General features: G+C 41.8%; 1 protein-coding gene across 1 annotated transcript; it reads right to left on the reverse strand.

Moving 5' to 3' along the window:
• Positions 1 to 6,425: 6,425 nt before the first annotated feature.
• LOC133773755 (dynein axonemal heavy chain 14-like) lies at positions 6,426 to 45,661 on the reverse strand. The gene is made up of 10 exons (XM_062211341.1): positions 45,572 to 45,661; positions 44,283 to 44,420; positions 39,693 to 39,844; positions 35,508 to 35,638; positions 30,968 to 31,054; positions 29,047 to 29,162; positions 26,226 to 26,288; positions 15,322 to 15,463; positions 11,007 to 11,138; positions 6,426 to 6,680 (listed from the first exon to the last, which is right to left on the reverse strand). Exons 1-10 carry the CDS (start codon positions 45,646 to 45,648, stop codon positions 6,426 to 6,428), a joined length of 1,293 nt encoding a protein of 430 aa, XP_062067325.1. The 5' UTR covers positions 45,649 to 45,661.
• Positions 45,662 to 72,089: the final 26,428 nt, after the last annotated feature.

Genomic DNA, 72,089 nt, shown 5'->3' on the forward strand with positions numbered 1-72,089 from the left:
TCCAAACTTTAATGTACATGTACTATATAGATATCTCTGCCAAAAAATAACAATGTTGTTGTTCTAAAGCTCTGTCTGGGCATGGGTTCTTCATCCCTCAGATTCCATAATCTGTTATGATTGAGGCATCTATTGCATAATTACCAGTATGTGTTTCTCAGGTGGTCATCTGAATTATCTGCTGGAACCCCCAACCCTTAGTTCCAATCATCAAGTATAAATGAACTCCGCCAGTGTACCACAAAACTGCTAGGGAAAGAGCATGAATGGATACTGAAATGCTCGACCAAACTAATAATAAGGCAGATAAAATGAAAACTGCAGTAGGATACCCTTTCACTTCTGTCTGATTAGTAGGGACATTAAGTGTTGGTGAGAATTTAGTTCTAAAGATAATTTTAATTGGTACCGAAATTTTGATATAACAATTTCACATTATTCAGCACATTTTAAATAAATGCACCATTTTTTTACCTAGAATTTTTCTCCTTAGGAATATTTAAATAAACAGCAACACCTGTTCATGCACACCAAAGCAGACACATACAAGAATGTGCATGGCAGAACTCTATGTAACAGTAAAACAAAAGCTGAAAAGACAGCATGAATAATTATTTCATCAAGAAGGGATAAACAGAGGACATTAAAGACTTCTAAGCAGAGTGAAGCCTGCACAGGTGTTAATGTTTGCAGGTATGATGTATTCATTGAAGACTATAAATACAATAAATATGTATCAGATAAATTCAGATTAGATTGAAAGGTATATGTAAGTAAATAAAAATAACCAAGAACCCTATGATCCAGTTAACAACAGTGAGAACAGAAGGGGGCGGCCACTGCTGTAGATGGGATGGCTTCCCTGACATTCCCGTGTGAATGAGCACTCACTGTCACTCTGGGTTTCCTAGCTTCCTTTTTCGGCTCCCCAGAGTACTCATTTATTTTTCTCCTGTCGTTGATAGAAGCTCCAAGAGGTCAATGGATTTGTTCTGCCTGTTGCTGTATTGCAAAGTCTACATCAATGCCTGGCACACGATAAGTATTTAATAACTATATATTGAGTGAATGAACTAATGAATCAAATTAAATAGGTGCTATTATAGCTTTTTACAACAGGAGCAGCTGTGTGTGTGTATGTGAATATGTGTGTGAATATGTGTTGGAGAATACATATGAATATTAATCATAAATCACATTTAACTATAAAACATTCATCTTATAAAAATATCTGTCTATAGTATTTTTTTTTCTGGTTAGGTTGTCTATAGTTTTTAAAGAGCATTTTACCTGGCTAATATCAGTGTCTGTTTTTGCTTCTGATTTCTGAACCACAATAACATCTGAGGTTGAGGCAGTAACACATTCTTCACTATCATTTCTATTTTCAGTGGACAAACAGCTGTCCTTAAATGTTCTAGATTAAGAAAATGGGAAGGAAAAAAATCATGTAAAAGTCACATAAAATCTCTAATCTAAAAATGTATAGAGAACTTCAACTCAACAACAAGAACAAAAACAACCCAATTAAAATAATAGGCAAAGGTCTTGGCTAGACCTTTTTCTTAAGGAATTATACAAATGAACGATAAGCACAGGAAAAAATGGTTTTAACGTAACTAATTATTAGGGAAACACAAATCAAAACCATCATATCATCTCACATCCATTAGAATGGCTAATATAAAAAATAAGAAATGAGCTCTCACCCATTACGGGTGGAAATTAAAATGATACAGCCACTGAGGAACACAGTAAGAAGTTTCTTCAGAAAGTTAAATGTGGCAGTCTATGACCCAGCAATTGTGTTTCTAGCTCTGTACCAAAGAATTGAAAGCGAGGACACAACAAGATATTTGTATACCTTCAAGGTTTATAGCAGCATTATTCACTATGTTAAAAGGTGAAATTAACCCAAATTTCTATAAATAGATGACTATATAAATATGATCCCTGTAATGGAATATTCAAACTGAAATGAAAATCTAATGCTTGCTACCATGTGGACAAGCATTGCAAATATGCTAAATGAGGTAAGTTATACGAAAAAGGACAAATGTCACCTGATTTCACTTACGTGAGGTTCCTAGAAATAGGGGAAGTTCATAGGATAGGCAGTGGAGTACAGTTTATTAAGGCTGGAAAAACAGGGAGGATTATGGTTCATGGGTAACTCGTGGAGCTTCAGGATGGTGAAAAAGTTCTGGAAATGGATGATGGCAATGTACAACACTGTGAACATATTTACTGTCACTCAACTGCCGCTTAAAATGGTTACAATGATCAATTTTGTATTAGTTGCATGTTACCACAATCATCAAAATCATGTCTCATTTCATCAGGAAGAGAAAAACTAAGAAGTACAAATATTCTACAAATCTTAACTGGGTGAAAGAATAGAAAAATAAGACATTTTATAGAAAAGGAAAATAAATGAATAGAAAAATAGAATTTTAATTATGAATATTAGGAAGATGGAGAAGTAAAAAAAAAACCAAAAGATAATTTAAAAAAATTTTTTTAAACTTTGAAAATTTTTATTTGAGAGGCAGAGAGAGAGAGAGAGAGAAAGCCAGCCAGCCAGCCAGAGCTCTTATTCACTGGTTCACTCCCCAGATGCCTGCAAAAGCTAGGATTGGACTGAGGCAGGAGCTAGAGACCTAATCCAGATCTCTGACTGGGTGAGCAGGACCCAATTACTTGAGCCATCACCTGCTGCCTCCCACAGTGCACATTCAAAGGAAGCTGGAGTGGAATCAAACCCAAGTAGTCTGGTGTGTGATGTAGGCATAGTAACCAGCAGCTTAACCACTAGGCCAAACACCTGCTTCTGAAATGGATAAAGAAGCCTAAAGCATGGGGTTATATGGGAGGTGTTATAAGGAAGATGCAGATTAGCACACAGGCAAATAGGGAAAAATAAAGAAAAAAATAAGTCAAGTCTATGTAAATAAAATAAATGGGATAAAAATCAAAGCATATCAATCAACTAAATGTGAAAGGCTTGATTTCCCCATCAAAATATGGAAATGATCAGGTTGGGTTAAAAACCAAAGTCAAATTATAATGGCATTCATGAAATAGCTATCTAAAGGAAGGTGAACAAGCTTGAGAATACAGGTATTAGGAGTTTCTGGCAGCAAGAGCATGACAACATTCCATCACTGTAACAAAATACCCGAGGCAGAGTTACTTTATAAAGCACAGAGGTGTATTTTGGTTCACAATTCTGGAGACTCACAGCCCTGGATCCAGCAGGCCTGGACCGTCTGTCCTCTGGTGATACTGTCCTTGCTGGGAGAGCCCAGGGTGGCACAGAGCAACACATGGCCAGAGACAGACCACCCAAGTGTCTATGTGATCTCTTACAAAGCCAGCAGAAGACAATCAGGGGCTCCATTCTGATGGCTAATCCAAACCAAGAACTAGGATCCCACCTTGGAACACTGTGACCAGGTTAAGTTCCCACCCTCTTATACCATTAACATAGGACTTTGGGTTCCAAACCCCTGAGTTCAGATGGGCAGCCACAGCATAATATGATTTTGTTTCTGAATCTTTCTAAATCTCTGCATAGAATTCAAACAGAGGAATCAGGACTGCCAAAGAGAAAACTCCATTGTTTAATCTTCAACCCCCCAAACTGACCAGAAGCTCCCACGAGCAGCAGGACTTGTAAGACACCAGAAATTGCCAACAAATAAGAAAAGGAGAACGTTCCCTTGTGAGTGTAGGCCAAGGCAAGTGAGTTCGCAGACACCAGTGAGACTGATTAGGGCTCTAGCTTGCTCAGAATTTCTGGTTAGCACAGAGGGTTCATAGGGAATTGGGAAAGGGCGGGAAGTCTTCCAAGTGCAGAAGGTCTAAGATATGTATCCAACAAACACTGGCTTACAGGAACATGGACTCAAACTGATGAAAATAGAGGATAGGCTCTAAATTGTGCTGGGCAGGGACCCTGGGGAATCCAGACTCAGATATTGGGTAGGGAGATGAAGAGCCAGAAACAGATCCCGCAGAGAACTTTAATATTTAAGGGCCACAGAAGTCTAGGTAGCACAGCACAGAAGCAGGAAGCCTTCCCAAAATTTAGGCAAGAGATCGAAAATTAATGGTTCCGCAAAAAATGCACCTTGTTGAGTATTTCACAGCAATAGCAGAGGAGGGCACCCTTGAGCCGTGGATTCCTTTTCATCAAACGCTTAATGGTGCAGTATAATCTACCTCCAAATGACTGTGATTGAATTCCGTACAAAGATGTAGAAAGGGGAAAAAAAAAAAAACCCTAGGCAAACTGAAAAATCTTTCAAAAGAATCTCATATCTCATTATCTGGAACTCCATAGCCAGTGAAAAAATAGGTTTTTAGACAACTACAAATGAAGGCAACACTTTCCCAACAGGCCTGCACTAAGCAAAAATACCAAAAGGAGTTTTTTAGGAAGGGGGGAAATGATTCTACATGAAAATGAGAACAAGCACAGAAAAAGAACACAAGAAATTATCATTATATTGGGAAATACGAATGGATATTGGTGATTCAAAGCAATACTTTTAATGTCTTCTAGAGTCAGTACATGAACTAAAAATGCATTTAAAATACATATGAGTGGCTGGTGCTGTGGTATAGCAGGTAAAGTAGCCACCTGCAGAGCCGGCATCCCATATGGGTGCCAGTTCGAGTCCCGGCTGCTGTACTTCTGAGCCTCGCTCTCTGCTATGGTCTGGGAAAGCAGAAGATGGCCCAAGGGCTTGGGCCCCTGCACCCACGTGGGAGACCCAGAGGGGGCTCCTGGCTTTGGATGGGCGCAGCTCCAGCCATTGCAGCCATCTGGGGAGTGAGCCAGCGGATGAAAAACCTCTCTCTCCCTGCCTCTGCTCTCTGTAACTCTGCCTTTCAAATAAATAAATAAATCTTAAAAATTAAAAATACACATGAAATAACACTGTAAAAGGCAAGAGGAGAAGAAAATGAGCTAAAATGCTTTGAAGTTTTAGTAGTATCATGGAGGTGATAAAAGTGATGATAATCAGTTGTATTAGCCTATAAGGATACCTACTTTGAAATTAATAATGTTCTTTATTCTTTCACTACTTTTCCTTCTATTCTCTTGTTACATGGCATCCTTTCACTGTCTTTTTGTGGTTAAGCCACTGCTGGGTGTGAGTTCTGCCTCCACTTCCTATCAGCTTCTGTGCAATGCAGACCATCTGAGAGACAGCAGATGACGATTCAAGTGCCAGCGTCCCTGGCACCCATGTTGGAAACCCAGATGGAGTTCTGGGCTCCTGGCTTTGGCCTCCCCCAACTCTGGCTGTTGCAGGCATTTGGGGAATGAACAAGTCGATGGAAGCGGGCACTCTCTCACTCTCTCTTACCTTCCCCTTTCAAATAAAGTGCATGAACATTTTTAAAAAGAGGTCAGTGGAAACAGATTCAGTAATGATAACTACAACTTACCAGACATTTATCCTATGTTTATGCTCAAACACCATTAGCCTCCTAAGCCACAGTTCTGGCCCCAAAATATTCTATTATTTCAATTAATATTCCATGTCTCACAAGTTACAGGATGGATCCAGTATTTTAACAGAATATAAAATTTTTTTTATAAAGATTTCATTTATTTGAAGGGCAGAGTTACAGAGAGAAGAGAGGGACAGGGAAAGAGAGAGAGAGAGAGACAAAGGTCTTCCATCTGCTGGTTTACTCCCCCAGTGACTGCAAAGGCTGGGTTTGGGGCTGGGCCAGGCCCAAGCCAAGAGCCAGGAGCTGTATCCAGGTCTCCCACGTAGGTGCAGGGGCCAAGCACTTGTGCCATCTTTTGCTGCTTTCCCAGGCACATTAGCAGGGAGTTGGATTGGAAGTAGAGTAGCTAGGACTTGAACCGGCACTCATACGGGATGCTGGCACTTCAGGCAGCTGCTTAATCCCTTAAGCCACAACACTGTACCCAATAAAAACATTTTTCAAGGCCTGTCATTATTGGTGAAATATTAAACAGGTATTTTTTGGAACTGACTCAAATTCCAGTTGAATCTTGTGGCTCTTCCAGAATCATTCTCACTTATCTTTAAGAACTAGCTCTGGGGGTCGGCACTGTGGTACAGCCAGTAAAGCTGTCGCTAAAGCTGTCGCCTGCAGTGCCAGCATCCCACGTGGGCACCAGTTCGAGTACTGGCTGCTCCATTTCCAATCCAGACATACGCAGAACTTTAGGGGAAAATATTGGGAAATATTTTTCAGCTTTATGGACAGTATTAAGCAGAATATTATCAAATTATAAGTTCAGATAATTGCAAAAGTAAGAACACACACTGCTACAAGGAGAATTTTCTAATTCTCGCTTAAATTGTTGGATATGCATTCTCTAAGTGGCATTTGAAGATCAGAAATTCCTCCGGTTAAGTAAAAAAAAGTATAACTTACCTGATGAGATTTTCATTCTTTTTTTCCTTTGAAAACGACATTTTAGCAGAACCATCAAATAATTCCAGAAGCAGAGTGACTGCAGTGTTCATAAGCTGGCGGATGAGTTCCTGAAACACGCAGTCCACCAGCACCAGAAACCTGCGAATGGTTTCCAGCAGGCGCCGGTACTTAGGCATCTTGGAGTACGTCGCACCACTCTTCGAGTGTCTAGGCTCAAAACACTCTCTGATTTTTTCCTTTTCTGCTACCTACAATTTAACAAGCAATTGCAAGGAACAAGTCACGATTTCATATGTTCATGTTATTAGTCTGTTATTAGCCTGACAAACACATTGGAACTAAACTTTGATCAACAGTTTTCATTAAAACTTGACTTCATACTGACATGGTTTCTTCCCAGAGAAACCTTTTATTTAAAGAATACAAGCTTCATGCATTCCCTAAGTACAGCTTCAGGAATACAATGACTCTTCTCATCATATCAGCTCTCCTGCCCACACTCCCACTCCTGCATCTCCTCCCTCTCCCATTTCCAGTACCATTCTCAACTAAGATCCATTTTCAATTAACTTTATACACAGAAGACTAACTCTATACTAAGTAAAGAGCTCAACCATTTGCACAAAAAAACTGTTCAACACTCGAGACAGGAATGTTCAAAGTCAGTGCATCTCAAAGTTAATTTCACTTTTTTTTTTTTTTAGAAACTTGAAGCACCCACAAATGACACATCTTTTGTGAGCACTTAGACATAACTATGAGACATAGGAATATCCTCCATTTAATACATTAAAAGAAAGTAAGTCCTCGAGAACAAGTTTTATGATTAATTAAGGAAGCACCCAAGAACAAGCAATGGAATTGGACACTTAAGCATAACTAACACTTATGAGATATAAGACTATCCTCCACTTAATACACTAAAATGAAATAAATCTTTGAGAACCAGTTTTACTGTTAACTCTCATAATACAACTCTTTGAGGACAGAAGTCCTGCATGGGAAGTTAGTGCACAGTGACTTCTGTTGTTAATCTAATAATTGACACTCTTATGTATGACGTCAGTGATCACCTGAGGCTCTTGACATGAGCTGCTAAGGCTATGGAAGGCTTCTGAGTCCACAGTCTCCCTCAGTATTTAGACAAGGCCATAAGCAAAATGGAAGTTCTCTCCTCTCTTTGGAGAAAAGGAAATCCTTCTTTGATGGCCCCTTCTTTCCTCTGGGGTTTCACTCACAGAGATCCTTCATGTAGGACAATTTTTGCCATAGTGTCTTGGCTTTCCATGCCTGAAAATGCTCTCCCGGGCTTTTCAGCCAGACCAGAATGCCTTAAGGGCTTACATGGTATTTAAATAGCAGGCAAAAAGAAAATAATTTATGTGTTTCAAAGCCTATGAAGTTTGCTGCCTCACTTAAAAGTAAAAGTAACTATGCTTTTTTTTTTTTTTTTGGACAGGCAGAGTTAGTGAGAGAGAGAGAGACAGAAAGGTCTTCCTTTTCCGTTGGTTCACCCCCCAAGTGGCCGCTATGGCTGGCGTGCTGCACTGATTGGAAGCCAGGAGCCAGGTACTTCTTGGTCTCCCATGCAGGTGCAGGGCCCAAGGACATGGGCCATCCTCCACTGCACTCCTAGGCCACAGCAGAGAGCTGGACTGGAAGAGGAGCATCTGGGACAGAATCCGGTGCCTCAACGGGGACTAGAACCCGGGGTGCTGGCGTTGCAGGTGGAGGATTAGCCTATTGAGCCGCGGTGCCAGCCAGTAACTATGGTTTTTGTTTTTTGTTTTTGTTTTTGGCAGGCAGAGTGGACAGTGAGAGAGAGAGAGAGACAGACAGAAAGGTTTTCCTTTACTGTTGGTTCACCCTCCAATGGCCACTGTGGCCGGCGCACCGCGCTGATCCGAAGCCAGGAGCAGGTGCTTCCTCTTGGTCTCCCATGTGGGTGCTGGACCCAAGGACTTGGGCCATCCTCCACTGCACTCCTGGGCCATATCAGAGAGCTGGAAGATGGGCAACTGGGACAGAATCCAGTGCCCTAACCGGGACTAGAACCCGGTATGCCGGTGCCACAGGCAGATGATTAGCCTATTGAGCTGCGGCGCTGGCCTCTATGTTTTCTATGTTAAGGGACTGTCCTCAAACACAGTGAGTATTAGCAGTAAGCCAGAGCCCATCCAGGGCTGCCTCCCCTATGCCAGGCTGTAGCAACTGGACTTTTGAAACATATATTCTACATAATGTTGAATTAAGAGAAACTCTTATAATCCAATGCTAGAGCATTATTTTTAAATAATTTCATATATTTTAAGATAATTAAGATGATTGAAAAATGACATTTTGATGAAAATTGTAGGATTAGTATTACTAGATTCACCTAACATTTCTTTTTCTTTTCTTTTTTTTATTTTTGACAGGCAGAGTGGACAGTGAGAGAGAGAGAGAGACAGAGAGAAAGGTCTTCCTTTTGCAGTTGATTCACCCTCCAATGGCCACCGCGGCCGGCGCACCACACTGATCCGAAGGCAGGAGCCAGGTGCTTCTCCTGGTCTCCCATGGGGTGCAGGGCCCAAGGACTTGGGCCATCCTCCACTGTACTCCCGGGCCATAGCAGAGAGCTGGCTTGGAAGAGGGGCAACCGGGACAGAATCTGGCGCCCCGACCGGGACTAGAACCCGGTGTGCCGGTGCCGCTAGGTGGAGGATTAGCCTGTTGAGCCACGGCGCCGGCCCACCTAACATTTCTAAGCTGTGCTCCTGAAAGTAACGCAGAGTTACTTAAAATGGCTCATTATACACACAAAAGTATTTTTATTTGATAGTCCTTTAGCATTCTAAAAATACTTTCAATCTTCATTTTTTTTATTTCTTCATGCTGTTTTAAAATTCCGCTGATACTTCAGTAGTCATACTTTTAAGCTTATATTCTACTGTTTTAAAAAAGTAATTCTGTTAGTGATTTTTAAAAACTTTAGGAAGGGGAATATGGTTATTTTCCTAGAATTTTACCTATGAAATATATGCAAATCTGCTCTTTATAATAGCAGAAATTTTTTAAAATATTTAAACTGGAGTTTATTTGCTATGGAGCAGGGTTTGGTGAAAAGGTATCTGAGAGAGGGAAGCAGAGGAAGTTGAGTTATAAGCACAGAACTCAAAATTTCTGAGACCGATAGCAAACCTTATGCCCAACAATCCCACAGAGATCATGGCAAATCCTTGCACCTACAATGTGCTGTGATAGTTAACTTTATGCTAACTTGGCTAGAGGTGGCAGCACTGGATGGATTTGAAAACTTATGTTAAGTAATACCCAACGTGTTGGAGGATAGTGCTTCCGTGTGGAAACATATAGACGTTCTTTAGCATATACTTTCTTGTTTGACTTTTACAACTTATCTGCTTATGAGCTAATTTTATGTTAACTTGACTCAGTTTTCAGTCAAATACCATAGTAATTTAGTAAAACTGAATGCTCTACTGATCATTTTTTGCATATGTTCTCAGTTTTATAGTCATATTTATTAATTCTACATATTTCCATGAAGTGAGCAACTTTGGTAGATTCCATTATCAGGATTAGTAATGGCTCTAAAATGTTCTCATATGCAATTGACTTGAACGGAAATTTCTTAACAAATATTTATGATCAGATAGCAGTAGCACTGAGTGGGTAGAGTGACTGAGTGAAACGTATTTCTATTTCAATGACCTGAGTTATATTTTGTAAATCATTTATCTATACTGTCCTTGGCCAAACTATCTCAGAGTCTGCCTGCGTATGTCCGGGCTTCTGGAAGTTGGAGGACTATGAAGATTAAGAAGCAATGGGAGGCTTTCAGATTCTACTTCAAACAGCTGCACTTCATCTTATCAACATGTCAAGTCTCGAAGGCATGGTTACCCAGAATTTATCCAAGTTCAATTCAGAGAAATAACTTTTGAACACTCTCTGAGGGAGGCTCAGTGCACCCAGTCCTCTAGAGAGCTCATGTGTCTACCTGCATAGCAGGTCCATAACTAGATGATATTGCATCAGTCCCTTATCCAACTGCTTTGGTCAATTATTCTTTCATGCGTCATCATTCCTGCATGTGGGGACTGCATAAAACAGCCCTACGAAACTAGCAACTGCACAGAGGCCAAGAAGATCATGAGGATACTGCTCATCGTGTTACTGAGTCTTCTTTAGGAAATCCTTAGCTATGTCAGATTCCATCTAGGTGTGTTTGTCCTGAGCTTTCTTCATGGACACTGTGAAGTTTCTCACCAATCACATTTCCCTTTACCTACCAGTTCAAGTTAGATGTTAAGAATCCTGAAGTTGTTCATGCGACACACACACACACACACACACGCATTATACGTATCTTCACTAGTTCCTTTTCTTGCATTTCCACATTGTACCTGGCAAAGCTCTTGTACATGGTAAACATGTAGCACCAGTTGGTTAATTAACTACCTTTTCCCTTCTATTTTCCATTTTGGACACCTTTTCCAGTGATCCAGCTTAGAGTAATGGCTTTAATCAATACATAGCAACCATAAGCAGAGAGAATGTCATTCAAGAATTACCTTTAAGAATGTACTTTTTAACTCCAAAATTGCTTTATCCCTGACATCTTCAAGTTTATTCAGTGCTTGGCTAGCTTGCTGTAATTGTTCTTCACAAAATTCATCTAGAGTGTATGTTCGAGATGGATCCAGCTAATTAAATGACAGTAAATGTCGAGTGTTAGAAAGTCAAAATTCATTCATACAAAATGAGATGAAATATTTGTCTTTTTTCATGCCATGAGGAGTATATTTTATACTTCCTTCTTTATATGCTTTATGTTCTTCAAATTTAAACACCAATTGTTAAGTCTTGATAAAAAAAAAACAAAAAAATATTACTTTAAATTATAACTAAGATTAGCCAAAGTAAGAAAAATTCAAGACTTCAGGTATTTCTGAAGTTATCCATGAACCCAGGGGATCCACCAACCACAGGAATTGTTTTCACTTCTGAAGTCCTAATTATTTATCAAACTTAAAAACATGAACATGAAATACAGGATAAGAAGGTTAAAATTAAGTAACCCAGATAAGGCAGACTTTTCAGAATTTATTCAGAATCCAGCAAAGAGGAGTCTGCACACCCCGACCCTAACCTTGCTTCCTGGTCTTTACTACCTCATTGTCCACCTGCACTGGGGTCTCCTCCTCCTTGTTCTATTACACAAGTGTCACCTTCTGATTCCTGAGCCCAGCTCAGTTCTCCTGGCTATGGATCTCTGCTCTTCCTTGTAGCCTGGCGTCTCACAGTCTTGGTAACTCCCATTCTTGCAGACCATCCTCCCTATGACTCCTACTGGGAGAGCCTCTGCCTCTGCCCCATGCGGAGTTTTGTAGCCTATATCTCCTTATTCTTCATTGGCCTGACATTCATACAAAGCCTATTTTCACAACAAACATGTCCTGAATGCATTACATTTATTCCAAAGATTGCTTTTTAATTGCAACACCCCCACTCCTCAGGTTATGCTAGTCGAGTACTGGCTAGTTCATAATAAGAAACATACTCTAACTTTAAATCATGCTAATCTGTATTTCCTCTGACTTTTCTGTAACATGGCTGTTTTACAAGTTTTTTTTTTTTTGGAGGGGGGGCATGGTATAGGAAATGTTCTTTGTCTTGCATGTTGCTAACTGGTTAGCTAGAATAATTACCAAAGCAAAGGGACCACCTCTATAGTTATTTTTAGACACAAAGAATTGTCTCTTCCAATAAACTATAAGCAGCACAGCTTTGCTTTTGTACTTTGTATTCATATCCTTTGCATGGCACTTTGTTTTTTGTTTTTTTTTTTAATTTTTGACAGGCAGAGTGGACAGTGAGAGAGAGAGACAGAGAAAGGTCTTCCTTTGCTGTTGGTTCACCCTCCAATGGCCACTGCGGCTGGCGCGCTGCAGCCGGCGCTCCACACTGATCCCAAGGCAGTAGCCAGGTGCTTCTCCTGGTCTCCCATGTGGGTGCAGGGCCCAAGCACTTGGGCCATCCTCCGCTGCACTCCCAGGCCACAGCAGAGAGCTGGCCTGGAAGGGGCAACCGGGACAGAATCCGGCGCCCCGACCGGGACTAGAACCCGGTGTGCCGGTGCCGCTAGGTGGAGGATTAGCCTGTTGAGCCACGGCACCGGCTTGCATGGCACTTTGAAAATAGTAAATAACAAATACTTAGCTTATTTTCTTGAAAAGTTTATTCTTTCTCTTGATACTCTGGGGGAAAAGCTGACCCGGCCTAAGTGCTCCAGGAAGGAGCCCCAGTGTTCCTTCTATGCCATCATTAGCATTGCCACTCATTAGCATCTTACTGTCTTTTTGCATCCAAAGTCTCCTCTGCTTCCCACTGTTCATTAAGTTCACCGATAAGTTCTTTTACTCATTCAATTTGTTTCCTTCTACATGAGAGCCACCACAAAAATACTCGTCTGGGGGTGGGCACTTAGCCTAGCAGTTAAGATGCTGGTTAAGACATTTGTGTACAACATCAGAGTACCTTGATTATTCAACTTTTTGCTTTGGCTCCTGATTCCAGCTTCCTACTAATGGAGACTCTGGAAAGCAGCAGTAATGGATCAAGTAATTGGGTTACTGTCACCCAGATAGGAGACTGAGATTGAGTTCTCAGCGTCCAGTATTGGTCCAGCCCATCCCTGGCCATCACAGGGATTTGGGGAGTGAACCAGAAAATGACAGCATGCTCTCCTTCTCTCAAATACATGAGTGGTACATGAAAAAGTAATCTTCTGTTAGATATCTTCTACTTAAACCGTTTTTTAAATTTTAACTTAAATTGAATTTAATCCTTTTGAAACATTAATATCCTCAATATAACTACACAAAATATATTCCAGCTATAGTGATTGATATTTGATTAATTTTATTTACTCATCCAATCAAAGGAAATTTATTGAGTACCAACAAATAACTAAGTCTAAAAATAAGGTGTTATGTCAGTGTGTTGCTGTTCAGATTTTTCCAGATGATGATTCTTCTTGACTTCATACTATTCAAGAGAGTGGTAAAGCAATAGTCAAAAGCCAACACCAAGTATATTCTCTGACTGCTTCAATTTCATTAATGCCAACTCTCATTGGTGCTTTTGCAGGGATGATTCCAAGTAACTTAATTTGACAGGGACTATAATCTGTTCATTGATAATGAGCTGTAGTTTTTCTTTCTAACAAAGAATTGCAAGTTCTTGTCTTTTTAGTTTGAAGATGGAAAAATGGAGACTCATGGCAGCTACCTGTTATTACTTAAGTAATCTCATGCTCAAATTGTTTAGGACATCTCTGAACTAGAGCAAAAACTAGTTTTTTTTTTTAAGGTGTTGGTTTATACATACAGATCTTATTATACGTATACAATCAGTATGATAAATTTTTGAGCAATATGTCAAATTTATAATGTGGCCAAGCCCTGGTACTATTCCTCTTTCCAAGGCTGGATGACTGTTCATTTTACTCTGCATCATCCCCCTCAGAGACTGTAAGTGGAGCAAAATCAGTTGGAATCCTGTTCAGCTACACAATTAACACTTAAAGAAAATTATAATTCTACGTATTTAATCTCTTTAAAAGACCTACCATATATAAATTAAACAAATTATCTCACTAAGAAGCGTATCCTCTCCAGAATATTGATATGGAAATCATAAATTCATTCAAAACCTCTGACTTGCAAAGTATGATAATTTCCCTTTTTTTTTTTTTTTTTTTTTTTTTGACAGGCAGAGTGGACAGTGAGAGAGAGAGACAGGTCTTCCTTTTGCCATTGGTTCACCCTCCAATGGCCGGCACGGCCAGGGCGCTGCGGCCGGCGCACCACGCTGATCCCAAGGCAGGAGCCAAGGGCTTCTCCTGGTCTCCCATGCGGGTACAGGGCCCAAGAACCTGGGCCATCCTCCACTGCATTCCCGGGCCACAGCAGAGAGCTGGCCTGGAAGAGGGGCAACCGGGACAGAATTCGGTGCCCTGACCGGGACTAGAACCTGGTGTGCCGGCGCTGCAGGCAGAGGATTAGCCTATTGAGCCATGGCGCCGGCCATGACAATTTCTTGATATGCTGCATTGAATGACGGATACTTGGTAACTATTAATTATGTACTAGAGATAATTATTTATAAATAATACTGCATAGCCAGAGACATACTTGAAAACGAGGGGTTTCATTGATATAAGTATAAGTACACAATTCTTTATAAGGAATACTGTTAATTAACTATTAAAAATGACTACCAAAGAAATCCATTTTTATACATCAGTCATCCATCGAGATGGCTTATTTATACATCTAGAAATCTCTTTTCCTTTTATTCAGAACTCTATTTGTTCTTCCTTATTTCATATATTAATATTAGCTTATAGTATTACATTTTTAACATTCTTTAAAAATATTTTGAGAGGGAGAGAACCCTTCCACCTGCTGGTTCACTTCCTAAATGCCCACACTGCTCGGGGCTGGGCCTGGCCAAAGCAGAAAACCAGGAACGTCTCCTATGTAAGTGGCTGGAATCTGGTTACTTCAATCATCATGACCGCTACCTTCCAGGGTCTGCATTAACTGGAAGCTGGAGTCTGGAGCCAGAGCTGCAAATTGAACCCAGATACTCTGAAATTAATTCTGAGCATTTAACTACTAGGCTAAATGTTCCCCCAAATATCGTGAACATCGGTAATCTGAAAATCCAGAATAAAAAGTGCTCCAAAATCCATTTTTGATTTTCAGATTAGAGATGCTAAACTGTTAAAGTCTAAGCAAATTTTCTAAAATCTCAAAAAACACACAAAATATCTCTGAAACTCAAAACACCTCTTGCTTACCCCCATATAGTTCTACTCACCTTTACAAGACATATGGCAGATGGATTTTCTTCATGCTTATTATCTTTGAGATTAATCACATCCTCACAAATTCCTCTTATATGAAGTAAACAGGCTTGAAATAATTCATCAGCCCAAAAAAGATGATGGTTCAAAAACAACCTGAATGTTTAAAGAGTTCCTCAGATTTACCTCTCATTTAGAATTAAATGAATTCATAGTTTATTATTATCATTCAGTTCATATGCCTGGAGTTAAAGGTATCACATCTGCATTTTAAGTGATAATGATTAGTAGGCATTAGGAGTTGCATTTGGCTGAAAATATTTTAGTCAAGATTTTGGGGACTAAGTGTGTTAGGAAGGGGAAATAAGATACTCTTTGGCCACTTACTAATAGATTTGAATTATCAAATAGATTTACATACACAGAACTATATATCTTTATCTTACTAAACTTATTAAGTCTAAATAAATTCCCTCAATTTATTTTTATCCTAATTACAGGGGAAAAAATTAACTGGATTGGGGACCATTTGGAGAAAGGTCACATTTTCAAACTACCCATATCCTAAAAGTAGAGAAGATGATGGGTTGTTTTTCCTGTCCTTTTCCACTGGTTTTATTGTCACAAAGGTAGATCGATCACCTCTATCAACACTGAAAATAGGACAGAGCTGAAGGGGAAAAAGCCAGGTGGAAGAGATGAGACTCCTTAAAACTGGGTCAAGGAGCCTTTCCTGTGAAACACACTTAAGAGAACAGGTGGCCTCTGCCCTTTGTGATGCTTGTTGGCTGGCTGGGTTCTAACCAGAGGATGACGGGCCAAGCACTTGGGCCCCTGCCACTCACGTGGGAGACCCAGGAGACACTCCTGGCTTCAGACTAGCCCAGCTCTGTCTGTGGGGTTATCTGGGGAGTGAACAAGCAGATGGAAGGCCTCGCTCTCTCTGTAACACTACCTTTCAAATAGATAAGTAAATCTTTAAAAAATATCATAAACTATCTCTCCCCTATCCTTCCATTTTACAGATGAAAGATTTATATATCATGAAGCTAGTGAAGCTTAAATTTCCGACATTTCCATATATAGGGTTCAAACTGCATTCATCTCAGCCTTAAAGCACACCCAAGTCCCCACGCGGACAGGAAGCAAACCTTACCTATGCATGCTTACTGAGCACAGCATCTAGACTCATCCATCCTCAGCTGCGAGTCCACCTAGCCTTGAACTACCTCTTCCAACCCTGCCTAACCACAGAACTCAAATAGTGGTACCATCTGGTGAAGAAACACACCCTGTAGCATGGCTTGATCAGAGGGGATTGTTGTGTTTGGTCATCAGCCCTGCCTGACTGCAAAGCCCGGCCAAATGCTCCACCCTAGCTCAGAATAAAAGTGACTATGTTCCATCTAGAGAACTCAAACTCTGCTTGACAGAGTCATTACCAGCTGGCCCATCCAGAATCACAGGCTAAACTCAATAAAGCAGGTCTATCCCTTCAAAAGAACTCCTGTAAAAGCCAGAAAAATTGGCTGTCTCTTCAAAGCCATAGACTCCAGTGCAAGGACACAGATTACAGAAACTCAGAAAATCACTACACTTCTAAAGCAAACTAACAAACCTCCAACATGGCCCGTAAATTACTGGAGACCTGTGAAATGCCTGACAAAAATTTCAGAATAATCTAAGGAGTTCAGTGAACTAAAAGAATACATGGATAAAAAGCTGAACAGAATTTGGACATACATGAACAAAATGAGAAGTTTGATAAAGAAACATTTTAGGAATAAAATAGTTGTTCCTCAACAGTCTAGACAAGGGCTGATCATGTCATTGTCTCTCATAGTGTCCATTTCACTTCAATGGGTATCATTTTAGATGCTCATTTAGTTGCCTTCGACCAGGGAGAACATATGATATTTGTCCCTTTTGGACTGGCTTATTTCACTCAGCATGATATTTTCCAGCTTCCTCCATTTTGTTGTAAATGCTCAGATTTCATTGTTTTTTTTTACTGCTGTATAGTATTTGTTGTTGTTGTTGTTGTTGCTGTTTGTTCTACTTAATACCACTGGTTGAACTCTGTAATCAATACGCAATCATTCTTAGGCATTTAAAATTAACAGAAAAGTGATCTCTGTTAAACATAGGAGTGGGAATAAGAGAGGGAGGAGATATATAGGGCGGAACATGCTCACTCGGACTTACCTCCAATGGTGGAGCTAGAAATGTGCCAGGGGATTTCAACTCAATCTTATCAAGGCGGCATGTACCAATGCCAGCGCATTTGGTAAAGTGATAAGTACACAACCGATCAAAAAGATAGGGTAAGTGTTGAAGAGATTTTACAAAGAAGACCAGTGTAAGCAAATAATGAAGGATAGAATTAAAAGGGACAGTATGATCCTGCAGGGGAAGCAGGACACACAGCAGACTCATAGAATGGCAAACGCCCAAAACAGCACTTCGGCCTCAGAATCAACCCTTGGGGCATTCGGATCTGGCTAAAAGGCCCATGAAAGTCTCACAGGCATGGAAAGCCATGACATGGTGGCAAAAACAATCTAAATGAAAGATCTTGGTGAACAAGACCCTAGCGGAAGGAACAGGCCATCAAGGCAGGAGGTGCCTTTCTCTGAAGGGAGGAAGGAACCTCCACTGTGACACGGCCTTGACTAAACAAGTTCAGAGTCAGTGAACTCAAGGGGCTTCCATAGCCTAGACAGCTCATGGCAAGAGCCACAGGGGATTGCTGACATGATAAATAAGAGTGCCAGTTGTTAAATCAACAACGGGAGTCACTGGGTACATGCTCCCCACATAGGATCTCTGTCCTTAATGTGTTTTACTATGAAACTTAAAAACAACACTACTAGTCAAACAATACCCTATACCTTGTGCAGTTGTGTGAGTGCAGCCTGTTGAAATCCTTGCTTAGTATATACTAAGTTGATCTTCAGTATATGAAGGTAATTGAAAATGAAACTCGATGAAGGGCGGGATGGCAGAGAGAGTGGGAGAGGGGAGAGTCGTGGGAGGGAGGGAGGTTGGGGGGGGGAAGCCACAACAATACAAAAGTTGCACTTTGTAAATTCACATTTATTAAATAATAAAAAAGGAAAAAAAACATTTTAAAAACCCAAAGAGAAATCCTAGAGATGAAAAATACAATGACTAATATGAATAATTTAATAGAAAATTTCAATGGAAGGTTTTCTATCAAGCTGAAGAAACAGGTCAAAGACTAAACATCTGAAATTAACCAGAGAAACAACACTACCTGTTATCTTAAATGAAAACAATCAATCCCAAAGACTGTATTTTCTATGATTCCTCTTATATAGAACATCTTTTTTTGGAAAACCACTTCATTATGATCTTAGTGGCATACAAAAATATATAAATATTTATTATATACCACCTGATGCATCTGGAGGTAAGTACATATATCTCAATCTCCATAACCTATGCTATGCAAATATCTATCACCTCCAAAAATATCCTCTAATTCTCATTATTATTTATGATACCACTCTTGAAAAGACAAAATTATAGAAAGGGGAAGATACTAGTGATTGCCACAGGTTAAGGAGAGAGTAGGAGTAGGAAGGAGCCAGTGGGGATACAGCAATCAAAAGATAACATGAGGGATCCTGTGATGACAGACATGCTCTGTATCTTGATTCTATCAAGGTTAATGTCCTAGTTACTGTAATATTTTTATTTTTTGCAAGATATTACCATCTTGGGGGAAAACAGGCAAAAGGTTCATGGGAGCTTTCTGTATGATTTCTTACAACTGCATCTCGAGCCACAATAATCTCAGTATAAAAAGTTTAGTAAAAAACAGCAACAAAAAAAGACACTTGACTGCTAGAGATCCTATGAAACAGGACTGACTGTCATAGAAGGCTTAATCTTTCCTCTTCTTAGAAGCAAAAACAAAAACTAGATAAAGTGACCAAGAGTGTTCACCGAAGTTCTTCATAGCTCTGTGGTCACAGAAGTATACGAGGAACTATAGCAAGTGCTTAACTGTCTTTCAGAATTGAGGTGGGTTAGATTTACTCATAGAGGCAGTGCAGTATGATTTTCTAATCACTGGTTGAAAACTACATTGTATATACTTTCATTCTATACTTTTAAAATACTGTTTTGAAATTTTTATAAATATGTTGCATATTAAGACTTACTTGCTGGGAGGGCTCCAAGATGGTGGAATAGGGAGGGAGTTCACTGATAGTCCAGGAAAAGATAGTCTAATAAAAGTGGATATAGTGAAGTCTCAGGGAAGAGTTAGGGAAAAAACTGCAGAGGGAACTCTTCTGGAAGTAGAGGGACATGGTGGATCCATGTGGAGGACACGGGCACCCATAGTTCGGGAGCCCAGCTGCCAAGAATCTTCTCCCCCACACCAGCGCTGGAAACAGAGGTGAGGTTAAACCACAGTAGCCCAAGACACTGGTGGAAAAGTGGCAAGAAGAGCCTAGAGGGAATGAGGCTTGAAGCTCTGTGGGGGAAAGTACACCAGCATAACTAGAGAAAAGAAAAAAATGGGACTGTAAGGACATGATTCTCTCCCTCCACTCACCTTACAAAGGGGAGTGAGACAATAGAGCAGGTGCTATTTTGGACATATGTAACAGCTGCGCCAGCTCGGGGCTGTGCCCGCTCTCAACCAAACAGAAAAACTTGACTCTGGTTGGGAGTAATAACAGGAGACTAAGACCTAGTGAATGTGTGGAGCTTATGAACTGGGACTGTGATAAAAAAAAAAATTAATGGTGTGTGGGAGAACTCACAGTGTGGCTGAGACGTGAGTAGTCTTGGTGGGAGACGCCACAAAGTCGGTAGCCTTGGCTACCTGGGGAGAGACATTGCAATGGAATCTGAGCTTATGCTGAGGACTGCACAGACCCTTTGTGTGGTCCCTGGGACAGAGCAGACAAATACTATACCCACTGGGGCTAGCACTCAGGCACTGATTGCCATCAAGGAGAAGAGATCAGCTGAGCAGAATTACTTCTCTTCTGAATAAAAAAAAAAAGAGAGAGAGAGAGAAAGATTTACCACGCCAAAGCTGAGTGTGTCACCTTTGGCACACTCTTGACCCTGAAGAACTGAGCAGAGCTCTCTGGCCATACCCACCACAAGCCTCTAGAGATTCACCAAAAGCAGACAGTCCACTTAATCTAGAGTTACAGTATAAAAAGAAAAGCCACCACAGAAAAAAAATAAAATAAAATAAAAAGAATATCTCCACAATGGCAAACAACAAACACAAAAACTGATGAAACAAGAACAAAGAAGACATCATGACAACCAAAATGAATGTGACACTCCAATACAAGATTATGAAGATGCTGAGATAGAAGAAATGCAAGATACAGATTTCAAAAAATTTATGATAAGAACATTCAGAATTTATCAAAAACAAATGATGAACTACAGAAATCCATACAGGACAGGACAGAAAAATCTCTCTCATGAAAATGAAATCCTAAGGAGGAATCAAAATGAAATGAGGAATTTCATAGAACATGAAATTGAGATATTAAAGAGAAATCAAAATGAAATGCAGAATTCAATAGAACAAATGAAAAACACATTTTAGAGCCTTAAAAACAGAATGAGCAAGGTAGAAGAGAGAATATCAGACTTAGAAGACAGAGCACAGGAAATATATAGTCAGATCAAAGAAAAGAGGAAATTAGAAATCTAAAAAATATTGTTGGAAATCTACAGGATACTATTTAAAAAACCAACATTTGGGTTCTAGAAGTCCTGAAGGCATGGAGAGAGAGAAAGATTTAGAAGGCCTTTTTAGTGAGATACTAGCAGAAAACACTCCGGGTTTGGAGAAGGAAACAGACATCCAAGTACAGGAAGCACATAGAACCCGTAATAAACATGACCAAAAGACATCCTCACCACGACACATTGTAATCAAACTCAACACAGTGAAACATAAAGAAAAGATCCTAAAATGTGCAAGAGAGAAACGTCAGATTACTCTCAGAGGATCTCCAATTAGACTCACAGCAGACTTCTCATCAGAAACCCTACTGGCTAGGAGGGAATGGCGAGATATAGCCCAATTACTAAGAGAAAAACTGCCAGCCCAGAATATTATATCCTGCAAAGCTCTCATTTGTGAATGAATATGAAATAAAGACCTTTCATAGCAAACAGAAATTGAAAGAATTTGTCACCACTTGTCCAGCCCTGCAAAAGATGCTTAAAGATGTGTTACACCCAGAAACACAGAAACACGGCCATCAATACAAAAGAAGGTAAAGAAAGAAAATCTCCCAGTAAAAGATCACAGGAAGTTCAAGGCATATATTGGAAATATCTTTGGAAAAATGACAAAGTCACTACTTATCAATAGTCACATTGAATGTAAATGGCCTCAACTCTCCAGTTAAAAGAAAGAGACTGACTGAATGGATTAAAAAACAAAACCTATCTATTTGCTGCTTATAAGAACACATCTTTCCAACAAAGATGCATGCAGACTGAAAGTAAAAGGTTGGAAAAAGATATTACATGCCAACAGAAACCAAAAAAGAGCTGGCATAGCCATCTTAATATCAGACAAAATAAACTTTAACAGAAACCTGTTAAGAGAGACAAAGAGGGGCACTATATAATGATTAAGGGACCAATTCAACAGGAAGATCTAACTATTATAAATGTATATGCACCTAATTACAGGGCACCGGTTTATTTAAAAGATATGTTAAGGAATTTAAAGGGAGACTTAGACTCCAAGACAACAGTATGGGGGGACTTCAATACTCTACTCTCAGAGATAGACAGATCAACAGGACAGAAGATCAATAAGGAAACAGCAGATTTAATCGACACTATAGCCCAAATGGATCTAACAGATATCTACAGAACTTTTCATTCTACATCTAAAGACTTTACATTCTTCTCAGCAGTACATGGAACCTTCTCTAGGATTGACCACATACTAGGCCATAAAGCAAGTCTCAGCAAATTCATAAGAATCGAAAGAAATCATATGAAGCATCTTCTCAGACCACCATGGAATAAAGCTGGAAATTAGCAACCCAGGAATCCCTAGAGCATATGCAAACACATGGAGACTGAACAACTTGCTCCTGAATGAATAGTGGGTCATAGAAGACATCAAAAACTTTCTGGAAGTAAATGAGGATAACAACACAACATATTAAAACTTATGGGATACAGCAAAAGCAGTGTTGAGAGGAAAGTTTATAGCAATAGGTGCCTACATCAATAAATTGGAAGGGCACCAAATAAATGAGCTATCAATGCAGCTCAAGGATCTAGAAAAACTGCAGCAACCCAGACCCAAAGCAGTAGAAGAGAAATAATTAAAATTAGAGAAGAAATCAACAGAATTAAATCGAAAAAAAAATTACAAAAGATCAACAAAACGAAGAGCTGGTTTTTTGAAAAAATAAACAAAATTGACACACCATTGGCCCAACTAACTAAAAAAAGACCCAAATCAATATATTAAGAGATGAAAAAGGGAATGTAACAGACACCACAGAAATAAAAAGAATCATCAGAAATTACTACAAAGAGTTGTATGCCAGCAAACAGGGAAATCTATCAGAAATGGATAGATTCCTGGACATATACAACCTACCTAATTGAACCATGAAGACATAGAAAACCTAACAGACCCATAACTGAGACAGAAATTGAATCAGCAATAAAGTCCCTCCCAACAAAGAAAAGCCCAGGACCAGATGGATTCACTGCTGAATTCTACCAGACATTTAAAGAACTACTAACTCCAATTCTTCTCAAACTATTCAGAACAACTGAAAAAGAGGGAATCCTCCTAAATTCTTTCTATGAAGATGCAACAGAGAAAGAGAATTACAGACCAATTTCCCTGATGAACATAGATGCAAAAATCCTCAATGAAATTCTGGCCAATAGAATGCAACAACACATCAGAAAGATCATCCATCCAGACTATGTGGGATTTATCCCTGGTATGCAGGGATGGTTCAATGTGTGCAAATCAATCAATGTGATACACCACATTAACAGACTGTAGAAGAAAAACCATGTGATTATCTCAATAGACGCAGAGAAAGCATTTGATAAAATACAACACCCTTTCATGATGAAAACCCTAAGCAAACTGGGTATAGAAGGAACATTTCCCAACACAATCAAAGCAATTTATGAAAAACTCACGGCCAGCATCCTATTGAATGGGGAAAAGTTGGAAGGATTTCCACTGAGATCTGGTACCAGACAGGGATGCCCACTCTCACCACTGCTATTCAATATAGTTCTGGAAGTTTTAGCCAGAGCTATTAGGCAAGAAAAACAAATTAAAGGGATACAATACAAATTGGGAAGGAAGAACCAAACTATCCCTCTTTGCAGATGATATGATTCTTTATTTAGGAGATCCAAAGAACTCTACTAAGAGACTATTGGAACTTATAGAAGAGTTTGGCAAAGTAGCAGGATATAAAATCAATGCACAAAAATCAACAGCTTTTGTATACACAGGCAATGCCACGGCTGAGGAAGAACGTCTAAGATCAATCCCATTCACAATAGCTGCAAAAACAATCAAATACCTTGGAATAAACTTAACCAAGGACGTTAAAGACCTCTATGATGAAAATTACAAAACCTTAGAGAAAAAAATAGAAGAGGATACTAAAAAATGGAAAAATCTTCCATGCTCATGGATTGGAAGAATCAATATCATCAAAATGTCCATTCGCCCAAAAGCAATTTATAAATTCAATGCAATACCAATCAAAATACCAAAGACATTCTTCTGAGATATGGAAAAAATGATGCTAAAATTTATATGGAGACACAGGAGACCTCAAATAGCTAAAGCAATCTTGTACAACAAAAACAAAGCTGGAAGCTTCACAATACCAGATTTCAGGACATACTACGGGGCAGTTGTTATCAAAACAGCATGGTACTGGTACAGAAACAAATGGATAGACCAATGGTACAGAATAGAAACACCAGAAATCAATCCAAACACCTACAGCCAACTTATATTTGATCAAGGATCCAAAACCAATCCCTGGAGTAAGGACAGTCTATTCAATAAATGGTGCTGGGAAAATTGGATTTCCACGTGCAGAATCATGAAGCAAGACCCCCTACCTTTCACCTTACACAAAAATTCACTCAACATGGATTAAAGACTTAAATCTATGACCCGACACCATCAAATTATTAGAGAACATGAGAGAAACCCTGCAAGATACAGGTACCGGCAAAGACTTCTTGGAAAAGACCCCGGAAGCACAGGCAGTCAAAGCAAAAATTAACATTTGGGATTGCATCAAATTGAGAAGTTTCTGTACTTCAAAAGAAACAGTCAGGAAAGTGAAGAGGCAACCAATAGAATGGGAAAAAATATTTGCAAACTATGCAACAGATAAAGGGTTGATAACCAGAATCTACAAAGAAATCAAGAAACTCCACAACATCAAAACAAACAACCCACTTAAGAGATGGGCCAAGGACCTCAATAGACATTTTTCGAAAGAGGAAATCCAAATGGCCAACAGACACATGAAAAAATGTTCAAGTTCACTAGCCATCAGGGAAATGCAAATCAAAACCACAATGAGGTTTCACCTCACCCTGGTTAGAATGGCTAACATACAGGGACAAATATCATATGTTCGCCCTGATCGGTGAAAGCTAACTGAGCACCTAAAAGGAAACCTGTTGAAGTGAAATGGACACTATGAGAAACAATGACTTGATCAGCTCTTGTCCTGACTGTTGAGGAACAACTTACTATTTTATTCCTTTCAGTGTTTTTTTGTTCTACTTAATAGCATTGGTTGAACTCTTTAATTAACACACAATTATTCTTAGTCGTTTAAATTTAACTGAAAAGTGATCCCTGTTAAATATAAGAGTGGGACTAAGAGAAGGAGGAGATGTTAAGTTCGGCACATGCTCAATCGGACTTACCCCTAATGATAGAGTTAGAAAAGTGCCAGGGGATTCCAATTCAATCCCATCAAGGTGGCATGTACCAATGCCATCTCATTAGTCAAAGTGATTAGTTTCAGTTCATAACTGATCATAATGATAGGATTAAGCATTAAAAGGTTCACATCAACAAGACTAATGTCTGCTAATACTAACTGATAGAATTAAAAAGCAGAGAACACTCCAACATGGGATGCAGATTACAGAACAGACTCAGAGAATGGCAGATGTCCTAAACTGCACTCTGGCCTCAGAATCAGCCCTTAAGGCATTCGGGTCTGGCTAAAAAGCCCACAAGAGTATTTCAGGCATGGAAAGCCAAGACACTGTGGAAAAAAAAAGACCTAAATGAAAGATGTCTGTGAGTGAGATCCCAGTGGAAAGAATGGGCCATCAAAGAGGGAGGTATCTTTCTCTGAAGGGAGGAGAGAACTTCCATTTTGACTATGGCCATGTCTAAATAAGATCGGAATTGGCAAACTCAAGAAGCTTCCATAGCCTTGGCAGCTCATGACAAGAGCCTCGGGTGATTCTTAACATCGTAAATAAGAGTGTCAATTGTTAAATCAACAACAGGAGTCGCTGTGCACTTACTCCCCATGTAGGATCTCTGTCCTTAATGTGTTGTACTATGTGAATTAATGGTATAACTAGTACTCAAACAGTACTTTATACTTTTGTTTTTCTGTGTGGGTGCAAACTGTTGAAATCTTTACTTAGTATATACTAAATTGATCTTCTGTATATAAAGATAATTGAAAATGAATCTTGATGAAGAATGGGATGGGAGAGGGAGTGGGAGATGGGATGGTGGTGGGTGGGAGGGTGGTTATGGGGGGGAAAAGCTGCTATAATCCAAAAGTTGTACTTTGGAAATTTATATTTATTAAATAAAAGTTTTTAAAAAAGGACTTACTTGTTTTTATCTGTCTTAATTCTTTTAACATTTGATCTCCAAGTAACAAAGGCTTTATAAATTCTGAAAAGAAAAACATTTCTTACATTTTATGTTCATAAATCATGTATCCATAGAGAATATGTGTAGTAAAAGATCAGTATTAGAAAATTCTCTAAGACATTTCATTCGTCCTGAGTTACCTAAATACTAAACTATATAAATTTTTTCCAAACCATTAGCAGAACAGAGAGCAAAAGGTAAATGTAAATTAAAGTCATTTTCATAGATGAAACATTCAATTATTTCCAATATTCTCATAAGTATTAAAAACTATAAGTATATATTTTCCCTTAAAATTTGCTGGCCTTATATTTTGATAAGAGACTCATTTCAGGGAGACTCAAGATTTAATTTTTCAGTGATGATGAAAAGGTACATTGATTAAAAAATATGTAGTGGAGGTAAAAATAATTAAGATAATGTATTTAATCTTGGTATTATTTAATACTAATGAAAAAGGGACATATTTATGGTTTTAAAGCCCATGTGAATAAGGATTCAAAAGTTTTCCTGGTGATTACTCAAACAATTTTCATAAATGAAATATGCATGCCCACCATTTATGCAAATCATCAACATCTGGAAATGAATGCTGCTGCCTATTTTATGCACTGAGACTTGTTTAGTGCCATATCACATTCTGTTCCCGAGTAGCCTCTGTATCTTGAGGAAAACAACCACCTTTAAATAAACACTGAGATGTGATACTTGTTGGCCAAAGTGAGATTCCTTATATAGCTGGGAAAGAGCCAGCAGGCAGGGACTGGAGTGCCCAAGAAGCAACCAATCTTGGTGAAGACACTAGCTTATTTTCAGTCACAGAAGACTGAGTTCTGGAAGCTTCTGGGCAGCTCCAAGAGAATCCTGTAAGAGTCCTCAAAAAAACTGAGGCCTCGGAAATCAGAAGTGCCTTGGGTGAATCTGGTAATGGGGCAGGCATCATGATACAGTGGGCACAGCCACTGTGGTCCATGTACCCCAGTGACGGTGTCTGCCACCCACGATGGAGATCTGGATGGAGTTCCATGATCCTGGCTTTGACCCGGTCCAACCCCAGCTGTTGCCAGCATTTGGGGAATGAAACAGAGGATATAAGATTGATCCAACTCTCTCATCCTGCCTTTTAAATAATAGCCCATTAAAATATTATTTTTAAGATTTATTTATTGATTTAAGAGGCAGAGTTACAGACACACAGAGAGAGGTCTTCCATCTGCTGGTTCACTCCCCAAAATAGCCTCAATGGACAGAGTTGGGAGGATCCCAATCAGGAGTTCCTTCCATGTCTCCCACACAGGTGCAGGGGCCCAAGCATTTGGGCCATCCTCTGCTGCCTTCTCAGGCCATAAGCAGGGAGCTGGATCAGAAGTGGAACAGTAGGGACTCGAACTGGCTCTCATACAGGATGTTGGCACTGCAGGCAGAGGCTTAACCTACTACGCCACAGCGCTCACCTCCAAAAATATTTCTTTTCTGAGTCCCCAGCACATAACATCAGACTGCAAGAAAAAGTAGATGTTTGAGAAAAACCAAGAAAATTATAAAACTAGGTACAAACACTAAAAGAACAGTCGGTCAGGGCATTACTTGATAAAGGATCAGAGTCTTAGGAATCTTGATGTAATATGATGTAATGGAATGTACCTGAGAACTAGACAAATTTTTGCACAAAAAGCTGCCCCCAGGGATCTTAATCTCTGCTTTGTTTACCTTAATAATTTAATCTCTACCTGTCATTTTACATATTACATGTTTGTTTACTATCTCTTACCTACTACCAATTAAGTTTGAAAACTGGACTCAGTTAAGTTGCTCAATGCAGAATCCTCGGCATCTGGAATAATACCTGGTTTTCAGTGGACGCTCAAGCAAACCGTTCATTTGGGGTGGGTGTTTGGCACAGTGGTTAAGACATTGCCTGGGATGCTTGCATCCTATATGGGAGTGCTTGGGTTCAAGTCCTGGCTCTGCTTCTGATTCCAGCTTCCTGCTCATGTACACCCTAAGAGGCAGCAGAGGATGGCTCGAGTAGTTGGGTCCCTGTCACTCACATGGAAGACTCAGAGCTCCTGGCTTTGGTCTGAACAAGCTCGAAGCTGTTGTGGGCATTAGGGGAGTAAGCCAATGGATCAGAGATCTTTGTCTATGTCTGCCTTTCAAACAGAATGAAAATAAAGTCAATATTCATTTCATAAAATAAACGCCTGGAGAAAGATAACATCAATACAGTTTAAGTTTACTTGACTATAAATTACCACTTTTGCAATATTCAAATTATTCTTCTTTAAATGATTTATTTATTAAAAAGGCAGAAATACAGGGAGAGAGAAAGGGAGAGAGATCTTGCAACTGTTGGTTCACCCCACCCCCACCCCCACCTACAAAAGGCTTCAATGGCCAGGGCTGGGCCAGGCTGAAGCCAGGAGCCAGGAGCTTCCTCCAGGTTCCCATGTGGGCACAGGGGCCACAGTAAGCAGGCCATCCTCTACTGCTCTCCTGGGGGCACCAGCAGGGAGCTGCATGGAAAGTGGAGTAGCCTGGACCTGAGCTGACACCCAACTGGGATGCTGGCACCTGAGGTAGGGGCCTAACCCTTTACACCACAGGGCCAGCCCCCATGATATTTCACATTAAGAGTTTTAATTGTTAAGTAAGTTTTCAATCTAAAAAGATTTTATGGAATACCCCAGTTCCCCTTCAATTCCCCATGAATATGCCATTATTATAGTTCATAAGACTCAAATGACTTAAGAATTGGTTAAGTTTGCATTCATCTCACCGGAAACTGGAAAATATCTTGAATTGCTGTAATAAGTAGCAGTTTTTTCTTTCTGATAGCCATCTCAAAGTAGGTGTGAGTTCTACTGCATCCATGTCCCCACGCTTATTATCAATCTACAACAAAAAAGCACAAAACCATAACTTACTTTCTTTAAATGACAGTGCTATTTTTGAGAAATTAAGAAAGCTGTTATCTGGCTTACAATTACCTGCCTTTATAATTAAACCTTTCCTGCAGCTGAACCCTCAGGCACTTCATCAACTCGTATCATGCTGCTCCCGAACTTGCCTTTCTGTCATGCTATTTCTTGTGCTCCAGAAAAGAAGATGAGCTTCCTCCTCCGTCTGAGATACTTTTCCCAACTGTTATCCAAATTCTGAGCCTCAAAATCTTCACCTTTTCTATAAAAGTAGTATGTATGACCTTCATCTTACGTACAGAGATGGAGTAGCCCAAAAAAGCTTATAATCCCAGATACCCCATTGTGCCATTCAAAAAGCTCCATGCTCTCTGTCAAGGAATTCTTTCTCTCCCCAAGAGTTTCTCTCTTCTAGCCAAATGTTAATTTTCTTCAAGTACAAGAAACAAAAGCATGCCTATATGCTATAACTAGTACTGAAACAGTATTTTTACACTTTGTGTTTCTGCGTGGGAACAAACTGATGAGATCTTTACTAATTACATACTGAATCGATCTTCTGTATATAAAGATAATTGGAAATGAAAAAAAAAAAAACCTGGTGTTAAATTGGAAATGGCATAGAAAATTAATTAATTTTAAAAAATATATTATGTAGGATCTCTGTCAAAAAAAAAAAAGCATGCCTATGCCAACAGCATGCATATATCTATGTGTCTATATTTATTTACACAGATACTGTTCCTTCCATTGTCTCTTGACATTGCATGTTAGATACATTTAATACCGGCCGGCGCCGTGGCTCAACAGGCTAATCCTCCGCCTTACGGCGCCGGCACACCGGGTTCTAGTCCCGGTCGGGGCACCGATCCTGTCCCGGTTGCCCCTCTTCCAGGCCAGCTCTCTGCTGTGGCCAGGGAGTGCAGTGGAGGATGGCCCAAGTGCTTGGGCCCTGCACCCCATGGGAGACCAGGAGAAGCACCTGGCTCCTGCCATTGGATCAGCGCGGTGCGTCAGCCGCAGCGCGCCTACCGCGGCGGCCATTGGAGGGTGAACCAACGGCAAAAGGAAGACCTTTCTCTCTGTCTCTCTCTCACTGTCCACTCTGCCTGTCAAAAAAAAAAAAAAGAAATATTTAATACCTACACATGCGCAGACACACACACACACACAGAGAAATCTACCTCGTACAGATGTGGTCCTACTCACATGTACTTCATGGTTTATTTTATTTGGGAGATGAGGAAGACAGAAAGCAAGCAGGCAGATATTAAACAAATAATCAAAATGAGTAAGTATAATTATAACTTGTTGTATTAGCAACTACTATGTAAGAGCATAACAGGGATTTCCACGTCTGGCAAGAGAGTTCTGGCAAACGTGCGATGGGGGTATTCTTTTTTTCACTGTTATCATTCATGTTATGCCAGCAAAGGCCCGTTTTCTAGTTCTTTCAAAAATTACAACAAATATTGAAGGATTTGAGAAGTAAAAAAAAATCTCCTAAAATTCAACTCTGAAAGCTAAATCTCTACAAAAAAGAAAAATGGCACCAATATTAACTTTGTCCCAAGAAGTTTCTTAAATATAAACTGTTCTCAAAGGACTGGTTTTTTTCCTGAAACACAAAGATAAATTTATGTTATCAAGTTCTAATTTGAGTCTTTCTCTGTCATAATTCTGAAAGCTGAAACATGCATTAAATATTACCTTTGTGACAAACGAAGCAGAAATAGTCCAAAATTCCTTGTTCTGTCTAGCCTTGTGGGCAGAGACTACTTGAAGATCATATGGATTGTAAAGGGCATTTGATGGATGAGCCCTAGGAAGGCAGTATACAAATTCTCCATCATCTTCCAAAGGGTGCTGAGGTTAAAACATAATTAACCAATTTGATTACACCACCTAATGAAATGGCTAAAGAAATCACTCAGTAAATTGAAGCTATGTTAATACAGATTAAAAATACCACTGAGGAAAGCTAACATCAAATTAAATCTAATTCTAGTTCAAAGAAATCAATTTTATGAAAATTAAGCATATTTACTTTCATTACTAAACATTATGTGGTGACAGAACATCAGGAAACTTTTATCTTTAAGCTACGGATGTGTGCTTCATAGCCCACAGGACATGATGACATCCCTTTTACATAGATGTAAAGGCTACTTCCACCAAGTTTGCCTGCTAACACAAGAAGCCTTTTTGGCATATTAATTTTGCACTTGGTTTTCTAACAATGATGGTTTATATAATAACAATAGTTAACATTTGTTCAGTAACTAATACATGCTTAAGAAGCCGGCGCCGCAGCTCAATAGGCTAATCCTCTGCCTTGCGGCGCCAGCACACCGGGTTCTAGTCCCGGTCGGGGCGCCGGATTCTGTCCCAGTTGCCCCTCTTCCAGGCCAGCTCTCTGCTATGGCCTGGGAGTGCAGTGGATGATGGCTCAAGTCCTTGGGCCCTGCACCCCATGGGAGACCAGGAGAAGCACCTGGCTCCTGCCTTCGGATCAGTGCAGTGCACCAGCCGCGAACCAACGGCAAAGGAAAACCTTTCTCTCTGTCTCTCTCTCTCTCACTGTCCACTCTGCCTGTCAAAAAATATAAATAAAAAAATAAATAAATTTAAAAAAAATAATACATGCTTAATAAATAATGAGTTCACATGCATTTTCTTTACAAACATGAGAGTTTAATCTCAGCTTCAATGTTGGGGTCTCAAGTCCGAGGCTGGCCCCTGACCAGCAGGGGCCAGTACACTCCCCAACAAGGTAAAAGGGAAGGGTAAGGTCGACGGGTCAAGTACACACCACAAGCACCCGTGAGTTCTGTCAAAGCAGGAACCGCTTTATTGAGGAAGCGTACAGGCTTATAAAGCTTACAAAGGACATGCACAGTAGGGGAGCCAATCAGAGAAAAAGTCACGCAGGCACGGGTGGACCATGCACAGGGGCACCTTAAGTAAAGTACAGGGATCACGCTCTGTCCACGCGTCTGTAACTAGAGCGGACCTATCCCTGCTGGTGGTCTGATCTTACATAGCTTAATCACAGCAGCAGCAAACATGCCCCTCCCCAGGTGCCATATTGTAATGGAGATTTTAGGCAATGCCCAACACTTCAGTCTCTTAAATTGAAAGGGATTAAGGTTTGATACTTTTGATTCCATTCAATATATGTAGAAATAACTTGATGAGTTAGGTGATTTGGGAAAAATCGCAAATTCATTTAGTGAAAAAACAGGGATTTAAATCCAAGTCTGACTAGAACCATGCTCTAAACCATGCATTAAACTGTAATGCCTGTCTTTCATTTACTTGGCATTACTGAGAAATTAGTCATTTTCCATTAAGAAAAATGTTTAAGTGGAATTCCATTCTTTTAACTTTAAAATGGTTAACTGTTATTAATGAAAACAATACTAAAACTATAAAGAAGCCTAATTTAGTCTACTCTAGGTAGTTGAATTTTATTATTAAAAAAGCACGTAGTATTTAGTGATTCATTTCAGAAGTTATTAAACTGAGTAAATAGTTGCCCATTACTGTGGTTTTCAAATCCAGTTTTACCATATTTTGGGGGGGGGGGGGTCTTCCTTGAAAATCATTCATTTCTTAATGGTTTTAGTTGTTTCACTCTCTTATTTTGGTTTCTGATATAATCTAAGAAACCTTCAAAAACAAGTTTAAAAACTACCAATAGGAATAAGTGTTTGCTTCCATGGTTAAGCTGCCAGTTGGGACACCTGCGCCCGCCATGAGAATGCCTGGTTTCAGTCCCAGCTTCTCGGCTTCCTGCCGAGCTTCCTGCTGATGTGCGCCCTGGGACGAGCCATGGTGGTTTGAGTACCTGGTCCTTGCCACCCAAAAGGAATACCTGGATTGAGTTCTGGGCTCCTGACTTTGGGCCTGGCCCAGCCCTGGCTGCTGCAGGCATTTGAGGAATGAACCCATCAAGGAAGATATCTTGTTCTCTTACTTGCTCTCCCTCTCCCTCCCTGTCTTTCAAATAAAATGAAAACTAAACAGAACAATTTTAACTCAAAAAGGGCAATAGGCTCAGAGGCTTTGTTATGGTTATTTGGCCACTTGAGCCATGCGTTCTCTGAACAAAGTTTCAAGATGTGAGGTTACTAGAAACTTAAGTCAGACACAATTATTCTAAACATACTGCATATGTAAATCAAAATTCAATTATAAAAGCATAATATGTTCCAATTAAATTTTTGTTTTTCAATTGAAAGGAAGTTTTTTTTTTTCATATTCTCCATCCATTTTTTCCCATACAAATGAACATACCTTATTTGAATGTCTACGGCACCCATGTATAGCTATGGTTTATTTATTTATTTATTTTTTGACAGAGTTAGACAGTGAGAGAGAGAGAGAGAGAGAGAGAAAGGTCTTCCTTCTGTTGGTTCACCCTCCAAATGGCCGCTGCAGCCGGTGCGCTGCGCCGATCCGAAGGCAGGAGCCAGGTGCGTCCTCCTTGTCTCCCATGCGGGTGCAGTGCCCAAGCACTTGGGCCATCCTCCACTGCACTCCTGGGCCACAGCAGAGAGCTGGCCTGGAAGAGGGGCAACCGGGACAGAATCCAGCGCCCCGACAGGGACTAGAACCCGGTGTGCCGGCGCCGCAAGGCGGAGGATTAGCCAATTGAGCCGTGGCACCGGCTGGTTTTTTTTTTTTAACCACTGTGTCTGCCTTCTGCTTTCTCTCATTCCATTTTCACAACTCTCTCTAGGGTAACTATTATCTTCACTTCAAGGTCAAAGAAAATAGAACCCAAGGAGGGTAGGAACTTGCCCAAGATAACACAATGAGCAGGTACAGAGACTCAGAAAGGTGAGTCTGATGCCCTGATGCAAGTTCTCTCCTTTACATTGTGCCATTGTGTGGCCTGTGAACAACAATCAAGACATTTATCCTCATAGGAACTATGAAAAGCAGCAATGAACAGACTATGGCCAAGGCCAGGGACCCGTTTTTGGTTAAAAAAAAAAAAAAAAAAAGCCCCATCTATTTGTTAATGGACTATCAATGCCTTTGCACTACAGTGACAGTGATGCCTAGTTGCAAAAGGAATATATGACCTGCAAAGTCTACACTATTTATTATCTGGTCCTTTTCAGAAAAAGTTTGTTGATCCTGGTTTGCAGCAATGGTTCTTAACAGTGCATCAGATCACCTGGAGAGTTTAATAAACTACGGAGTGTTGGCCTTGTCCCCAGAGTTTTGGACTAGGCGGGCCTGAGGAGTAAAGGAGAATCCGTATTTATTTATTTATTTTTTTTTTACAGGCAGTGGACAGTGAGAGAGAGAGAGAGACAGAGAGAAAGGTCTTCCTTTTACCATTGGTTCACCCTCCAATGGCCGCTGCAGCTGGCACACCACGCTGATCCAAAACCAGGAGCCAGGTGCTTCTCCTGGTCTCCCATACGGGTGCAGGGCCCAAGCACCTGGGCCATCCTCCACTGCATTCCCGGGCCACAGCAGAGAGCTGGCCTGGAAGAGGAGCAACCGGGACAGAATCCGGTGTCCCGACTGGGACTAGAACCCGGTGTGCCAGCCGCAGGCAGAGGATTAGCCTATTGATCCGTGGTGCCAGCCGAAAATCTGTATTTCTAACAAGTTCCGAGGTGAAGCTGATGGTGCTTGTCTGGGGACTGTACTTGGAGAATCCCTCATGTAGTAGGGATTCATGTAGGAACAAGCCAACCCTGGCCAATCCTATCAGCCGTAATAAATGAGGCCTCTGGAGCGGAGGGAGACTGTGGGTCTTATCACAGCTTCCACCCTTGGTCAAGTGCCCTTGGACAAGATATAATTCCTCTGAAGGAAGAGGCTAATGAATCAGGAGAAAGGGGAAAGGACAAAGGAACAGAGATGACGATGATACGGAAATTGGCCACCAACAAATCACTGAGGACACAATGTTACAGGATCACACTGGGATTTCTTTGCCGATCACACACACAAACTGACAGTGCAGCACTGAAGATCAGATTCAGGTTTCAGGCAGACGGTATCCCTTTCTGGGGACCTGCTCAGTCAGAAGGGGTGAGAGGGAAGAGACAAACACTTAAGCATCGTGGGCTTACAAACTGATCCAGCTGATCCATTTTTCATTCTTTACATAAGTAAAATGAAATGACATCAAATACTTTCATGTGCATATACAATGCAGCAATGGTTGCAATTTGATCTTAATGTAATATCCGATTCTGACATAATATCTGAACTGAATGAAATAAATAAAAAGATACAGTTTCAAATAATCAATTTTTATAGTTCAAAATGGAATAAAACAGAATAATACCTTTAATATATTCTTTGGAATATACTTTTCACAAGGTCTATGCTTCAAACTGTGCTGTGGTAATGTAGTTTGCCAGTCCAGTCTTTCTCTCAGCCTAATGATATTTCTTATCACATCATCATCTTTTGGTTCTGGTATAGAATATTGAAGTAAAAGTCTGATATAAGTGCCATTAGAGTCACCACTTAGTTATAACATAACATTCTAAGTTTTTCTGTATAAAAATTTAAATGATAAAGTTTACATAAACACTACTCAATTAGAGGAGAAATAGAGCTAAAATTAGCTTTTAACATAAGGTAAAAAGAAGGAACAGTATTTATCTATTTAAGAAATACATGGCCAGGGGTAGATGTTTAGCCTGGGAATTGAGACTCCAGTTGACACGTCCATGTTGTGCACCAGAGTGCTCCAGGGCCCGACTCCAGCTTCCTGCCAATGCAGACCCTGGGAGGCCACAGTGATGTCTCCAGTGTGGGAAACCTGGAGTGGGTTCTCAGCTGCCTGCTTGGCTCAGCTTGTCTCGGTCTTGTGGGCTTCTGGGGAGTGAACCAGCAGGTGGGAGATATTTCTTTAATAAAGAAAACTTAAATTGTGAAAATAGGCCTTTTGTACAGGACGAAAGGCCCAATTCCACAATTATAAGCAAGCAAAGAAACTAGGAAGAGGAGCCAGTTGTAAGGCCTTTCTTCACTACAGGCCTAACGGGTGGAGGCAGGAGGGATGACAACGCAGGAGGGAAAAATTCTTAAGGACACTCATCCAGTGGATGCCTATCTGACTGTACCTTTCCTGATCTCTCAGCCAGCAGCCAGCAAGGCTCTCCTTCTGGAAATAGTCTCTTTTCTTGGTTTACTTTCAACAATCTGTACAGGTTGTCCTGTTGATCTTTAAACTGTTTTAATAGAATAAATAATGGGAGAAGCACACAAAAGACACGTAGGCAGACCCAGACATCTAAGATGTTATTTTCGATTTCTGGCCCTCCAGAGAGCACAAACCCCTCAGGCCCTTCCTTGGGAAGGGCTAAGTGAGATTTATGCTGTTATATGAAACAGTGTTGGAACCTTGACAAGGCACTGGTGCAACTCTAAGAACGAATGCCTCTTTAAATGTTGTGCTGCAGGCACCTTGCTTGTCACCCTAGTTTGGCTCCTCCAGTTGCTTAAACATGGAAATACATTAAAAATACTTAATTGAAAAGAAAGTTAGCTAACCATGGGTATCTGAGAGAAGAGGAGGAACTGAAATGTAAGAGAAGATGGCACTCACTGTGGCTGTCCAACAAGAGGATGAGTTACCTTACAGCTAGATCCAAAAACACATTTATAGAAGTCAAAATAGTGTGGTGTTGACACGGAAAACAGAGGAACAGAACAGATTAATGCCTACCAACTGAACTCAATATAGAAGACAACCTAATAAGTAAAAAAGTAAATCTTTTTTTTTTTTTTTTTGACAGGCAGAGTGGATAATGAGGGAGAGAGATAGAGAGAAAGGTCTTCCTTTTTGCTGTTGGTTCACCCTCCAATGGCCGCTGCGGCCAGCGCATCGTGCTGATCCGAAGCCAGGAGCCAAGTGCTTCTCCTGGTCTCCCTTGCGGGTGCAGGGCCCAAGCACTTGGGCCATCCTCCACTGCACTCCCGGGCCACAGCAGAGAGCTGGCCTGGAAGAGGGGCAACCGGGATAGAATCCGGCGCCCCAACCAGGACTAGAACCCGGTGTGCCGGTGCCACAAGGCGGAGGATTAGCCTGTTAAGCCACGGCGCCGGCCAAAAAAAGTAAATCTTAATGGAAGAGTGGTAAGCTATTTAGAAAAGCATGCAGCTATATGCAAGCATAGATTATGGGTGGGTTAGAGAAGAATGTATAACAATTCATAGAAATAATAGAAAAATTATGGGACAGTATATTTATAAATGTGAGATATCAAAGATTTCCTAAAAAAGAATCTAATCATGTTAAAATATGATAAATCTGACTCCCTAGAACTTAGCAACTTAACACAAGTCATCATATGCAAATTTAAAATATAATTTAAAAATAGCAGTAAATTTTTATAACCTGATAAGAGGCTATAAGAGACTAATATAATATTGACATGAATATACCAAATATTTTTAAAAATTCTTTTTTAAAAAGACTTATTTATTTGAAAGTCAGAGTTACAGAGAGGATGGGCAGAAAGAGAAAGAGAGAGAGAGATCTTCCATCCGATGTTTCATTCCCCAACTGGCCACAACAGCTGGAGCTGTGTTGATCTGCAGCCAGGAGCCAAGAGCCTCTTCCAGGTCTCCCACGAAGGTGCAGGGGCCCTATGATTTGGGCCATCTTCTACTGCCTTCCCAGGCCATAGCAGAGAGCTGGACCAGAAGTAGAGCAGCCAGGTGTCGAACTGGCGCCCCTATGGGATGCTGGCCCTTCAGGCCAGGGCTTAAACCTTCTGCACCACAGTGCTGGCCCCTATAAAAATTCCTACCAACTAGTAAAAAATAAAGATTTTGCTAGGAAGATGAGCAAGCAGTTTATAGTCATTGTATACATATAAGTAAAATATAATAAAGGGGACGTCACTATGGTGTAGTAGGCTGAGCCCCCTCCTGTGGTGCCAGCATCCCACATGGGCATCGGTTCATGTCCCAGCTGCTCCTCTTCCAATCCAGCTCTCTGTTGGTGGCCTGGGAAGGGGCACAGTGGAGGATGGCTCAAGTGCTTGGGCCCCTGAACCCATGTGGGGGACCCAAAGGAAGCTCCTGGCTTTGGATTGGCTCAGCTCTGGCCATTGTGCCATGTGGGGAGTGAACCAGCTGATGGAAGACCTTTCTGTCTGTAACTCTGCCTCTCAAATAAATAAATATTATATATATAGCAAAATACAAATGGCTAACAAGCTATTAAAAATATTCAATTTCATGAATCATCAGGGAATTGTAGATTAAAACAGGAAAGAAGCATCCAAAAATTAAAAGTGGGAAAGTATCAACTACCAGCAAGGGTAGTCCTCTTAAGAAATATTGTAGAAGTACACATTTTTGAGGGGGACTTGGTATATCTCATGGGTCTTATAGGCTTCAGGAAAATGGAGGCAAATGAAGGCAAATACAACAAAGAATGATTTTCAGAGTAAGTAGCAAATTTAAGGAACACTTGTCTTCCAAAAACCTGGAAAATTTCCTAAAAAAAGAATTGGATTAATTCCTAACAGAATCATGAACGTTTTACTAAAAACAAAAACATATGAGGGGCTTCAAAAAGATCATGGAAAACTCACCTTATCTTTTACTTCTGCTTTTTCATAACCTTTTGTGTCCCCTCGTATTCTATACTACACGTTGGAGGGTAATGCCTGCTGGGTGTATGGGCCCCATTCAAGATAATGGGTTTTAAGCTCGGAAATTTGGGAAGACTGGCCTGCCTCCCTCTTTCACACCGAGGTAAGAAAACAAATAGCAAAGACAAGGACAAGGAATGTCAAGGTTCCAGAGGCTGCTTTCCAGAGGCAAGCCGTGAAAAAAATAGTAAGGAACAGAGTAAAAACCAAACTCATCTATTTATCTAGATGCAGTTCAAAAATCTTCTCTTATAGCCATAATGAACCTGCATAAGAAAGCACAACTTTCAGAAACTATTAGTTAAGACTAGAGTCAAGCTGGCGCCGTGGCTTAACAGGCTAATCCTCCGCCTTGCGGCGCCAGCACACCGGGTTCTAGTCCCGGTTGGGGCGCCGGATTCTATCCCGGTTGCCCCTCTTCCAGGCCAGCTCTCTGCTATGGCCCGGGAAGGCAGTGGAGGATGGCCCAAGTCCTTGGGCCCTGCACCCGCATGGGAGACCAGGAGAAGCACCTGGCTCCTGGCTTCGGATCAACGCAATGTGCCGGCCGCAGCGGCCATTGGAGGGTGAACCAACAGCAAAAAGGAAGACCTTTCTTTCTGTCTCTCTCTCTCACTATCCACTCTGCCTGTCAAAAAAAAAAAAAAAAAAAAAAAAAGACTAGAGTCATTTAACACTCTGACAAATTTCAAATTTACTGATAGTTCAGATTCTCCAAACTCAAAAACACTTTAACAATTCTTAAAGCAACCAGACAGAAAATTCGGTAAGGCTGTCGGAAAACCAGCACAAGCCATAAGATCATGTGAAAGAGTAGTGTGCTTTCTGAACAAGCAGGTTCGGCGATACAGTACCTGTGGTGTCGTAATGCGCATACGTGGCTTTCCTGACCTTTGGACAAACATGCCAGACATCCTTTTTTTCCTTTAGTTTCTCTTTCTTTTTAGGAGAATCCGGTTCTGGAACAACTACACATTGTTGAGCAATAGCTTCTTTCATATAATCTGAAAATAAAACCACAGTTAATGGAAGGGCTAGCATGCACTATAAATAATACCATATACACATACCAAGCAACGCAGTTGCTCATCGTGTGGGGCAGGAAAGCACAGCGGTTAAAGGCACCGGCCCGGCACCAAACTGCCTTGGTTCCAAGCTCAGATGCAAGTGTGGCCACTCACTTCTGCATTTTCGCCTTCTTAGTTATCTGTCTACTTTGCTTTCCTCATCTCCCAAAGAAGGATTTTTGCAGTAAGAACCTCTTAGGCCTGTTTGAAGAATTGACTCATTTAAAGCACATAGTGCTCATTAAGGTAAAAAACAGTTGTTGATTTTATTGTTACTCTACACATGATCTTAGCCACAAGGTTGAGAAGCAATTGATTTTACTACTCTAAATCATGAAAATGTGACTCCTCATATGAAATAGAAGAAAATCTTTTTTACTAACTGTAATTTGTTACCTGAATATAGAACATATTTTTATATAAATGTAGCAAAGTAGTAAAAGGACTATTTTTCATATTTCTTCTAAGGCTTGCCTAATTGGTAGATTTTCAGCACATAGAAGTTATTCAAAATAAGGTTTTTGAGAGGTAAACAGATTGTACTCATTCTCATTTATTTAATAAGTATTTATATAGCACAAGCTGCTGAGCTACAAGGCAATAGGGGGTAAGACAATAATTACAAAGAAAACAAGTACATATGAAATAACCTAATAAATTCTATTTCAGCCACCTCCTATTTCAGAGGACAGAGATAATATCTAGTCTGCATATTCAGAGACCACACACCTGTCCTGTTCCAGGGAACCAAGTGATGAAAGATGGTGGGGTTTTTTAGTTGAGAGGTAGAGGGTAGAGAAGGGGATACACTGGGGGATGAAAGACAAGAAAACAGAGGTTGGGGGCCAGCATGTTGGCACAGTGGGACAAGCCACCACTTGCAAAGTTGGCTTCCCATATCAAACTGTCCCTTGGAATCCTGGCTGTTCCACTTCCAATCCAGCTCCCTGCTAACGTACCTAGGAAGATAGTAGAAGACAGCCTAAGTACTTGGCCCTCTGTCACTCACGTGGGAGACCCAGATGGAGCTCCTGGCTTTTCCGCCTGGCCCAGCCACAGCTGCTGCAGCCATCTGGGGAGTGACCCGGAAGATGGAGAATCTCTCTGGCCCTCCCCTTCTCTCTATAACTCTCTCTCTCTCTCTCTCTCTCTCTATATATATATATATAAAATAGAAAAAAGAAAATGAAAGCATTGTCCAGATCACAATGACAGTGTATGTGAGAAGGTTGTGAAAATTTTCATCTACCTTTAACCTTTACTCTGAGTTCCTGCCACCTCTTTGCCTTAACAGGAACCCAGCTGTGCCTGTGGACATCGCTGACACACAACTCTCTCAAGCAGCTGCTGGTTTTTCTCCCACACTCCAGGACACCCCGAGGTTGAAAATTAGGCTTCTTGCCCCCATTGCTCCCGCTCACCACTCCCAAATCGTTCCAACTTGCCCTCTGTACAAAATAAAATCCTGCTCCTTTGAAGTGCATGTCTTTTTGTCACACGATACTCCTGCACTCTTCATTGATACCCGCGGGTGGCCTGGGCACTCAGTGAACCCGGAACTCTGGCTCCAGGAAGGCCCACTTTGGGCGTATCAAAGCTGTCATCATTTGGATGTCTTCAGTGTTCATGGAGTAGGGTTCCTCTGCTACCAGTGCTCCTTTCTTCTGCCTTCTAGATGGCCGCACCTCTCCACACTTCAGAACAACAGATTCTTTTTTTTTTTTTAAGATTTATTTATTTATTTGAAAGCTAAAGTTATACAGAGAGAGGAGAGGCACACACACACACACACAGAGAGAGAGAAAGAGAGAGAGAGAGAGAGAGAGAGACAAAGTCTTCCATCCGATGGTTCACTTCCCAGTTGGCTGCAATGGCTGGAGCTGCGCCGATCTGAAGCCAGGAGCCAGGAACTTCTTCCAGGTCTCCTACACGGGTGCAGGAGCCCAAGGATTTGGGCCACCTTCCACTGCTTTCCCAGGCTATAGCAGAGAGCTGGATCAGAAGTGGAGCAGCCAGGTCTTGAGCCGGCACCCATGTGGGATGCTGGCACTTCAGGCCAGGGTGATAACCCGCTGCACCATTGTGCCAGCACTGTAAAAACAGATTCTAGCAACTCTGAGCTATGTCTACTACAACAGTTTTATTTTCAGATCACCTTAAAGAAGAGATGGCTGAGCACCACATAGTTGCTCCATGTGTGGCTACTGTTACATCCTAGTGCCCGTCATCAGCTGCTCTCTCATCTTCCCGGCTGCCTCCATGCTCCCAAAGAATTCTGACTTCATCATGACCTCCAACAGATTGCCCCATAGCTTTCTTACAACCCATCATCCTTCTATTTTTCTTCACCCTTCTCATTATACGGAGTAGTTTATTTTGTCTTTCCATACACTCTTGCCAATATCCTTAGCGCGCTCTCTGCTCTATATGGCAAAGCATCAGCCCTGGATGAACCCACATCTGTAAGCTTTCTATAGCGGCACATCCCACATTAAGCTCCACAACTAGATGGATTGGTCATTTCCCAAATTCATTTCAGTTAACCACGAACAGACTCTGTACACCTATGAGAAATCCTATTGTATCATTAACTTGGTCTTCCAATCCTTTCCAATGGCTATTTCAGATTGTCATACTCCTAAAATCTGTGAGCCTTTACCTTCCAGTCTCTCTCCTTCATCTGATCTCGATGCTTAATTCCCTGGAAACATAAAAGGGAATTCCTGCACCTAGCCATTGCCAAACAAACCAAGCAACCCACATTTGCACTCATTTTTTTCCTCCCGACTTAGTCAAGATGCCAGGACGTTCTTCCTCTTATGCAAGACCACTCCTTCCCACCTTTTGTTTGGATCTCATCTCTCCACGCATACACTATTTAACTACTCCTTTTTTCTTTTGCATAACCAAGCATCTCCCACCTTAAATAAAGTGCATTCTTTGGCCACAACTCTTTCCAGTTATTAATCTTGTCACCGCTGAACTTCTCAGAAACAGTTGCTAAAATAAACTGTTCTATTTCCTCATCTACTGTTCCTTTCATAATCCACTCCAGTCTGGCTTTGAAATTCCACCCAAACAGCACAGTACTCAGGTCAGTAAGGTCAACGGGCCTTTTTCAGGCCTCATTTTATGTAAGTTATCAATATTATTTGATTCTTTAGAATACTCCTTTCTTTTATTTTTAAATGACACTTGAAACTGTCTACATTTCTGGGCTACATAGCACCTCCAACATTTATCATAACTTTATCGTGAAAACATCCAAGGCCCATCCCTCTAACATTTTAAAAGATATATAGCACATTAACGTTATCTGTAATCAGCCTACTATGCGCCAGGAACCGAACTTCTTGTCCCTAATTGTAAATAAGCATTCACTGGTAAACCTGCCTTCACCCTTCCCTCTCCCCCTCCTCCCCATCTGTGATAACCACCACTCTCTCCTCAACTTGCATGAGACCAGCTATTTTAGACTCCACGCATGAGGGAGTTCAGGCTGTGTTTGTCTGTCTGTGAGTATAATGCCCTCCCTTTTGTTATCATTTCTTCCTGTGACCATGGTGAGAAAGTGAAGTCACAGCACAACCAGAAGCCACAAGGATCTTGAGAAAATGTTGCCCCCCCCCTTTGAGATCATCATCTCAAAACTAAAACAAAAACAAAAACTATGCATGTTAGACGACATTCAGATAGAGTGATGTCAACTGCAGGTTGCTATAGAAACAGAAATGTCCAACCTCCTTGGTGGTGGTGATATCTCTATTGTTATTTTTGTTTATCAGCATTTGGGTAATGTTCCCTTTAAAAAATGAGCTTTGTATCTGATGGCACAGGTAATTGCCATGACTAATCTAATTAATAAAATATCAAACCTTATATTTTCAAAGTAAACTGTAGTATTTCTGTGTGTCTTACTTGTTTCTTTTTTTTTTTAAGATTTTAAAAATTTATTTGCAAGGCCAAATTACAGAGAGGCAGAGGTGGGGTGGGGCGAGAGAGAAAGAGAGAGAGTCTTCCATCTGCTGGTTCACTTCCCAAATGACAGCAACGGCCAGAGCTGACCCGATCCAAAGCCAGGAGCTTGGAGCTGCTTCCAGGATCCCATGTGGGTGCAGGGTTCCAAGGACTTGGGCCATCTTCTACTGCTTTCCCAGGCCATAGCAAGGAGCTGGATCAGAAGTGCAGCTGCCAGGACTCAAAACGGCACCCATTTGGGATGCTGGCACTGCAGGCAGTGGCTTTACCTGCTATTTGACAGCACCAGCACGAGCCCCACTTGTTTTCCTAATTTAACGTTATAGGAAAACTTCGTTCAGTCTCCATAGAAATAAAACATGAATCCACATGCCTGGATAGTAATCCTCATCTGTTTCTTGTTTCTTCTCTGCCTTCAGTGGCACAGGGAATGTCTTCCCTGTGTCATATCCCAAGGCTCCCTGCTCATCTGTTTCAGATGGTTGATTCTCTGATTCTGTGATTTCTTCGGATTGCTGCTCTTCACATGTCTGATGTCTGGTAGGACAAAATATATTCCAAGTAAACAATGAGCAATCGCACCAATAAATAATGAACTGTTAGCACAACCACCTGAAGTTTCACTTTTGTAACTGAAACAGCTTCTTATGGTTAACATTCTCTACAACTTAAAGATTGAATATTTATTTTGTACATTATAATACAACGTAATGTCTATTAATAAGATCTGGAACATTTACAGTGCAAGTCTAGTTAAGTGCTCCAGTAGGTATAACTGGTTTTCACATAAAAATAAGTATCATATATTATTACTAGAAATGTAAAGCTAGAAGGTATAAGAGAATTGATCTCGTTTTGGATGCAGAAATGTTCCCACTTAGGTAGGTGGCAGAATGAACTCAGAACAGTGTCCTGAAATTGCGAATTTATGCATTGCTCTCCTTTATGACAATAAAGCAGAGAACTCAACCCCTCTAAGGATTAAAACCAAAATCTTCCCACAGCACATCAGGCAACTGTCTACTCTGTAAATGTTGAAAAAAAAAAAAAACTTCAAGAACGAAATCCTAAATTACTGTCTATAATCTGTTCAGGAGAGCAGACTTTAAGAAGGCAGAAGAAATGCAGGCTTCTGTGACAGCTCATCTGTATTTTGGGGGGAGGGGGAGTGCCTTTGGTCTGTTAAATAAAAATGCTTAATCACATAAGTAAACTTTTCTTCAGGGACAAATAAGACACAACTTCTTGTTCATGAACAGTTCCTGTTGTGAGTCCCTATCTGGTTTATAACATCTTGAAAAGCTTCCTCCACTGAAACTGTACTAACCTCCCCACCCCCACCCTTTCTCCCGTCCCTACATGCTCAATCCTGCCCCTCAATGAACCCTCAGTATTCCGCCTTGGACACCACTCTTTCCCTTAGTTTGGTAGCCTTGTGGGCAGGGAGAGTGGAAGATTGAGAGGGGAAAGGCGGAGCTCAGGGACAGCCATGAACGCCCACCCTTGTCATTATCCACTTACTCATTTCTACCCTTGGCACATATGGGGTGCTGAAGTAGTAACAGCCCAAGTGCCCTGGCTAATTTGGCTGGTCACGGTGTGCCTACAGTGGTTCACCATGCTAGCCATCTATTGTTGAAATACTCTAGGGAAAAACAAAATCTCATTTTACCATATCTTCTTTTTACCTTGGTTTTTTCTTGCCTTCTTCTTCACATTTTTCTTGAATTAAAGTAGTAAAATCAAGGGGAATAAATTTCGCCATTTTTTCGTCTCGATGAAATTATGAAGTCACTGGCTATAAAAAAGTTTACATTATTTAATAGTAGAGAATTTGACAATTACAGCTATTAGTATTCAAAACTTCATATATGGCTGCCAATTTCTCCAGAGGCTCAATATCCCAATTTAACCTTCCTATGTTTCTTGTATTTTAGTATAATCTGTAGTCCCTTCAGTAAGCTACTTAGCCTTCTAAGGGCAAACCATGTTGTCTAACTCTTTCTCTAAGGCAATTTTTTTCCTTCTTACATGATGGGCTTATGTGATACAATTTTAGCTCATATTAAATTCTAATCTAAAAATCATTCATTTAAAGACCATTTTCTCAGGGAAAGTCATGAACAAGAACTTAGGAGAGTCAGCAGACCTGGTAGCTCAAGTTGCTGAACTACTTCTACCATTCACGAAGCATCAAAAGCCCATATCCTGGTACTACCAGGATTCCCTACCTACACCAGGGCAGGTGAAAAGGGAATGGCTTTTGAGATATGAAAAAGGGAGTCTCTGAAAACTGAATGAAAAGTGACAGACCACAGAGAGAGACAAGATGCATGGACATTTTAACAAACTTGCTTGAGTTAAAAAGGCCAACACCTCACCTACCAAAACATTAATTAAGGATATACACCTACATAGAGAGTTTGTTTCCTAAGCTTTTAGGTTCTGATCCAAAAAGCTCTTGCCTGTCTCAATATGCTGAAGCATTTCCCCTATGTTTTCTTCTAGTAGTTTCAGTTTGGGGTATTACATTTAGGTCTTTAGCCCATTTTGATTGATTTTTGCACATGGTGAGTAACAGCATCTAGCTTCTTTCTCCTGCATATGGATATCCAACTTTTTCAGCACCGCTCGTTGAAAACTCTGTCCTTTTTTCCAGCACAGGCACTTAGCACCTATTTCAAGGATCAGTTGACTATAGGTATGTGAGTTTACCACTATAGTCCCTATTCTGTTCCAGTGGCCTGTGTGTCTGTTTTTCTGCCAATATGATGCTGTTTTAATTGTGGTAGCTTTGTAATATATTTTAAAGCTTACTGATTTGTTCTTTGTACTTAAAACTGCTTTGGATATTTGGGGTCTTTCATGGTTCCCAAGTGTTAGTAATGGTTTTTTTCCTAGTTCTGTGAAAAATGTCACTAGTATTTTGATAGGGAATGTACTGAATCTGCACATCACTTCGGGTCATGTGGACATTTAACAATGTTGGTTTTTCAATCCATGCACACAGCATGTCTTTTCCTTGTGCCCTCTTCAGTATCTTCCATCAACATTTCATAGTTTTTATTGTCGAGATCTTTCACCTCCAAGTTTAACCAATTAGGTATTTATTTTTAGTTATAGGAAATAGGATTCCACTCTTGATTGTTTAGATAATTTGCTATTGATGTATAACAGCACTCCTGATCTTTGAACATTGATTCTGTGTCCCCTAACTTTGCTGAATTTATTAGTTCATGGCCCCTGGCTTTAGCCTGGCCCAGCCCTAGGTGAGCAAGCCAGGGGATAGAAGGTTGATCTCTCTCTCTCCCCAACTCCCTTCCATATTTCCCTCCCTTCCAGTCTTCCAAATAAAAATGAATAAATTTTTAACAAAAGAAGGTATCTTGGTCTTGTTCTGGATCTTAAAGAGAAAGCATTCAACTTTCTCCATTCAGTATGGTGTTAGCTGTTAGTTTTAATGTACGGCTTTTATTTTGTTCAGGTATATTCCTTCTACACCTAATTTGTTCATTGTATTTGCCATGAAGGGATGTAGGATTTTACCAAATGCCTTTTCTGCACCTACCAGAGATGATTACATGTTGTTTGTCCTTCATTCTGTTGATGTGGTCTATCATTTATTGGTTTGCATCTGTTGAGCCATCCTTACACCCTTGGTATAAATCCCATTACATCATGGTAAATAATCTTTATAATGTGGTGTTGGAGTTTGGCTTGCTAGTGTTTTGCTGGGAATTTTTGTGCCTATGTTCATTAGGAATATTGGACTATGGTTTTTCTTTTTGGTATTTTTTTTCTTGCCTGATATGTTATCCAGGTAGTACTGGCCTCATAGAGTGAGTGTGGAAGAAATCTCTCCTCTCCTATTTTTTAGAAGAAATTAATAACTGCTACTATTCTTTAAATGTAAATTCTTTAAAGCCACCTGGTTCTGGAATTTTCTTTACTGAGAGACTTAATTGTTATTGGTCTGTCTGGGTAATCTGTATCTTCACAACTTAATCTGAGTAAGGTGTATATGTCTGGAAATTTGTCAGTTCCCTCTAAATTATCAAATTTGTGGCTATATATTTGCTCATAGTAATCTCCAACTTTTTATACATTCCTGTGGGATCAGTTGTAGCACTTCTCTTTTCCTCTGAGTTTGAGTTCTCCTTTTCTTAGTCAAAGGTTTGCCAATTTTTCTTATCTTTAAAAAAACCCAGGTTTTTTCTGTATTTTTTTAGTGGCTATTTCTGTTCTGTACTTTCTTATTCCCTCCCTTTCTTCTACTAATTTTAACTTGTTTTCATTTTTCTAGCTCTGTGAGGTACAGTTGTTTATCAGAAATTTATGATTTTCTTAAAGATTTACTTTTTATTTATTTGAAAGACAGTTACAGAGAGAGGTAGAGACAGAGAGAGAGGTCTTCCATCCACTGGTTCACTCCCCAGATAGTCACAATGGCTGGAGCTGCACTGATCCGAAGCCAGGAACCTTCAGGAGCTTCTTCCGGGTCTCCCACATGGGTGCAGGGGCCCAAGGATTTGGGCCATCTTCTACTGCTTTCCCAGGCCATAGCAGAGAGCTATATTGGAAGTGGAGCAGCCGGGACTAGAACCAGCGTCCATCTGGGATGCCAGCACTTCAGGCCAGGGCTTTAACCTGCTGCACCACAGTGCCAGCCCCAAATTTATGAGTTTTAATACAGGAATTGATTGCTGTAAGCTTCTCAGTACTGCTTTAGCTGTATGCCACAGGTTTTTGTATGTTGTATGTCTCTATTCACTGCTTCAATACTCTGTTCAATTTCCTTCTTACTTTCTTCCTTGATCCCTGGTTGTTCAGGATTAGCTGCTTAACTCACATGTATTCATACAATTTCCAAAGTTTTTCTTGTTATTGGTTTCTAGTTTTGTTGCAATGTAGTCTGAAGAGATACTCGATGCGATTCCTGTTTTTCACGTGTGTTGAGACTTGTTTTATGACCTACCATGCGATCTGTCCTTGAGCACGTTACAGGTGCTGCTAAGACTATGTGTCCTGCAGCTGTTGGGTGGCTGTTCTGGAGACAGCTGTTCGCTCTGGTTGGATCTAGCATGCAATTTAACTCTTTGCTGATGCTCTGTCTAAATGACCTGTCAATTCCTGAAAATAGACTGCTTTGTCATCTACTATTATTTTCCCTTTACCTTCAGGTCTATTCATATTTGCTTTATGTGTTCGAGTGCCCTGATTTTGGGTATATATTTATAATTGTTACTTCCTCTTGAAGTAAACCCTTTATCATTATATAATGACCTTTTCTACTTTTACTGCTTTTGATTTAAAATCTTTTATTGGATATAAATATGGCTACTGCTGCTTCCTTTTGGGTTTGATTTGTAAGGAATATCTCATTCCATCCTTCACTTTCATTCTATTCATATTCTTAGAGGTGAAATGAGTTTCATGAAAGCAGCATACAATTGGGTATTTTTTTTAAAATCCATTCAATCACTATGTCTTTTAATTGAGGAATTTAATCAACAATCAACATGCATTTAAGGTATTATTGATAAGTAAGAACTTACTACTGCCATTTTCAAGTTTTATTGTAGTTCCTCTCTGCCTTTTCCTCCCTTACAATCTTTCTTTGTGGTTAAATGATTTTTCTCCAGTAATGTTCTGATTCCTTATTATTTCTGCTAAGTCTACTATAGGTTTTTGTTTTGTTGTCACAAAAATGCTTCCACAAAACATTTTTTGATTGTAACATGCTATTTTGATATGATAGCAATTTGGCAGCAATAATAAAAATAGGAAACAGAATAGGTAAGAAATACTAAAAATACTATACTTATACTCCATTCCTCTACACATTTTGAATTTAAATATCCCATTTTACATTGTATCATAGCTATTAGTTTTCATTGCATGTTTTAATTTCTTTCTTTTTTTTTTTTTGACAGTCAGTGAACAGTGAGAGAGAGAGACAGAGAGAAAGGTCTTCCTTTGCTATTGGTTCACCCTCCAATGGCCACTGTGGCCGGCGCACCACGCTGATCTGAAGGCAGGAGCCAGGTGCTTCTCCTGGTCTCCCACGTGGGTGCAGGGCCTAAGGACGTGGGCCATCCTCTACTGCACTCCCGGGCCACAGCAGAGAGCTGGCCTGGAAGAGGGGCAACTGGGACAGAATCTAGCGCCCCAACCGGGACTAGAGCCCGGTGTGCCGGTGCCACAGGCAGAGGATTAGCCTACTGAGCCGCGGCGCCAGCCTGCATGTTTTAATTTCTAAGAATATTTCATTTATTTTGGAGACAAAGAAAGGCAGGGGCAGGCATCATGGTGCAGTGAGCTAAGCCACTGCTTGGGATGCCCACAGCCCATATCAGAGTGCCCAGAGCTGCTCCACACTTGCAATCCATCTTCCTACTACAGCACCCTGGAAGGCAACAGATGCAGGCTTGAGTGCCTGGGAGCCTACCTCTCATGTAAGAGACCCAGGTGGAAATCCTGGCTTCTTTTTGCCTGGTCTGCCCCTGGCTGTTGTAGGCATTTGGGACAAGAGAACCAGCAGATAGAAGATCTGTCTCTACCTCTGTCTCATTTTGATTTTCAAATAAATAAGTAAATAGATAAAAATAGATAAATAAATAAATAAATCTTTTTAAAAAGAGAACTCCCATTTGCTGATTCATTCCCCAAATGCTTGCAATGACCGAGGCTGAGCTGGCATGAAACTAAAAGCTGGGAACTCAACCCAAGTCTTCCACGTGGGTGGTGGGGACCCAAGGACTTGAGCCATCATTGCTGTCTCCCAGGTTATACATTAGCAGGAATCTGGAATTGGAAGTAGAGACTTGAATCCAGGCACTCAAACATGAGATGTGGTTTTCCCAGCTAGCATCTCAACTGCTAGGTCAAATACCTACCCTGGGTCATCTGATTTTCTAAGGGGCAAATTAGTGATCAAACTGGGTAATCTAGCCACATATGCTGCTTACATAAAGCACCCATAAAACGAAACCATAGCAAAAGCTTAAACATAGAGGTAAGATATTCAACACAGAATTATTTTATGATGTGGTATTTTTAGGGGTATATACAGAATTAAAAACAGGAACTTCATATATTTGTACACCAAAGTTCAAAGTAGCACTATTCACAATAGTCAAAATGTGGAAACAACCAAAATACCCATCAACAGATTAAGAGAAAATAAAATATGGTATATAAATATATACAACATGTAGCATATACATACAATAGAATATTAGTCTTAAAATGAATGAAATTCTGATATATGCTACAGCATGGAGGAACCTTTGAACACATCACGTTAAGTAGAATAAACCAGACACGAAAGGATAAACATTCTATGATTCTGCTATAGAATTTGATAAGAGACAATGAAAGACTTTATAGGACAGATTTTCTGGAACAAAAAAGAGGGACTAAAAAATTTTAAAGTCACAATGAAGTTGATAAAGACAACTACGGCAACCATCAAGAAAAGACCATCACAAAGAAAAACATTTCCAGCAGCCATACACACAGATCTGCTCATTTCTTGGGCTTTTTGCCAACCTGTAATAAATTGCTTCTCACTTGTTCTCCCATATTCTTTGAGCCCTGATTGGGTGAAAAGGGAGAAACCTTGTATGACAGCAGTTACTGACCCCATGGCCAGTCTGGACTGCTTTATTAAGGCTGTGCACTAATAATCACCTTGCCTAAAAGTAGCCTTTCTGACATCACATGGACAAAAATCCCCTGAAACATGCTAAGAGTCCTTCCCTTTTAGAACATACTAAAAAAAAAAAAAAAAAGCTGTGTTACTGCAATTCCCACGAGCATGTCTAGTTCCCCTCTCTGGTTTTCTTATCTACTCTGCTCACAATTTCAGCTCTTTCGTGAATCTGTGTTGCCCCAATCTGTAAATAGCTCTCTCGCTTTTCAGTCCCTGACTCCTTCTCGATGCTGCCTGAAACCAAAGCACAGCACCTGCTCGAGTCCCCTGAGCTCAGCTGGTCTTTGGACAGGTCTGTGGGAGGAATTCAGTAAGGCCCTCCTAGATCCAGCCCTCCCATGCTTGGTTGAGGTCTGGAGAGAGGCAGCCCACGAGGCGCCGCAGACTAAAATTCTGGGACCTCATTAAGGAAAGCCTTCAGCCCATCAGGTTTCTGGACTAAAAAGCGAAGCCCTAGAGCTGCGTGCAGAAGGTCCCACTGAAAAGAAAGGAGGCGTCCGTGATTGGGCACCATGGCTAACTGAGCTTCTAAGCAATGGTTCCAAGAGCCACCACCACCAGGAAGCCCACAGCTTTCATGCCGAAGAACGACGTATGGTTGGGCATTTGTGAGTGACTGCGTGTTTGCTCTAAGCTCTACCCAGGATGACTTAAACATTTGTGGCTACTCTGTTTGTGGGGATCCTTTTATACCCCTCATTTACTGCAGTTGCACACTAAGAACAAAGACAAATCAAACCTCACAAAAGCCATGGTTGGATTTCTTTAATTGGTACTGTGAGAGTTCTAAAGATTTAATAGCCTCCCTTAAAGAGACCAGCACTTAATTAGGACAGCTACTACAGAAACCTGAAGCCTCATGACACTAACACCAAGTCTACCCTTCAGTCCCCTTCAAAGGAAAAGCTGTTTCTTTGCCCTCCAGGTGGGGATCCCAACTCCACTCCTACCCCATTCAGTTCCCCAGGTTGCCTTCCTCCTGCCCCATCCACCCTCCTCTGATGACTGCCTCTGCTCGCCCCCATGCCCCATCATGCACGCCAACTCCTGGGGATCCCTCTGCAGTCAAGTTCCCTTTACTATCTTTCCAATCTCCCGCCACCTCCTCATGAAGTCTCTCCCACTGACAACACAACTCCTGTCGCTCCTTTTTAAATTCAGGCTGATGGGGCTGGCACTGTGGCATAGTGACGCCGGCATCCCATATGGGCTCTGGTTCAAGTCCCAGCTGTTCCACTTCCAATCCAACTTCCTGCTAATGGCCTGGGAAACCAGCAGAGGATGGCCCAAATGCTTGGGAGACCCAGAAGAAGCTCCTGGCTTCAGCCTTGCTCATCCCCTGTGGTTGTGGCCATTTGGGGAGTGAACCGGCAGGTGGAAGATCTCTCTTTCACTCTCACTTTTTCTGTAACTATGCCTTTCAAAATAAATAAATCTTTAAAAAAATTCAGGCTAATGTTCATAATAACTCATATGCTTACCAATAGTCCCTGGAAAAAAGCTTACTTTTGGGTAATAGTAATGGATTTTCCAAAGCCTAAAGAAGACTCTTGAGGGCCCTTGATTGGTGCCTGCCTACTGAGATTTCCAGACCTCTGCTGAGCAGTCAGCATGCTGGTGGGCAACCTCCAAGCACAGGTGTGTCCTCACCAGGCTGGATGGGACTCATGGGTAGATGATTTCATTTTCTCAGGCCTGGCAGCCATGGAAAAAGCCAGAAAAAAAAAATCCCTGCAGTATTAACCAAAGCTGTTAACACTTTACGGCTGCCCAGGTTACTTGGAAAGCCATGCAATGATGAACTCAGAAAAAAGATGAGCCAGTTGTAGAAAACTATAATTAACTTGAAAAGACACGTTATCAGGGTTGGCATTGTAGAATAATGGTTAAAACCACCACCTGTGATGCCAGCATCCCATCTAGGAACCTATTTGAGTTCCAGCTGCTCCACTTCCAATACAGCTCCCTGCTAAAGCACCTGGGAAATCAGCAGAGGATGGCCCAAGTGCTTGAGCCCCTGCACCTATGTGGGAGACCCATGAAGCTCTAGGTTCCTGGCTTTGGCCTGGGCCAGCACTGGCTATTGAGGCCAAGTGGGGAGTGAACTCAAGGATGGAAGACCTCTCTCTCACACTCATGCTCTCAGTAATCTGACTTTCAAAGAAACAAATATTTTTTAAAAAATCATCAAAATTCTCCATAAAAAAACAGATGATGAAGCAATAAGCTTTGTAGCTGCCCTTTTATCTATGGGCCACTTGCCTCCACAGCCATCCTAGTCCAAGAACACAAGGGCCAGCCACAGCTGCTGCTCTGGCCAGGTGCCTTCCAAAACACAGAAAAAGATAAAGCAAACAGAGCTGATAGGGAGGGGTTCAGCCCAGCTGATTGTCTTTCAGATGCAAAAATATCTAAGTGGGGACTACTGATCCTAAAACCCAGTGACTGTGAACAAAAACTACTTCTTTAATAAAGCTCATGGGAACTTCAAAAAAGGATTCAGCATCACTCAGAGAAGGCCCCAAATCCTGCCCTCACTGACCACGCCTAGGGCTGCTCTGGGAAATCATTTTTTCTCATCCTGTAGGTTAACTTGAGGAGAAATGAGCCTAATGGGTGCAGGAGATGCTAGGCAGGCTTTAGTAGACACAGGTGCTACCCTGGCTGTACCAAACCCCAACACTCTGCCAATATGTCCGGCTCCAGAGGAATGTAATTATCCAGTTAGCCAGGGGATCCGGTCAGCCTATGAGTATTGACAAATTTCAACTAATAAAAATACCGAATGAGCTCTCCTACAGGAAAGCATAGTTTCCGTATAGTGCCCTTGGCTCCTATTCCTCTGCTAGGCAGGAGCTTTCTAGAATTACATGAAACTCACCTATCTCTCCCAAAAGGGAGACACTGTGTTAGAAATCTTTTCCTCTGCCCACCATGAACCAAAGGAACATACTCACATCTTGCTGGTTCAGATTCATATCTATTCAGCCCTTCCTGAAAATTCTACTCTCCAAAATCCCAACTCCCATTGGGCCAAATTCCTACAGATGTCGTGAGAGGCCAGAGCCACGCCATGACAGGCTTCTCACAAGACAAAAGAACTGGCTAGGCCCAGGATGTGCCTGGTAGGAGAAGATGAAACCTGACACCAGGCAGTCCTTGGTCCAGCAGGACCAGGTGGGTGCAACCAATAAGGTGGGCCGTCCTTGGTCCAGCAGGGCCAGGAGAAAGAAGAAATGCGGATATAATACTTGTTTGCCCTGGGACTATAAAAACCCTAAAAACAAAGAAAAAGGGGTCTTGGTCTCCCAGCACTGTGTTGCACGGGAGGCCGGGGCCCCAGCATGCTGGACCTACAAATAAAGTCCCTTTGTTCTTTGCATTTCAGAGAGTCTCGCTGTTCTTTCTATCTGGGCAATCCGGAACACAACATTTGGGGGCCCGCCCAGGATTTGCCTGGTTGGAGAGGCCCACAAGAAGTGGCCCCTCACCGTAGTGGGACTTTGTTTGTAGGGTAACACACCAAGGCCTAGTCTTTTCATAAGAAGGTCACAAACTCTAGGAGGAGTCTGAAAGGTATAAGAGGTAACACATCAAGGCCTAGTCTTTTCGTAAGAGGGCTACAGACTCTAAGAGGAGTCTGGAAGGTGTGAGAGGTAACATGCCAAAACCTAGTCTTTTTGTAAGAGGGCTACAGACTCCAGGAGGAGTCTGGAAGGCGTAAGGGGTAATGGAGAAAGAGAAGGAGACCAGTGTGTGGCCAGAAGTGGACACGCTGGGGGCCTCGGTCTGGCAGCAGGGAGATGTCCCTGCTGGCCAAGAACCCCAAGGTAAGGGTGTGTGCACTGTTAGGATTAAATTATTTGGACTAAGATAAAGTAGGTCGCTCCCACAGAGCAATATATATATATATGGCATAGTTTACGGCTGTCAGTGAGAATTTGTCTCCTTTTCTATAGTCCAGAATGTATTATTGTCTTGTCTTTATGCATCTCTTGTGTTGTTGTTTCTCTTCATGGCTTTAACTTTCAGAGTGGCAAGGAATCATGGGCCAGCAGCTATGCCATTAGCAAGTGCTTAAAAACCCCTGTATGTTCAAACAAAACTGGCCCTTTGAATCTTGACCTGCAGGACTCCACTGGGGCGGGGGGCCTGGAACGGCTAGTGGACAATTGGAAGGCACGCCTCCCAAGTCATTCCTTGGAATCCTAACTCCTGAAACTGTACCCACCCCTCACCCCCCAACAGACTGACTCCTCACGGCCAACCAAATGGGGCAAGTGGACAGATCCCCTCAACTTCAGGACCCAGTAAGTCACCCTGGGGTGCTCTGTACTCAGGCCCGCCTTTGTGCGGAAGGGGAGGCTTCTATTGCCCCCCCCCCTCCATGAGGTACCTGTCTGGTGTCTGTAATGGAAGAGAGAGTACGTGTGGTGTGAATGTGTTTGTGGCTCCATGGCCCTGCGGCTATGAAGCCTGAATGAGCCCTAACCTGAGGTTCCGTGTTCTCCGCATGGAGAGCGGCCAGGCGGGCAAAGCGATCACAGTCCAGATCAGTGCCTGTTCCAGAGGTCTTTGTCTCTTGTTTTGCACGACCAAGGGGGACACATTATGGGAAAATTCCATTTAAAACCAACTGTTCTAAACTGTATGATAAAAACTTTAAAAGGGTTACAAACATAAAACTGTGTTCTAAGTAAAAGAGGGACATTTTAGACTTTTAACTCTCTTTTAAGTGGTTTGTGGTATGTTAACTCCACCCCTTTGCTGGGAGTGGGGGAATGAAAGGTCGGCTGCCTACAGGCGGTGTGGGGCAGTCTCGTTGGTTCTTTCCATCTGGGCAATCCAGAACACAACAATGTGGGACAAATACAATCAGCTCTTCTCATTACTATCCAACAGGCCCTAGTAAGCTTCTGCCTAACATTGAACAGTACCTACTAAACCCTGAAGCTTTGGCTGATCCACAACCCAGAGGTAATGATTTAATCAAGAATGGGCTTGTCACTCCTTGCAACACCCCTTGTCAGTGTGTCCAAAAACCGAATGGCCAAGGCATTTTGTTTACGATCTCTGGCGCATTCAAGGTGTAGTTACACCCCAACATCCAGTAGTCCCTGACCTTCATACCGCCATCTAACATTCCGCCCAGTGGCTGACTTGTTCTGCCATTGGCCTCTCTCTGTAGTGCTGCAGTCGGCATCCCTGCTGGTCCTGACAGTTCATTCCTCTCTGCCTTCACTCTGGAGGGACAACAGCACATTTGGACTCTATCGCCCCGATGCACAAGATGTTAGGAAAATGGCGCAGTCTTATCTATGGCACAATCTACACTCTGACACCATCCTAGGCTCTAGCCCCCGCCACCACTGCTGGAAGCCAGGTAACCACGTGGCCCAACCACCAGTGTCGAGCCCCACTCCCATCCTAATGGGATTCGCTGCTCCTGCTTCCCTGCCTGCCCTCCGGCAAAGTTTTAAAAAGACCTGTTCCTGAACACATAGCTCTCTCTAGCCTCCTCTTCTCTCCTCTCTCATCTCTGCTCCTTTCTCTTCTCTCTTCTATCTCCCGCCCGCTCCCTCCTCTCCTTTCTGTGTGTCTCTCTTTCTTACACTCTCCTTCTCTCTTTTTTTTCCTTCTTCACCCCTTTTCTCCAGCCTGTTGGGTTTCCCCAAAAAACCCTTTCCCTTACTCTGGTGTTTGGTGTATTTTGTGACTGCCTTACACAAGAGATCAGCTTATTTTTATTCTCAGGTGCTTCAGGCTAACCTAAAGGACATTCCCTTTGAAACTAGCGCTAGACTTCTACAATATTTAGAAGCTCTGCCTCTTTGTTCACTATCACAAAAAAGTTTGTCTACTGTTGCCTGGGAATTAAAAGTCATAAGGGTCTCTAGAGAGAAACTCCAGTTCTTCTAATTCTCTTTAATCCCTCAGGATTAAATTTTGACCCAATCCCCTACAAGGGTTATTACCATCCCCTCTTTCTAAAATACTAAGAGGTAGATTATGGGATTTCTTGATTAACTGGATATTGTAGAAACTGAATCCCTAAGTATTTTCCAATGGCCCAACCTTTATATAAAGGAACACACCTAGATCCTATATACTGGCAGTCAGAATACAGCAGAGGCCCTTTTAACCACTGCCCCTACTTTGGGACACCCCAATTGTGGCCTCTTTTCATTTTTTCCTGCCTTGAGAGGGAAGGAAATGCTCTGAAGGCCCTCACCTGGACTCACGGGGGACAACAAGAGGCCTGTGCACTTCTACAGCCAGCAATGCAATCAGAGGCTTGAAGCCTACCCCAGTGCTGAAGGGCCATAGCAGGTGCATCAGCTCTCCTATGCATAACCAGAAAAATCCTATCAACTCCCTTTGCTCTACTTGTATTTCTCACTCTATAAACCCTCATCAACTTCCATCATATCAACACTTGTCAGCATGCAGACTGAACTCCATGCAATCTGCTCAGTGCTGCCTCTCGCAGATCGGGACGTTCCTCATGACTGTGTTGTGCTGACTGACACACTACTCACCACGGTTAGACTGAAAGGAAACTCCCCCGACCAAGGCAGGCTCCAGTTGGTATTCTGATGGCTCCTATCCTAAGGGGCCCCAGAGACACTATCAGGTAGTACATGCTGCAGTCTCTTTGACTACTGACATCCATTTGGCCCAAGCAGCAGAGCTCCAGGCATTGACTCAGGCCTGCCTTCTACCCAGGGACAACACCACTAACACATTGACTTGACAGGAGATTCGCCTTCGGGGTGGCCCACAACTTTAGGATGTCATGGAAACAAACAGGCTCTCCAGCCTTATCTGGCCAACCTAGTAAAAACAAAACCATGCTCTAGCTACTACCAGAGGCCATTTTTTTGCCCAAAGGCTTCACTGGTCAATCAAACTCAGGGTCATTCTTCTGATAAGATGGAGAATGTCAAAGGCAACCTCAGCTGACTCGAAAGCTAAAACAAAACTGCAGCCATTCAAGCACTCACCCCTACCAGCACTGCTCAGGTGCGCACTGCCACTCCTACTCTGCCAGCTACAACTTCCCTCTCTGGACTCAGCAGCAAGCAAGGCTTAATCCCAGATCAAGAAAGGGAGAAAGAGATAAGACAAAGCTGTTTAAAAAACAAAAACAAAAAAACTGGATGCCTAGTCCCTTCCTAAATCCTGCTGAGAGAAACCTTTTACTCACAATCTCAAACAGTGCTCCCAGTAAGTGCTCCAGTGGGGAAGACAATGCCATGGGAGCTGTCTGCAGCCACAGCCACTGCCATCTGTCAGCTCTGCACCACCTGTTCTGAAAAACCCGAGGGACCCTTACTCTGGTGTTTGGTGTGCTTTATGGCGAGTGTGGCTAAGAGCTAATTGCAGATCTCTTGCTTCTGTACACATCAGCTTTGCTTGCTAATGCTTGGGGGTAAGAATGTTGCCAAACTAGAAACAAGGAACTGGGCCTGAGAACAAGGAACAGGGCCTGATCTCAGGCAGGTTTCACAGACGCCCTTCCCAGATGTTCCACCGAGATTAACGGGCAGAATGTTCCTCGGGTATTCCGAGAAAATAGCTCCCTTACCCCCGCCCGGGGCAGCCACTCCCCATCTAAAAGGACCCAATGAGTACCCATGGTAACCTTTAAACTAGCCAATCAAGCCAAACCCTGCGAAATGTGTTAATCCTGTGGTTTTTGCATTTAAAAGATGCTTGTAACTACTGCTCGGGGCTTCTCTTTGCCTCTGGTGACAGGGAGCCCGTTTGCACAAACGCCTAATAAAAATCCTCTTGCTTTTGCATCTACCAGTCTGGAGTTTGGGTCTTTGGGCGACCACCCGAGCGCATTGGATTCCCAAACTTGGGGTCCATCAGTTCCAGTGCAATGGTAAATCTGCATTCCTCTACTGTCCCCCAAGTAGCTTTCCCCTTCCTGGGGGCCCTGTTGAAGTCTGGCAGATGGACTTTATTCAGCTACTCAGTTCCCAAGGACTTAAATACATACTAGTCATGATATCCATGTTTTCCCACTCAACTGAAGCCTTCCTTTATAGGCATGCCACACTATGGCGGTAGCTACAATTCTTTGGGGGTGGAGGTGGGAAGTCATCCCTTCATGGATGGTTCCTACTGAATTACAATGAATCAGGAACTCATTTTACTGGTCAGATGCTGAGACAAGTCTGTGAAGTATGCCCTTACTAGAGCACTTTCATGGTCCTTGTCACCCATCATCATCTGGATTCGCAGAATGCACATACAGCGCTATTAAAGCTCAACCAAAATGATTTTGACCACTGTGAAGCCGCACCAGTCACAAGCTCTTCCCCTTGTTCTTCTAAACCTGAGATTCACCCCAGTGAGTAAACATCCCTTTCCCACTGGAGGTGCTGAGAGGCCCATGCATTTAAAAGAAGCTGCTTAGCCAAAACATCATTCCAAGGTGAAATGTTTAGGAATTTGCCTTAAGGCAAATGATTAATCTGTAAGGAGTAACTTCCCAGTGCCCAATTAGGAGATGAACCCTATCATAATTTAGAGACTATGCATTGTGCATATTGAAAGAGAGATCTTAAAGATTTCCTCCAGTCTCTCTTGAAGGGGTCCTATCTAATGTTGCTTGCTAATCCTTGTGCAACTGAATGACAGGGAGTAGATCCCCGGATTCCCACTTCACAGCTGAACAAAGCATCCTATGGTGACATACCTGCTGCCCTACAAGAGCCAATCTCAAAGGTATCCCAGTTACCTCAACCCCTCTTGGCTACCAAGCTTAACGATAGACATTCTTTGAAGGATGAGAGATGAAATCTGTGGAGTCTACCTAATTATCCAAGCCACTGGACCAGGCCAGTATGAGCCAACAACAGCAGCAAACACAGAAACTTTATTCTTTTATTGCCTACTGACTGTTCTTGTCACACTCTTCATGTTTATGGCAGCTATTACAGAAACATTATCGTAGTTATGTAACAGGCAAGGCACCTTCCTGGCATCTAGATCACCTGTTTTGATTGCTTTGCTATTTGTAACCATTTCTTCTCATTTTTATCTCCTTTGTGACCCATGACCTTTGCTGCAGAGGGTATTGTTGCTTTACTCTTTATCTACCATGTCCTGTACCCTTTTCATGAAAACCCTCAAAGCCTGGCAGCTTTACTTTCCACTACTCTCTGTCTCATGCCTGAATTCTTTCTTGTGCAAAGACAAGAACCCTGCCATTCGCCGGTAACAAAACCAAACACAAACTCATTCATATTCTAAAATTGTGCTTTGCAGCTTGTCTTATAATGCATCTATCAATGAAAACAGCTTTGCAGGAATTGTGTGTACACCTCATGGGTATGCTTTGGGTTTGGGGTATGTGATGAGACCCTCCCACCAGGGGTGGCCTCACAGACAAGTGTAGACAGTTAGCAGATAGAAGGATATGTCCATTAGGCCAATACATGGCTCCTTTACCCATCCACAGAGCAGACGATAGAGTTTACACAAAAGCCATCATTTCAAAGGGAAATAGTAGCTGGAAATGCTAACAGTGTTGGACTGAGTGTTTCTAGTAGCCTCATAGCTGGTACTTGAGTCTATGAAAACAAAAGCATGATTTGAAATCTGATCTGCCAATTACTAGTGGATACTGAAGATATTGCTAAAAGCATAGGAGCGTAAAACAAAAAAACTCCCAATTCTTATTTCGTGGTTTTAGGCAACCAGATAGCTTTGGGTTGCCTACTGAGTCAACAATGAGGAGTTCATTCCATCTCATACCACTTGTAGAGAAGTCATGTAGATATGCTGGGCAACTGAGATCAGATTAGACAGAATCACCAAAGAGTCCGAACTGTTACAAGAAATTAGAAAGGAAGATCCTTGACATGATTTGTTTAGTCGAGGACCCCCAGGTCTGAGTACTCTTTTCGGTTCAGGACTACAAACTATTCTCATGATCCTTGTGGTACTCTGATCATCTTCTTTGCTTTTAGTCTTTTTTTTTTTTTTTTTGTATTTCTAAATGTTTTCAACCAACTCCCACTAAAATCATGCTGACTTAACACCTTGACACTCTGAATTCACTTTAACTTAGCCCAAGTCATGTTCAAACACAAGATGTCTAATTTCCACTTTAACATTTCATCCTGTTTTTATCAACTGGAGACCCTTGTTCTAATTCACATATTTCTCACAGTCCATACAGGAATCCCATTGAGGGACTAGATGGACCCAAAGCAAGGAGCCATACCAACCTGGTGACAACACAGGAAGACCTACAGATCCATAACTAATTACTTTTAGTCTTTTAGTCTATATTGGTCAAGAATGCTACCTTAACAGACTCTGACCCAAATGGAGAAATATCAAATTTGATATTAAGAGCCAATAACAGATTTTATAGAAAGTATTCTTTGACAAAAGGAAAAAACAGTTAATAAAAAAAGGTCACAGTTCAGTTGATATAGACAATCATAGCAACCATAGAGAAAAGACAATTACAAAGAGAAACATTTCTAGGGTTCAGTGTTAAGGTGCAGTGGGATCAGCCACCTTGTCAGAATGTCTGGGATCAGGCATGCCTCTGCTTCCAATCTAGCTTCCTGCTGATGCACACCCTTGGAGGCAGCAAATGATGGCTCAAGTGCCTGAGCCCCTAATACCCAAATCACAGACCCAGGTGGTGGTGGCCTGATCCAACCCCAGATCTTTGGGCATTTAACGACTAGATCAATAGTTGGACAATCTGTCTCTTTCAGATGAACAGAAATGTACAAAAGTACAACTATAAATCCTAAAGTCAGAGAGAGAGAGAGAGAAACATTACCAGCTAACACATAGATGATGACAGTTTCTTGGCATTTTTGCCAACAAGCAAAAAACTGCTTCTCATTCTTCTTTTCCCACATTCCCTGATTCCTGATTGGGCAAAAAGGTAGAACTCCGGCAGCCAACAGTCTCTGAATCAATTTACTGAGGCTGTGCACTAACAACTACCCTGTTCAGTATCTATGAAATCTATTCTCTTTATAGTTACAAAAATTTTAAAGAGGCCGGCGCCGTGGCTCAACAGGCTAATCCTCCGCCTGTGGTGCCGGCACACAGGGTTCTAGTCCCGGTTGGGGCGCCGGATTCTGTCCCGGTTGCCCCTCTTCCAGGCCAGCTCTCTGCTATGGCCCGGGAAGGCAGTGGAGGATGGCCCAAGTCCTCGGGCCCTGCACCCGCATGGGAGACCAGGAGAAGCACCTGGCTCCTGGCTTCGGATCAGCACGATGCGCTGGCTGCAGCGGCCATTGGAGGGTGAACCAATGGTAAAAGGAAGACCTTTCTCTCTGTCTCTCTCTCTCTCAGTATCCACTCTGCCTGTCAAAAAAAAAAAAAAATTAAAGAGACAGTTTTGGGCTCTGTTTGTCCAGACAATAGATGTTTAACCATTGTATATTCAAAATGAGTCAGAGAAAAGGATAAAAATCATAAAAATGTCTCAAGAAAATCCCTAACTTTCTGATATCACAGGGGCCAAAATCCCCCTTGAAAATACTAACAGCCCCTCCTTTTTAGAACATTATACCATGATAAAAAAGGAATAGTGTACTCAAGCCTGCACAGTTGCACCTCAAGAATCAAGTTACGGGAATTCCCGTGGCTGTCTATTGTCGCTCTCTGATGCTCTCACAAACTACTTCTCTGTCTAACTGCAGAGCACATCGCCATCTCTGTCTGTGTTCCCCAGTCTGTGAGATCCTCCTCTTTGGAAATGAAGCTTTCCTTTTCAGCCTTTCAGTCTGATTAAGATTACTTTGGTCGATACCCCTTATCTGAGGTTCTTAGAATAGTCAAATTCATAAAGACATAAGTAGTTTGGTGGTTACCAGGGCGAGGTGGGAAGCAGTAACACAGAGTTATTTTTTTCATCAGCCTAGAATTTCCATTTGGGATGAAGAAAAAGTTCTTGAGATGGATAGGAGTGATGGTTACACAACAACGTGTACTTAATGTCCCTGAACTGTACGCTTTAAAATGGCACATTTTCTGTTATGCATATTCTACCATAATTTTTAAAGGAGAATGGAAAATAATCTATCAAATGTATGCTAAACAAAAGAAAACTGTCATAACAATATAAAAAAATAAAATTTGATCCTTATACCTATACGCTTGACCTGATCTATACATATATAACCTTTTATGTAATAATTTACTTTCTTTCAAATCACCTAAGACATCAGTTAAATTGACCACATCATAGGTAACAGAAGATAACCAATTTCACAGAATCAATAGTAAGCAGGCATTTCCTTCTATAATGCAAATAAATTAAAGTATCATGCATTTAAACTGTAAATGCAGCTTTGTTGGTTCTTAGAAGTACATTTAGAACATTAACTGTATTTCATATTTTAAGGATGACAAACAAATGCTATGGTTTGGATGTTAGATGTTGACTGTCTCCCAGAAGCCCATTGTTAAAGATTTGGTCCCCAAAGTCTTAGGTTAATGGTACAAAGAGTGTGAACAATCCAATTATGGTACCGGTGACAGCAGGCAGAAGCCCCCAGGATTAAATCATGGTGGCTTTGTAGACACAGAGGGACACCATTTCCTCATCACACGATGCTCTACAGCACCTTGGGACCATGCCAGCAAGAAAACCAACTCCAGAGGCCCAACTAGTGGGGCCCACCTGACCACAGACTGTGAATCTCCGAAACAACTTGCCAGAGCGAACCTCATCTCTTCACAGCGACTCCTCCCAGTATCTCCTTATAGGAGTGATGAGCTGACACAAGAAACAAACCACTCATCAAGAAGTTGGAAAAGGAGTATGCTCCGAGGGAGAGAAATTAGTACAACAGAAAACCTACCACAACAAAAGTCAGTATCAATAAAACCAAAAGTCGATAAAGGAAACAGTACTCTGCTCTCCCTTCCCTGCCCCACCCCACACAGCAAAGTAAAAAGACATTAGGCCAAAAGAGCTTCACAAGTAAGCATCGTCAAACATGTAGTTAACAGTAAATCCTCACGGAAGTTACTGAATTCATCGCATTTCCCCCCAAGATGGAATCCCATTTATTCACCGAGACAGGAGGCCGTGAGGCCTTGTTTATCCCTCTCCTCCAGCCTCTTAACACTCCCTCCCTTCAATTCTCCAAAATAGAAAACAAATTTGTGAATTCATTTCTTGAAGCTAAAATAGCAATGCTTCACACATGAGACATGAACAAACCACAAAACGGTAGACCATAAAACTCAAGTACATGACTGCCAAAACCGAATGCGTGTGTTGTTTTTGCATCTGTGTGATGTGTACAGATTTACCTACACACATACAGATACATACATGTAAGCACACACGAAAGTGTAATGTCTGCTAAGGTTATTAACGCAATTCAGTACGGAATATTTTCTTTAAAAAGTATCAACACAGAATCGTACATAGCCACCTACGATACATCTGTGTTATGGACATACCTCTGTGTGTGCATACAGTACACAGCAAATGGTAGCAAAGTTTCTCAAAGAGCTCATTACCTATTCGTGATGGGGACACGGTTCAGTAATCTAGGGGCAGCAAAGAGCTCCCGGGGAACATAAGAAAACCTGCACAGAGGGACGCTGGCCAGCAGGGGCGGGGACGGTGGTCCAGCCCTCCGGGTCCTGGCCAAGGCCGGCCGGCAGCAGGGCTTGGAGGAGGGATGCCGCCCTTACCCGCAGCTCGGCGGCCCGCCAGCCCCCAGGCCCCTCCTGGAAGGGCTAAGGTCCGGCCTGTTCACGCCTTAGGGCGCCCAGTGAGGGCAAGGAACAGGGATGGCCCAGGGTCAGCCCCGCCACCTCCTGGCCGGTAACGGTCAGTGCCTCCTGGCCGGTAACGGTCGGCTCGCGCCCGCCGCCTCGCACTCTGGTCCCTAGCCCTGGCGGCGCAGAGAGGCGCGGGTGGGCGGAGTTCCCGAAGCCGGCGCGCACGCGCGGTGAACGCCCCCTCGCGCTCTGGTCCCAAGCCCTGGCGGCGCAGGGGGGCGCGGGTGGGCGGAGTTCCCGAAGCCCGCGCGCATGTGCAGTGAACGCCCCTCGCGCTCTGGTCCCAAGCCCTGGCGGCGCAGAGGGGCGGGGGTGGGCGGAGTCCCCAAGGCCTGCGCTCACGCTCACGGTGAACGCTGCGGGCCGGGGCTGGGCAAGGCCGATCAGATACCTTGCGCAAGGTATAGGCCTCCCCAGTGGGACCAGCCACCATCTGTGTGTCCAGCCGGGTGTGGCCCCAGCGCGAGGGAAGCCAGTGATGGGGGAGACGGGCGACTCTGGGACCTGGGGTGGAGGGACTTACATTTAAGGTTTTACAACCTGTAGCCATAAACTATCGTTTTAAAACCGTCGGTTTTAGCAAAGGGATGATATAGATGCGACAAAAGCGGTCTAGAAGCATAGGGATTCTAAGATGAAATACATACGTAGGCAAGGCGCTCCCGAAAGTTCGTGGAGAACGGCCTTCCACCCTGCACCGGCTCCTGGAACTTTAGATCTTTTCTTTCTAAATGTTTCACAAACACGTAGTGAGTGCCTGTCCCACATGTCACTCCACCCAACAGTTTCTCGAGCCCTTATGCAGTGCCAGGCACCAAGCGGCCAACACAACCTAGAGCCCCTTTCTTCCCACCTCTGGGTGGCGGCGGCCGCTGCCCAGCTTTCTCCGCCTATTTCTGGTCAGAGTGCAGAGTGCTGCAGGCGACGGCGGCTGCTGGAACCTGGAATCAGAAGCACCGCGCCGTGTGGGCAGTGGGGCTGGTGAGGACTTAATGGACTCATCGCCTCTGTACCCAACTAACGTTAATGAACTCTGCTAGTGGAGAATCTAAATGCAAAACAGAGACTACCCTTCCTCACTAACCAGGCCTTTCTTCGTGTAATAAAGTGCAAGTAACATTTCTCAGCTCTTAATATTCATTCCTATCAGATTTTATTTGCTGAAATGAAAGCACCTTTAAACAGTGAAGCCCTGCTGGTCAGTAACACTAATCCATTTAAGTCTAGCAAGAATATTGTCTAGAATACCAGACTGCTCAAAACACATTGGCTAAAACCTGAGGAATAAAATATTGTATCTTTTTAAAAATTTTTAAAGTTTATTTATTTGATAGGTAGAGTTATAGATAGTGCAAAAGAGTCAGAGAGAAAGGTCTTCCTTCCTTTGGTTCACCCCCCAAATGGCCCTATGGCCGTCGCGCTGTGCTGATCCGAAGCCAGGAGCCAGGTGCTTCCTCCTGGTCTCCTATGCGGGTGCAGGCCCAAGCACTTGGGCCATCCTCCACTGCCTTCCCGGGCTACAGCAGAGAGCTGGATTTCAAGAGGAGCAACCAGGACTAGAACCCGGCACACATGAGATGCCGGTGCTGCAGGCAGAGGATTAGCCAAGTGAGCCACGGTGCTGGCCCCATGTAATTTCTTTTCGATGACATTTTTGATCTAAGGGTGGTTCAATCAGCAGAAGCAAATCAGTCCGTGAAGAGGGGTTGACTAATGCAAAAGAGGGGGGAGGGATTAACCTAATAAACATGAGAAAATGTTACCTCACTAGCAATGAAATTCACCTAGCTAGGAGAGAAATGAGAAAGAACAATTACACTTGGGAATGGTGTAGAGGTAGAGAAATGGGTATGTTATGCATCACTGGCATTAAGTGCAGCTGCCTTAAAGCTATTCATCTGGGCAGTAATATAGACTGGGCAGTAATTCTACTTTTTGGAATTAAAGAAACAATTGTTCAGGTGCCCAGGAGGCATAAGATATCTGCACGTCTATCTGTAACTTAGCAAAAGCAAGACAGCCTGGATCTTGGCTCAGGCATTTACCACCAGCATAACTTTGGCCCAGTGACCTACTTCTCTGTACATACACACAAACGTATAGCAGTGGAGATAGTTATCAGACACCATAATATACTTATTTGGTCTCATCCTCACCTAATGATAATTGCCCATTATATAACCATACCAACCTTCTCTACCTGATTCTTCCTTTGGCAGTATTAAATGACTCCAGGAACAGCGTAAATAAGAATGCAAAAATTCTATTTATTTTTCTATATACAGCATAAGCTGATTTATTTGTCATATCAACCTCAATTTCCTGTGACAACTTAATCTTTTATGCATAATAAAATGATGACAGAGTGTATTTTTGAGACTTTTTAGGGGCCAGTTCTGTGGCATAGTAGAGTAAGCCATGGTCTGCAGCACCAGCATCCCATTTGGGCACGGATCCAAGTTCCTACTGTTCCACTTCTGATCCAGCTCACTGCTAATGGAAAAGCAGCAGATGATGGCCCAAGTGCTTGGGCTCCTGCACTCACATGGGAGATCAGAAAAAGTTCCTGGCTCCTGGCTTTGGCCTAACCCAGCCCTGGGCTGTTGCAGACATCTGGGGTATGAACCAGCAGATGGAAGACCCTCTCTTTCTCTCTCCCTATCTCTCTCTTTCTCTCTCTCTGTGTAACTCTTCCTTTCAAAGTAAAAGACTCTTTTTCTATCATTTTAAGGTAGTCATTCCTGAGTGTTGTCTTACATTTTCTAGTTGAAGGGTTTAAATCCTTATTACTCATCCTATTCTTTACTCCTTTGAACATTCATTCAACAAGCATGTTTTATATATCCATATAACACTGTGCTAGACATTCCGTGGGCTCAAAACTGAGTAAGGCATAGTTGTTACAGTTAAAGAAAATCATCTCCATTGTTTTGCCCATGAATTAGGAGTGTCTTCTGTGCATATTGTGGAAACACAGCAGAAGGGAAGATAATAATGGTTTCTAGTAAGTCAAATAATTTAAGGTGTTCCAGCTACATGATCTTCTCTGGGGCAAGCATGAAAACAGAAAAAAAAAAAAACAGAAAAGAAAAAGTAGCTAAGGTAGTACAATAAAAGACAAAAATAAAGAGAAACAAAGAAAGCCAGAAGCATGTAATTAAGATTGAAACAGATGTGCAATTACCATCATCATCTTTAAAATCACATTTTAAGAACAGGCACTCATTTCCAAATCTCTATAAATCTCCTTCTTCATGCAAATTACCTATATTTGGCTATAGCTGCAGAAATCTGCATTTATGTCACAAGGCTCAAGAAAGTAGCTCTCTTAAATTCATTTAAGCTGTTGTTGCTCTTGCATTATTAATTGATCTTTCTGAGGTTTATTGTAGACTGCACTTCAATTGCTTCATCAATAAATATAATGTAGAATTTCCAACATTCTAACTTACTTTAATGTTATAGTTTGGATGTTGTTTGTCCCCAAAAGGCTTATGTGTTGAACACATGGTCCCCAGTGTGGTGATGTGAGAGATGATAGGACCTTTAAGATGGGAGGCCTAGCAGTGGGTCCTGAGATCACTAAAGATGATGTTCTTGTAAGGGATTATGGGACCTAGTCTCACTCTTTGGCTTCCTCTATGGCTGTGTGATCTACTTTTGCACACACTCCCACTGTGATGTTATCTGCCATAAAGTCTGCACAAAAGCCAAGCTAATGCCCTGGAACATCTAGAACTGTGAGCAAACTACTTTTCTTTATAAAGTGTTTGAGACTAAGACAACTTATTACAGAAAAGTTAAATGAAATGCTGTATTTCAAAATATAACAAGAACTATGGTTTGACATAAACAGAGAAAACTGAGAGGTCACTATATTAAAAGATATTGTGTATTAGGACAAAGGAAGTATCATAATTTCTGTGTACCAAAATAAGACTCAGGTTATTGTCAAACTCTTACAGTGCCATTCTATCTTCCAAATCCTTTAAACTCTTCCCATTGGAATCGTGGGTCAAAGAGTTCACAGAGCAGAGGTTCAGACTGAAATCCACAATGCATGATAAACCTTTCCCTAGGATACCAGACTGCAGCTACATTTCATGAATTTTAATGGAGAAGGAAGAATCTTAGGCAGCATCACCACTCAGATATTCACAGTCACAAGAACAAGGAAGATGTGACTAGCTGACTCTTAGCAATCTACAGAAGCTTCTTGAGTAGATCAGACCTGGGATCCCCTATGGAGGGACTTGACTGTGCAGTTAATAAGAAATAAGAGGAGGAGGAGGTGGGGGAGTTGTTGAGGTGGATTTGTTCTGAGAGGAGGAGTGTGGTGGGGGCAAGAGGCAGGGAGTCACCACACCTGTTTGGTGGGTGAGCCACTTCCATGTGGAAGTGCACATGGAAATGGGGTCAACAATAGTATGGCCAAGGATCATTCCTCCCGTTGCTCAAAAATAAATGAAAAGGGGGAAATGTAGTGGAATGAGAAGGCCATGCCAAGATGGCTGCTGGCAATGGAAACTGCCTGGCAACAGGCTGTGATTGGATGGCTTCAGATACTGCCTGGCAACAGGCTGTGATTGGTTAGGGCATAGACCTCCCCTTGACCGGATTGGCTGCCTTGGCTATTTAAGCTGCTGTACCAACTGAAATAAACGAGTGTGCAGGCTGCTCGCCTCTGGCCCACTTTCACCCATTTCCCATGGTCTATGTGGTGACTCAGCGCCTCTTGCCCCCACCATGTTCCTCCTCTCAGAACGAATCCGCCTCAACACCTCCCCTGCCTCCTCCTCCTCTTCTTTCTTCTCCTCCTCCTCCCCCCTCCTCCTTCTTCCTCTCCCTCTCTCTCTTTGTAAATCTGCCTTTTAAGTACATACATAAATATTTTAAAAATAAGACATGACAACTGAGAGGTTAATACCTACACACTGGAAGGATCCAAGATGGTTGAATAGGGAAAGGTGTGCTGACTTTGACCATGGGAAGATAACAGAAGCAAAAGGGAGGGACTGCATTCCCAGGGTACAGTTGGAGTTTGCAGTGAAAATTCTACAGAAAGAAGAGAGATGCTGTGGAGCAGCGAAGACAGTACAGCCACACAGCAGCAAGTGGGATACCAGTGGCAGCTCCTGCAGCCAGTGCCTGGAGAACATGCCATTTTCTTGGAGCAAGGTGAAAGGAGCCTGCAGCAGCTTCTGTCACTGGTGTTATTGCCTGGGGGAGGACCTCACAGACCACCCTGACTGAGTCTGGCTTGGAGTACTAGCAGATGGCAGAGTGCCCACCTAATGCTATGAAGGGTGGGCACCCTACTTTCTTTCCATCCCCCAACAAGAGCACCTGGCGGCCATCCCTTCCCAAATGACAAGAGAAAAGATGTACCATTCCCAACTAGGGTATCACTCTGGACTCTTGCCCCACCCTCAAGCATTAGACTGAGCTCCCTGCCACCACCCAGCACACATCTCTTGATATCTGATGAAGGAACAGGAACTCTAGTAAGCCATAGAGCCATGTCTAAAAGGTAAAAGCCCTCTGAGGAGAAAAGCAACAAGTGTTTCCACAAATGCCTAAAAATAAACATAAATACAAGAAACATGAACAAGGAAGACAATCTGACTCTCGCAAAGGAACTCTCCAAAAAATCAGTATTAGAATGTGAAGTTGAAGAGATTAGTGAAATGCCTGAAGGTGAATTTATAAGAATATCCATAAGATAACTCAGAAACAGAGAAGCAAATACTTAAGTTACTGAAGTCCGTACATTACATGGATGATAAATTCTTCCAGGAGATAAGAGATATTGAAGAGAAATCAGACTGAAATATTGAAAATGAAGAATTCAATATGTCAGATAACAAATACAGTAGAAAGCCTTAACAGACTCAGTGAGGGAGAAGAAAGAGCTGGAAGACAGATCCTTGGAAATAGACCAAAATAGAAAAAAAAAATAGAAAAAAAACAATAGTGATTGAGATCTATGAGATACTATCAAATGGCCAAACATATGGGTCATAAGAGTTCCTAAAGGTATGGAAAGAGATATCATGTTAGAATACATCATTGGTGAAATAATAGCAGAGAATCAATCTAATTTGGAGAAAGAAACATCCAAGTACAGGAAACTCATAGAACTCCTAACAGACATGATCAGAAAAGAATCTTCACCACTGTGTGTTGTCAGATTTTCAAAAGTAAACCATAAAGAAAAGATCCTAAAACGTGCATGAGAGAAATGTCATATTACACAAGGATCTCCAATTAAATTGACAGCTGATTTCTCATCAGAAATCCTACAGGCTAGGAGAGAATGGAGAGATATAGCCCAAGTCCTAAAAAAAAGAAAAAAAATTGTCAACGCAGAAAACTGTACTCAGCAAAGCTCTTATGTGTAAATGAAGGTGAAGTAAAAATGTTCCAAAACTAAAAGAATTGAAAGAATTTGTCACCACTCATCCAGCTCTACAAATTATTTTTAAGGATGTGCTATTTATAGAAACAGAGTAAGATATTAAGTATCATGAAAGAATGTGAACTCAGAAAATCAACTAAAATCATAAAGTAAATTCAAAGCAATAGGAATATTTATGGAAAAAGGGTAGGACTAAGTCTTTATTTATCAATAATAACCTTGAATGCAAATAGCCTAAATTCTCCAATTAAAAGATACAGAATAGGCCGGTGCCGTGGCT

The sequence above is a fragment of the Lepus europaeus genome, chromosome 14 (genome assembly GCF_033115175.1).
Source record: "Lepus europaeus isolate LE1 chromosome 14, mLepTim1.pri, whole genome shotgun sequence".
In the NCBI taxonomy this organism is placed as follows: Eukaryota; Metazoa; Chordata; class Mammalia; order Lagomorpha; family Leporidae; genus Lepus; species Lepus europaeus.

What these genes read in the sequence shown, in the direction of transcription:
- LOC133773755 (XM_062211341.1), bottom strand. Translation starts at nt 45,648, where the DNA reads ATGGCGAAATTTATTCCCCTTGATTTTACTACTTTAATTCAAGAAAAA. An exon ending in CTGAAGGCAGAGAAGAAACA is followed by an intron (nt 39,845 to 44,282) that starts AGAAACAGATGA and finishes GGTTTTATTTTC; the next exon opens with AGATTATATGAAAGAAGCTA. An exon ending in TGCGCATTACGACACCACAG is followed by an intron (nt 35,639 to 39,692) that starts GTACTGTATCGC and finishes ATTCTATACCAG; the next exon opens with AACCAAAAGATGATGATGTG.